We start from the raw sequence: 72,089 nt of genomic DNA on the forward strand, positions 1-72,089 counted from the left end.
CAATGGGACCATCACAACCTGTGATTATTCAGGATCTGATTTTCTAGTTTGGGAGCTATCTGCTCCCATTGCTTCTCTCTTTCCTTTTGCTTCCTGTCTTTTGGCTGCTTCCTTGCTCATTAACATTTATTTAGAGCAAGTGTCTGGAAATGGAATAATAAAGGAAATGAAATTGAAATGAGGATGTTGGCTACCTACTAAACACATCACTAATAGGATGGACTAGGGTAGAGGTGGTTATACCCATCTGCTAAAATGATTTCATTTTTCTATGCTATCATCTATCAATCACTACAGATAATCAAGAACTAGCTGCATGTAACTGAATAGACTGCTGTCTCTGGTTATCAGGCATCCTACAGGACTTATAAACACTGGTTTCAAAGATTGTGTGATGTTGGAGGAAACAAAAATACAAGTTCCTAATTACAAATCTATCAGATATTAAAGATACATATCCTTAAATAGATACAGTTATCATAGTAAATTGGTAGTTTTGTAATCTTTTATTTTGCGTGAATGGTAAATGGTGCTTGTAAATATGTATTTCCAAAATACTTTTGCAAGGGGAAGCACTATTTCTCTATTGGTATGTTATGCAAGACAGTAACACTTGAAAGGTAAGGTTAGGTACTTGTCACTTGACTTCTTAAATATTTAACTTAATAGATTTTCCCACTATTGAGAGGTACTGAGAAGTGAAATTTTAAAGACTAGGAAAATACATCCTAAAAGGAATAGGTTCCACATAATTCAGCAAACACATTCCTTTGTATTTACCCAAAGGAAATAAAAATATATAGCCTCTCAAAAACCTGCGCACAGATGTTTATAGCAGCTTTATCATAATTGCCAAGACTTGGAAGCAACCAAGATGTTCCTTAGTAGGTGAATGGATCAATAAAATGTGTTACATATAGACAAGTGAACATTATTTACCCCTAAAAAGAAGTGAGCCACTGAGCCATGAAAAGACATGGGAAAATCTTAAATGCATATTACTAATGGAGAAAAACAAACAAACAATCTGAGAAAGCTGCATATTGTTATGATTCCAAGCATATGTCATTCTGGAAAAAGGCAAAACTATGGAGACAGTGAAAAGATCAGTGGTTGCCAGGGATGGGAGAAGAAGAGGCAAGAAAAATAGAGCACAGAGGATTTAGAGGGCAGTAGAAATACTCTGTATGATACTATAATGATGGATATATCTCATTACACATTTGTCCAAACCCATAGAATGTCTACCACCAAGAGTGAATTCTAAGGTAACTATGGATATTGGGTGATGATAATGTGTCACTGTAAGTTCATTAGTTGTAACAAATGTCCCATTCTGGTGAGGGATGTTGCTAACGGAAGAGGCTACACATGTACAGAGGCAGGAAATATATTGAGAATATCTGTATATTCTTCTCAAATTTGCTGTGACCCTAATACTGCTTTAAAAAAAATAAAGTCTTTTTATTTTTTAACATCTTATTTAAAAAGAAAGAAAGAAGGGAAGATTGTTATAAAATGATGCAACTTCTTAAGCTTTTATATTTTAAATTTGTTATTGTTTAATATTTTGACTTAAAAAAGATGTATAAAAGAGTAATAGAAATTATAAACACGGTAAAATTTTTTCTTTTTATTATAGTCTCTGTCCTCTCCAACTTTATCTACCTATTTGAAAGATGTCATTCCTCTACCTTTGTCCAAGCCTTCGGCATATGGCTCACCTATTTATCTATTTATATGAAGAAAGGAAATCCCATCTCTTTTCATTCCTCCAATATTTTTCTTCCAGTGACAAAATCATTTTACTAAAGGTAAACACACTCTTTTTGAATTTGACTTGCATAGATTTTGAAATTAATTTACATATAATATCCAAATTGATAATCTTATTTTATTTTTAACTCCTTTGGGAGTTAACTAAATACCTTTTGCTTTCTTTAGCTTCTCTAATCTATTTGAACAATGTAGCTTGTCATTAATGTCATAGACCAGCAGCAAAGGATAACCTGGGAGTTATTTGAAATGAAGATCTTGAGATATTATATGTAATTAATAAGATTCTGCATTTTTACAAGATCCTCAGGGGGATTTATTTTCATTTGGAAGTTTGAGAAGTATTAATTTATGCTATACTTCTACCATGCTTCCAAAACTATACTCCAGTGATAATAAGAACAAGATGTCGATCCAAATCATTAATTCAAATTCTGACTTTACCACATATTTACTCCATGACCCTGGGAAAATATTTTAATACTTTGTGCCTCATTGTATTCATTTGTAAGGCAAATTAATATTTATAGCTAGTGTAAAGACTGAGTGAGATAATGCATATGGTATAATAAACAGTGCTTGGTACATAGTGAATAAATAAGAAAAATATTATAATAATGCTAATATTCTCCTGCTGAATGATTCAATTTTCTCCTTCCCAAAATGCCCATAAGTCTCTTTTATCCAAAACAACTTCCAACAATGGATAGAACATCCAGACAGAAAAGCAATAGGGAAATATTGAACTTAAACTACAGATGGACTTAACAGACATTTATGGAGCATTCCATTCATCAGCAGCAAAATACACATTCTCTTGACATATATATGGAACATTCTTAGGAATAGATGATGTGTGAAGCCACAGAACAAATCTCAATAGATTTGACAAGTTTGAAATCACAACATGTATCTTTTCCAGTCACAATAACATGAAAAAAAATTACAAAAAGAGAACTGGAAAATTCACACATATGTGGGAGATTAGACAGCATGACCCTGAACAATCACTGAGTCAAATAAAAAATAAAAAGGAAATAAAAAATATCTTGAGACAAAGGAAAATAGAAATACAACATGCTAAAACTAATGGGATGCAGCAAAAGCAGTTGTAAGAGGGAAGTTCATAGTGATAAATGCTTACATTCAGAAAAAAAGAATTTCAAATAAGTGATCTAATTTTACACATCAAAGAACTAAAGAAAGAAGAAAAAAATGAATCTCAAATCTACTAGAAGGAAGAGAATAAAGATTTGAGCAAAAATAAATGAAATGGAGACAAAAAAGATAATAGAAAAGATCAATGAAACTTAGAAATGACTTTTTAAAAATATTTTATTTATTTATTCATGAGAGACACAGAGAGAGAAACAGAAACATAGGCAGAGGAAGAAGTAGGCTCCATGTAGGAGGCCAGATATGGGACTCGATCCTGAAACTCCAGGATCACGCCCTGAGCCAAAGGCTGACGCTCAACTACTGAGCCACCCAGGCATCCCAGAACTGACTTTTTGAAAAGATAAGCAAAATTGACAAATTTGTAGCTAGACTTACCAGGAGAAAAAGAGAGAGAACTAAAATAAATGAAATTATAAATGAAAAGGGAGGCATTGTAACTGACATTACAAAAATACAAAGGATCATAAGACTTTACTATGAACGATTACATGCCAACAAATTGTACATTCCTTCTTTGAATGAATGTATTCCAAGAAACATAAAAGCCTGCTCAAATCATGAAAGTACAAGTCTGAACAGACCAATTACCAATAAAAAGATTGAATTTGTAATCAAAACCTTCCAATAAAGAAAAATCTCAGCAACACATGGTTTCACTCGTGAATTCTACCAAACATTTAAAGAAGAATTAATACTAATCTTTGTCAAACTCTTCCAAAAAACAGAAGGAGGATGGATATTTCCAAACTCATTTTATGAGGCCATCACTACTTTGGTCCCAAAACCAGATAAGAACACTACAAGAAAAGGAAATTACAGACCAATGTCCTTGAAGAACATTGATGCAAAAATCATCAAGAAAATATTAGCAAATGCAGTATATGGGGCACCTGGTTGACTCAGCAGTTGAGCACCTGCCTTTGGCTCCGGTGGTGACCCCAAGGTCCTGGGATTGAGTTCCACATCAAGGTCCCTGCAGGAAGCCTGTTTCTCCCTCTGCTTATGTATCTGCCTCTGTGTGTGTGTGTGTGTGTGTGTGTCATGAATAAATAAATAAAATCTTTTAAAAAAGCAAATGGAGTTTAATAATAAATTAAAAGGATCATACACCATGACCAAGTGGGATATATTTGAGGGATGCAAGGATGATTCAACCTCTGCAAGTCAATAAAGGTGATACATGACCTTAACAAAAGGATAAAAGTCATACAATTATTTCAATAAATAAAGAAAAGCATTTGACAAAATTCAACATCCATTCATGATAAAACCTCTCAACAAAGTGGATATAGAGGTAAAGTACCTCAAAAGAATAAAGATCATATATGACAAGCTTACAGCTAACATCATGCTCAATGCAGAAAATCTAAAAGTTTTTCTCATAAGATTAGGAACAAGACAGGGATGCCCAATCTCTCACCGAATCAACATACTGCTGGTAGACCTAGCCAGATCTAGGCATAGAAAAAGAAATAAAGGCATCTAAATCAGAAAGGAAGAAGTAAAATTGCATTTGCCAATGACATGTCTATATAGAAAACTCTAAATAATCTACCAAAACAGAACTAATAAATTAATCCAGTAAAGTTATAAAATACAAAATCAATAGAGAACAATCGATTGTTTTTCCATACGCTAATAACTATCAGTAGAGAAATTAAGAAAACAATCCCATTTACAACTGCATCAAAAAGAACAAAATATCTAGGAATCCATTTAACAAAGGAGGTGAAAGATCTGTACTTTAAAAACTCTAAGATATTGATGGAAGAAATTGACAAAGACACAAATAAATGGAAATATTCTGTGCTCATGCGGAACGGGCATCACAGAAGTGGATATAGCTGGTAAAAATTATTATTTTAAGACAAATTATTGGCTATAGGTAAGAAACTATTGGAGAGAGAGCTTTAAAATATAGGCAAAGAAATAGTAAATGAAGGAAGAACCTAAAGGAAAGAATAAGTTGGGGTCCAGGGCACAATTTTTAGTGAACAAGAAAGGGGTCAGATTTTCTTCTGATATACATCTTTTGTTAAGTGTGAGGCTAGAAATTTGAATAAATCCATACCCGTTACTATTGATTTTCTTGAAGGACTGTGAATCAGTTATTTGTTAAGAAAGAGAGAGATAGGATGGGATAGGAAACTTTAAAAGTGTGTTAAGTTTTTGAAATAGCCATTTTTGAGAATTCAGGAAGAGAAGTAGGCTTGCACTAAAGATAATTCATAGAAGTCATTTTGATTTTGCAAAGGAATGAAATCTGTGATCCATTATTTTATCTACAATGTGGTTATTTTGATTTGGAGGTTTGCTAAATTCCAACAAACCTTTTAATTTCACACGCAACTCATTTGGAACCAGAGATGTTCTAGGAGCCATTCAGTCAACTTACATTCTCATTTGGTGAATAATCTGTTGATTCTTAATTGATTTGATATTAAAGTGAATTGACTGATAGCAAACCAAATTTGATATGTCATTTTTACCATATTCAAACCAAGAGGAACCCCCTGTGACTTGGCTTAGTTTCAGTATATAGGAATGGAAATCAAGACATGCAGAAAAAGTGGACTAAGAAGATATGGGGTGACTAGGAGTTGGAAAATTCCATGAGGTAGAAGTGTGGGTATAGCCAGGACGAAGAAGGGAAACATCCAGGAAAAGAGAAGTTGGTGACCAGAATATGAAATACAGTTTAATATTTTAGAAGTGACACTAATTGACATATACATAGAATTAGGTAGTTAAAATGAAAAGAATATAATAAAGTTACTGGAATTTAGAGGCCAAAAAGCATAGGAACCAGAGCACATTGGATAAGTTCATGATATGGATATTGACTTAGGATGATAGAATTTCCTTTGGCACTTAAATTTTTTTTCACTATAGGCCAAATTTATCTAAAACAAATAAATGAATAGCCAAATTCTGAATTTTTCTTAATTTAATTTCCTCTATTTTCTTTTCAGAACAGGAGGAGAAGGTAGAAAGTGTCGTTTTCCAAATCAAACATAGAAACCCCTTATTCTCAGCTGATGGAAGCGACACAGCACACATCTGGAACTCCTACTCTTTACTCAGTTGTAAGAAGCTACTTTCCATTTACTATATCTTCTCTATATTGTCAGGTGTTCACTGGATGGTACTACACTTTCCAGTACTCCAAATCATTAATGTAAATCTCTAAGGGACATTTTCTAGATCAGTTTATGACTGTATGCCAATATAATCATTATTTGTTCTTTATTAGGTTTTTTACTTTGGGTTAAGGAAAATACCATTTTTATTCATGCAAACTATTGCTCATCGATTCACTTTTCCTCTGACAGTTGCATCCAACTTTGAAAATGTGTTAACATCATATTACTCCTTCATGCCAGGGATCTATTTAGGCATATTTTTTCTCACATTTCCTGTAGAGAGGTTGAGAGCAGGTTTGTCATTGTTATTTTCATTGTGTGTGCTACTCTCTTGCTGCCATTTTAGAGTCATTCATAGTGAACTATAGCACTGAAAGAGATCAGGTCCAATATTCACACATGTTGTGATTGTATTTAATTTTCTTTTTCTTTTTCCTTTTTCTAAGAAAGTGGGGGCAGGAGCAGAGGGAGAGAGATAATCCTAAGCAGGCTCCCTGCCCAGAATGGAGTCTGATTTGGGGCTCCCTCTCATGACACTGATATCATGACCTGAGCTGAAATAAAGAGTTGGGTGCTTAACTGACTGAGCCAAATGCTCTGAGAAGAGCAAGTCTTCTAAAATGCCCATCTGAGAGTTTGTGAAGTGATAGCAGGGCTGCGAGGGAAATCAGACAGAGTGGTGGGTTGTGGAGAAAACAATTACCATGATTCTAGAGCCAGGAGGATCACTCTGTAGGCCAGTAAATCGGGTTCACCTGCTTTTAACTGCTATACTCAGCTGATTTTGCAGCTTTGACTTAAATCTTGAAGCTATAACTGCTTGTATCAGAAGAATCATTTCAGCAAAGTTTCTTGTAGGAAATTAGCAGTCCCAATCGTCACCTGATGACTTTCTTACCCCATTCATCTAAAGGTAATAATTAAAATTTTATATGTTTATTTTAGATTCAGAATATTTGGCAGTCACATGTTTAGGATGACTAAAATAGTTCCAAAGGTGCTATGCTGGAGTAGTTATAGAGAAATACATTTGAGCTCGTGTGCTAGAAAAAAACAATAAAATGGAAATTTCATGTACTTGCAAAATTCTGAGTTTGTAAAGTTACCTTTGTTTCTTTGGCATCAAATGCTTACATTAGTAATAATAAACTGATACTTTTCCATAAAAAAGTCTTGAAACTATAAAGCTCATGATTTAGAACCTGGGATAAAGGGATCCCTGGGTGGCGCAGCAGTTTAGCGCCTGCCTTTGGCCCAGGGCGCGATCCTGGAGACCCGGGATTGAATCCCACACTGGGCTCCCGATGCATGGAGCCTGCTTCTCCCTCTGTGTGTGTGTGTGACTATCATAAATAAGTAAAAATTTAAAAAAGACCTGGGATAAAAATTGAAGTATCAATCTAATATCAACCAACTTAATAACTTTGGGATAGAAGTATCTTTTTTTCTTTTTTAAGAGAAACAGAGTGGGGAAAAGAGCAGAGGGAGAGGGAGAGAGAATCTTCAAGTAGATTCCCCGCTGAGCACAGACCCTAATGCAGGGCTCAATCTCACAACCTGAGATCATGACCTGAGCCGAAATTAAGAGTTGGAGGCTGTAAAAAAAATAAATAAATAAAAAATAAAAAATAAAATAAAATAAAATAAAATAAAAATTATTTAAAAAAAAAGAGTTGGAGGCTGAACCGACTGAGTCACCCAAGTGCCCCTTGAGTACATTTCATTTTCATATGGAACTCTGCCTATCAAAAAAAAAAAAAAAAATCCTTTTTCCAAGAGCTAGATCAAATTCTCCCAACTACTTTAAGCCCTCTTTCTCATTGTTCCACATTTTCTCCCCCTTCTTTGAGCTACTCTGTTTGTGTAGGTCTCTATTAACCATTGGATCATGTATTCACTTGGTAAGTACTAGGGGAATAAAGAGGAAGATAACACATAAGGGAAGGTCAATATGTAAACAAGCACTTGCAGCATATCTTAAGTGCAGTTATTAAATACATAATTATATTATAATTATTTATACAACTATATTATTTCTCCCATGAGGTTATAAGCTCCTGAGGGCAGGGGTTCTGCATATTCAAATGGTATCTGAGAGTGGCTTGTATAGTCTCTGGCCGATGGTAGATATTCAATAGGTGATCAAAATCTAATTCTACCCTTAATTAAACTGAATTCATTGATATTTTGCCACATAAAACATCTTTCCTAACATGTTGAACTACCTAAAAAGCATTTTTTGTATCATTATGATTCTGTGACTATACTCCTTGTCAGGGTAACTAGTGTACAGGGTACGCTGCCCTTATGCCTTCAGCATTCTTGCTCTGTGTCTCTCCACCTTTTGTGCTCTGACCCAGTTTACATGTCCCACTTATGGGCTTCACTTTCATCTGGGTCTTAAAGGGAAGCTCATTCTCAGTTGTAATATCCTAATCTACCAAAATCCTCTACCAAGGGATCACAAGACCTCCAGTTCTCTGACAGCTCCAGTGATGGGAGACACAGTTGTTGGCTCTCTGCTTCCATTCGCTCCCCCACCCCCATAACCTTGTCTATTCAGAGCTGCCAGGGAGCCCTGTATCTCCAATAATGAAAGAGTTCTGGCATATAGCAATTAAATGAAAGAATGAATTATAAGGCAATCTTTTTCAGTTCTAGACCATTCTAATTGCTATTCAAGGTTACAAAATTACAGAGTAAGAATATACTTTAAATAATATTCAACTGGCTTTATTATACAAAGTACCATCTGCACATGGTAAAAAATTAAAATGTTACAGGGACCTATCAAATGACTGTAAGAGGGAGCTTCTCACTCCTGGCCTAAATGAGTTTTCCTCTATGAGCAAATTATTATTCTATTTTCCCCTTTACTCACTGTACTCCTAAAGAAATATAATGCTGGTAAATTTGGTAGTATCAGCAAATTATTACCTTGGTAAATTTGGCAGGAATGAATAGGCATGTTTGGGTTATCTCTACCTTCTTTTCTCCTCTATGGATCTGTCCATCTTTCAGGAATAAGCTGTCCACTGGTTCTCCAAGGTGCATGCTCCCACATGTGGTGAGAGATTTGGGATGGGAAGATATGGGTAATTTGTCTCTTTCTGAGATTCAATTAGCAGATCTATTTGACGTTATTTGTTTCTCAAATTACTAGTGGCTTTGGTGAGGAGGAAGAAATCTATTTATTAGAAATCTCTTTGAAGACTCTCAACATTGATAATAATTTACTCAATCCCAAACATGAGTCCTATTTCTGAGTTTAAGGCTAACATGTACTTGCATTCATTTCCAGAAAGAAATATAAATGAATATACACATATTAATATTTATAACACTTTTTATACACATAGATCAGTAGGGTCACATCCATCCTGTTCATCATTATGATTTTAGACTGAATTTTATATCTTGGAGAGCTTTCCACTATAGTCCACACAAATCTACTTTAATATTTTTTTATAGTCACAGAGTGTCATAGTGTGTCATTACTGTATAATGGGCTCCAGTTGATTGACCCACTGGATAAAACATCCATTCCAATTGGTTTCATTTTGAATGGTCACAATCTACATCATAATCTGATATATTTTACCACAGCAATGCTGGACCTGGTTTTGTAAATTTATACTTTCCAGCAATTACAGGCAGGTCATGCTATAAAAATTTCCTTACACAATTTCTTTGGTCTTACTTTATTACATGCAGCAATTTATCTCCTCCAATTATCTTTTCCAAATACCACCTTTAATCTCTCAAACCTTCTCTGAAGCTGTAAAAATATTATAACTAGAAAGATTCCCTCATCAAACTATTTTAATCCCACCTTTCACAGTATCAAAGTATTATCTATATACATTTGAAACAAATTGTTCATGCATCTGGGAGATGTATACAATCTGCCCATCCCAGGCTTTAAATACACAGTTATTATTTTAGATTGATATTATCCCTGGGAAAGTCCTGCAACTAGAATTGGGACTAAAGGGAGGCCTAGGTGGCTCAGCAGTTGAGCATCTGCCTTTGGCTCAGGTGTGATCCTGGAGTCATGGGATCGAGTCCCACATGGGGCTTCCTGCATGGAGCCTGCTTCTCCCTCTGTCACTCTCTATCTCTCTGTCTCTCTGTCTTTCTGGGTCTCTCATGAACAAATAAATAAAATCTTAAAAAAAAAACTTGGGGACTAAAGATTATAACTTCATTCTTTAGTCCATATAACTTTTCAGTAAGGGATTTCAGTAAGGGGATTTTGAGACTATAAAAAAGAGTATGTATGAATAACAGCAATACTATTAGCAGACATTTTTGAGTGCCATTTTATAATTTTATTTAATCCTCACTATCAACCTAAGTGTTTTATACTAATACTCACTCTATGAGACAGGCTTTACTGTTCTCAGTTCTCTTTTACTGAAGAAGTAAATAAGTCTTAGAGATGTTATTGATGCATTAGCAAGTGGCAAAATCAAGATTTGCACGTAGGTTCATTTGGCTCTTAAAATCTATACTATTTAGATGAGAGAAGAGAAAAATGACCTCCCTGTTGAAAACTGTTTTTAAGCATTTAAAGATATGTTCAAAGAGCTCAAAACAAAAAAACAAAACAAAACAAAACAAAAATGAAGGAGGAAGAAGAACTAGATAAAATTAAAAGTTCCTAGAATTTATGTGAAATTCTATTTGTTTGGATCCTAGCAAAACATGTCATCTAGCTAGGAATTTCAAGAAAGGCTTGGGGCTTTTTTTTATTCATGCCTAAATTATTTTTAACAGCAAAAATTTAAATACCATCAGTGTTTTTCCAAAAGGGGGTTATCAATCAACACATTTTAAAAACATAATGTATAAGGCAATTTAAATAATATTATGCATTTGGGAAGGGTCCCTTTAGTTAAAGAATTTTTAAATTGATTGAAAGGATAAGCTATACTTTTAGAAAGATTTATGTTTTACAACTGAGGTAGGCTAGAAGCTCAGAAGAGGCTGTGGCCATGAGAGACTCTTTCATGGAACAAACGGGCTTTGAATTGCAACTTAGAAGGAGGATGGGCATAAGCAAAGGCATGCAGTAAGAGTAGGAGAAGCAAGACATGTTTGTAGGATGATTTGAATAGGGCAGCAAGGACATTCTTGAGAGCAATAGAAGAAAATATAAAGAGGTCAATGTATGTTTTCATCCCAATTAGGATTATGTCTGCTGCCCAGCAGACATCTTCAGCCTTTTCCTTCTCAACTGTTGTTGGTCTCGGACCAAGAAATTTAAAGTAATTTTTGTATTAGGATAAGCAACATGGCAGAAAGTTAGCTAAACTATAATAGAAAAAAAAAACTATAATAGAATATTACTCAGCCATAAAAAAAGAATGAAATCTTGCCATCTGCAATGACATGGATGGAGCTAGAGAGTATTATGCTAAGTGAGTAAGAGCAAGACAGATACCATATGATTTCACTCACATGTGGAACTTTAGAAACAAAACCAATGAGAAAAGGAGGAAAAAAGAGAGAGAAAGGCAAACCAAGAATCAGACTCTAAACTATAGAGAACTGAGGGTTACCAGAGGGGAGGGGGCTAGAGGATGGAGAGAGGTGTTGGTGATCAAGGAATGCACTTGTGATGAGCACCAGGTGTTGTATGGAAATGTTGAATCACTATATTATTGTCCACTTAAAACTATATCACACTGTATCTAAATTAACTGGAATTTAAACTTTTAAAAAGATTAGAAAAAATAATAACATGGCTAACATAAGCATTTAAAAAATTCTATTCAAGAAGAAAGAGTTACATTCACCCAGGTCACCTAGACAGGCACAGACACTAATCAGAACACTTGGATGATTACTGTAATTTCCATGTCTTTGAATTTAGGTAGTGAAAGTTGTATAATACAAGTGTATTTGGAGAATTAAAAAAAAAATTCCATAACCCTTTCAAACCTAACCACAAGTGACTTTTGGATTTTATACTGTACTGCATTATCCATTCACTTTCTCCTATCTAAAATGTAGATTTTGGAGATGTGCTTGCATATTAAAAATGAAAATATTTCCCAAAAGGAAAAACAAATTGCTCTTTCCTAACAGCATCACTGTGTTTTTTTTATTCACATCAAGCAACTCTTTTCTTTAGCTTATAGTTTTGTGAAACATTTGCTTGCAGAATAGTTTCTTTTTGGCTTCCCATGTGGAAATAATTAGAAACAATGGTCAGTTCAACAGAAGTTGAGGTAATCATGGCTTTTTGGAAGAAAACTCAGAGGTACTATTACACCAAACAGATGTCAAAACATGAGAACCAAACTCAGGAGCCATAGAGGCACCTTGTTTTCTCTGTTAAGGGGGGCTACATGGGTGTACATTGGGTGGTGTGTACCCGAGTGGAAGTAGGTTTCACTTACAAAATCAAAACAACTACAAAACTATTTTTCTTTGTGGAGAGAAAGTTTTACTTCAGATTTCTGCTTATGTTGGCACAGGAAACCAGGCCAGGTTTACCAGGAAATCATTCACAACACTGGCATTATGTCTCACAAAGTGCATTTCAGAAACCCAGATGGGCACTCTTAATCACCGGTGTGTGTAATCAGCAGCATGTTTAGGAGATATATGGCGCCATGCCTCACATTCCTTTCTTCTATTGACGTTTATTGATTTAGGCCTTTGAAATGTCCTCAATCTCCAGCCCAAAAATCAGACTCCTATTTGTGTCAATGTCGAAATACATTTTTGAGTTGGAGAATCATGCACTTCTGCCCTTTCTTGCTTTTTTTCCCCAGCATAAAAAATTTAAAAGTGTCACCCTATGAGGCATTCAACATTGTTGCTGTCAAAATAAATGTTGTATAATTCCTTCTCAGGATTATTTATTGAACTGACATTTCACTCTTTTCCTTCCTCTTTCAGAAATGATAAAAGAGTGTGACATGGAGACTCAGATAATACATGATACCATGAAATATACATTTATTGATCTAACCTATTAAATGCTGACAGAGTGAATACACAATTGGACTATGGCCTGTCTATATGACAACAGAACTCTGACCCACAAGCTGTGCAGCAACCAGTTTAGAACAGTTAGCACGTCGTCAGTAACTGCCAGCTTTCTTCATTTTTGCTCCTACTTCCAACTCAGAACCAACCAGAGAAAGCCAAATATGCTTCCCTAATCAATTACATAGAACAACCTACTTCTAGTTAGTGCACCATCAGTTTCCCCAGGACAACCACCTCCAATTAAGGCATAATTGAAATCTTTGAGTCTAGACCAAATTCAGATGAAGGCTGACTCCCTTGCCATAGCAAATTCTGAGTAAACAGCCTCTGTATTTTCTTATTTGAATTGTTTTTGTTTATGTCTACATTGTTTTCCTCTCAAGGCCCTGATCATCCCAACATATGGTTGAACAACCCTATAGGTACCTTAAAACATACATTAGGTTTTGAAAGTAACTTGGAGACACCAAACATACACCATCCTTGTCACACATCTTAGAAATAATCAGATCAAAGGTAGTGAGAGCCATACTAGCTGAGATGTATCTTTATGACTCGGACTTGTGCTACTGGGTTCTACTTAAATGATAATATCAGATGTTTATTTTGGATTATATATAAAAAAAACAACAATGGCAACAAAAAAAATTTAAAAATCCACCCTTTAGAAATCAAAGTTAACATGTGTGTTCAAGACAGCATATGGCTTCTTGAATACCTCTAATTCTATATTGCAGGAATTTCAATTAGACTACAATAAAGTATGTTTCATTAAAGGTTTGCTAATTCTTTTCTTCACATTATTCCTTGATGTGCCATCTTTTTCCATTGGTCTTGCCCTATTTATAAAATTCTAGTATCCACAATATAACTCTCAAGTTTTTTTAACAGATCATGTTCATTCTCAGCAAGAATTGTACTCAATAAAATTTTGATGTAGTTCAATTCTGTGCTCTGGCACTCATGGTCTCCTCTTGTGTCCTTCAACCTGCCCTGTCTTCAGATTTTCACTACATTCTATTTGAAAACCTGCTTTTAAAAGATCTGATAACTAAGGGACATTGATATATGTATGACTAAAAAGGTTGATTATGATAGACTTTTTTATGTTTTTATATTTGATAGGAAACAAAATAACTTTAGGGTTCCTGTCTCTGTATTTAGTAAGCACTCAATCAATATGTTTTGAGTATGCAAATGAATGAATATAACAACTCATAGAAATATCTAATTATTGGGACTTTCATATTTTCATCAAATAGAAATAGTTTCTAGACCCTATATATAATGTTATGTAATCTTCAACATTGTTCAGGGATAAAATCAGATAAATTCCATTCAGAAGACTCTTCTATGACTCAGGGAATTTTATTTATTTGTGGATTTGTAAATATTAGAAATACTCCCCTCATTTGTTAGGTGATTGTATCTATAGTGCGTCTTGACTAGTTATATTAATGAAAAGAATCAATATTTAAGAATAAATAAAAGGGTAAATAATTTTTTAAGTATTTTTATTAGGGTTTCAGGTGCTTGTTAGTGTATTTTTAAATGGAGTTAAAATTGGGGTGCCTGGGTGGCTTAGTCTGTCTAGCATCCAATTCTTGGTTTCGACTCAGGTCATGATCTCAGGGTCCTGGCATCAAGCCCCACACTGAGAATGGAGTCTACTTTCTCTGCTCCTCCCCACTGTATGGTCTCTGTTTTTTTTTTTTTTTTTTTCTCTCTCTCTCTCTCTCAAACAAATAAATAAATCTTTACATGGAGATAAAATCTATCAGGCATAGAACTCGAAGTCTTTAAAAAATTTTAAACATGCTTTTCAGATTTTACTGTTTAGGTATATCAGCCAGCCTTACCCTGCCTTAGCTGCATCTATTGTCTTCTTCAGAAATGCACTGTATCACCTCTGAGATGAATATAAAGAACCAAAGTATAAAACAAGATCAAGCTCTTTTTCCTTGCCAATTTGAGGAAATGATTATATTAGCTTGAGAGAAACTTATATTTATTGAATTACTAAATGAAACAGGCAAATTGACTAAAATTGAAAAAAAATTCAAGTAATATTATACTCAGAAATTAGATTAGATTAGATAAGATTATCTCCAAAATTATAGAACTCTAGACTTGGAAACTTTTGGAGATAATCTAATAGAGATCCTTCATTTCATGGTAAAGGAACTAAAGGACAATTGAGAATTGATAGGACATTGAAAACTATCTGAAAGATAAAACATGGAAGAAACCAGGGGTGAATATTTCTAATCAACACCAGCTTAACCTATTGGAAAATTTCCCAGTAGCCTGGAGGTTTCAGAAATTCGAACTCTTTCTTTTAGTGCTAAGTGAATATATGACTTAAAATTTTTTTATGATGAGAACTATTAATATCTACTCTGTTAGCAACTTTCAAATATGCAATACAGTATTATTGTAGTCACTATGCTGTATATTACATCCCCAGGACTTATTTATTTTATAACTGAGGTTTGTACCTTTCAACTTCATTTGCCCATTTCCTCTCTCAGCCTCTCTGGCCACCAACAATCTGTTATCAATATCCATGAGCTCAGTTTTTTGTTTTTTTTGCTTTTGGGTTATTTTAGATTTCACATATAAGTGAGATCATACAGTATTTTTCTTGACTAATCTCAGTTGGCATAAGGTCCTCAGGATCCATCCATGTTACAAATGTCAAGATTTCCTTCATTTTTGTGGCTGAATAATATTCCATTTTTTATGTATACCACATCTTCTTTATCTCTTCATCCACAGATGGACACTTAGGTTGTTCCCATATCTTGGCTGTTGTGAACAATACTGCAATGGACATGGGGGTGCTAATATCTTGTCAGGATCCTGTTTCCATTTCCTTTGGATACAAACCCATAAATGGGATAGCTGGAGCATATGGTAGCTCTATTGTAATTTTTCTGAGAAATCTTTATCCTATTTCCCATAGGGGCTTTACAATTTACATCCTCACTGATGCACAGGGGTCCCTTTTCTCTAGATCCTCACCAGCATTTGTTATTTTCTGTCTTTTCGATAAGAGCTGTCTTAACAAGTATGAGGGAACATCTCATTGTGGTTTTGATTTTAATTTCCCAGATGATTAGTGATGTTAGGAACTATCTGCTTTGGAAAAATGTCTATTCAGGTCCTCTGCCCATGTTTTTTTCGTCAGTTTTTTGTGTCTGTGTGTGTGTGTGTGTGTGTGACCTTTTTTATATATTGAGACAAAGTAGTGATCTCTCCTAACCTCCTTTTCAATGTGAAAGAAAGAATGGATTCTATTATTGTCAGAGAGATCATAGGAAGAATTATAGGCCCCGGAGAATAAGAACTAGGTGAATTTAGGCCCATTCCCTAGTTTTTTATAGGCAGGGCATTCAAAACTATTCATTGAATAAAATGGGTGATCAAAAAAATAGCAGTTTCATAATAAAAATATTTTGAGTTCTTTCAAAATTAATGCTATGGACATTTCTAGAGTGATGTTAGCTTTTCCATATGATTGAATTATAACATTTTCTCTCCTTTTGCCATGTCTCCCTAAGAAACCTAAAGTTCTCCTTCAAAATTATATCAAACAACATTGTTAAGGAGATAGTTTAAACAAATAAGGGGGGAAAGGGGGGAAAGAGATCACTTAAAAATAAATTATTTAATCATTAGGACTCCAGAATTAGATATGTTCCTAAAAGGAGGAGGAGAGTTATAGGGTAGGATGCAAGGATTGTATTTTCTCTTGAAAAGACAAGTCAGAGAACATGTTGAAAATATGTTTCCTGAAAATTTATCTTAATGTGCTATATATTCCCATGCCATATTAATGTGCTATATATTGTGGAATTCTCCAAAATATTAAACTCAAATATACTAACTTGATAGGAGGAGAAGATAAGTAAGAACATGGACTCAGGAGTAAAATTCAGAAGAGAATAAAAAGAATTAATGGGAAGTCAATGGCAATCACCAGAATGCTGCTCAAAATTTTCCTCCTTTCAGTCCAGATAAATGGAACACTTTAGTGGCTACCTAAAGGGGGGAAAAATCAACTTCTGTGGTTCCTTTTATACTTTTGTGCACAGAATGAACTTTTAATACATTCTTATTCATCTCTGAGGTAGCTATTTTTCACCTTACTTTTCCCAGTGTAGTCTTAAAGCATCTACCTTGGAGAAAAAAAAATCAGTTTTGTATGCCAGTGTTTCAATGTGCTCAAATACATCTAAGAAATGCAATTTCTTAGGGCTTGCTGCCCAGGACTGAGGGACATGGAGCAAAAGATTGAGATTGTATTGCCCTGATTTTCAGTCCTTTAGGTGTACAGGATGATCTGAATGGATCAAAGGCCCTCATGGGAGCCATGCAGGAGACAGATACATTATGTGAAATCCATCACTCATAAGCCAAGTGTCCATTGTGAGTATGGCTTATTCTAGGTGCCAAATGATCCAACCAACCAGCTTTGGGACAGGTTATCAGTTTTGCTGACAGACTGATTAAATAAATTTAGAAAGTCCTGGTTAGCACACAAGCTTCACATGAATCAGACTTTCACAAAGATTATGTCCTCCTGAGAAAGTTTCTTCACCCTTCTGTAATGAAAGAGTACTACAAAATACTACAAAGGTATTTTGACCTATTGAATTGCAAAATCATTAAGATCTTTAGATCTGAAATTTTTCACCATTGTAAAAAAAAGTTTTTGGAAAGAGAGACTCACACTCAAAAATACTTCAGATAACTTTACAGGTAGGAAAAAAGAAAAAGAATGCTTACCTAGATATATATGATCGTATTATTATCCAAAATAAACGTATGAGTTCATAAGAAGTTCAAGAAGAGATAATAGTAGATTATGGAAATATTTTATTCAAACTTTATAATAGAAATATTAAATACAAGAATATTTAGTTTAAATAATGGGCCAAGGCTACACACAGGTCAAATAAGATAAAGTTGATATTTTCCCATTGGTTTCAAGAGATTGTGGAGGGCTAAAATATGAAGTGAAAAGTAATATCATAAGTACCTAATGAAGAGTATTAAATGCACTGCTTTATATAGAATATTTAAATCCCTGGTATATTGTGACTAGTTGGTGAGCATTAGAGATGTTATTGTTATTGAGTAACTTGGCTGAGAAGTGTGGAGGAGTTTAAGATAAATAGAAGGGAAAAAATAGAACAGAGTGTTTTCACATTTAGTTGTTTCCAGATGTTTGTTTGTTTGTTTGTTTGCTTTGGTGTTGCTGTTACTTAAATCAGGAGAGACTTGATGTAAGAAAAGATATTCAGGCAGGAAGAAGAGGATGGAGGTGGAAAACTGGTATAATTAATGAAGAAATTTAGGTTGGTGGAAGGAGATGGGATCCAGAGCTGAGTTGAAATTATTATCTTGAGAAAAATACAAAGAATATCTTTTCACTGAGATGGGGATGAAGGAAAGATGGATGAACAGAAAGAAATACGTTTGAACATGGGTATTACAGAAAAGTGAAGTTCCTCTCACATGGCAGCCTCCATTGTCTGTATGGAGTCATGAGTAAAACCAAAAAGGTATCACAGGAGCCAGAAGACTTTTAAATTTACTCACAAATGTTAGACATCAAAAGTACCAGAGTATCTTTTGCCAGACAAAAAGAGTGCCTTAGCTAGGAGTCTTGATCTTCTTTCCTCCATCTGAGAGAACCACATACAAGAGAGAATACTCATCTGTATAATCATTAGGGGAACTTCACATATCAAATGCACTGACCCATATACATTTGACAGCTATTTTCCAGTTGATAAAAGCCTTTTGCTAAATGCTTCTCTGCCTTCATTTCAGACATTCTGTATGTGTTCTCTAAGCTTTATTTAATCATCATTATCATATCTCTTCCCAAAACCATTTATTATTTTTCTTTTTGCTCATTATCTATTATAGCAGATATTTTTAAATCTTGTTTTTATTTTCCTAGTAGCTTATGGAATATCTGTCTTTTTGATGGGGAAAGGGTTGCTTCTTTGTTTATAGATATTCTTCTCTAGTCAACCAGTAGATATTTTACAGCTATGTTTGAAGGTGACTGTTTTCCATGTGTTATTCTGTATACTTTGTTCTCTTCGGGACAAGCATAATGTTTTCAGTCTGAGGTTATGTACACCTGGATGTTATTTCTAGCAAAGGAGAAAGTTTGAGGCAGTATAAAAGAGATTCTCATTTTGTCTGACATATTGACAACACACAGTGATTACTCTGGTTAGCTTACCATGTTGTATTACCCATTGGTAATTCAGCAAAGCCTTTGAAATAAAGAACATTCCTTTTTGTCTGCTGATATACCTTGAAAGGTAACTGAGGCAATTACCTTTTGAGGCCAGAAAAGCCCTGTGAAGAGCTATGTCTTTTTAGGCAAGAAACAACTTTTTAACAATATACTTTGATAGTGAGTTCACAGAGACAGCTAAGGAAGATATAAAAGAAATATAAGATTATAACTTTTATTTTCATGTAACAATCTAAAGGGAAAGGAGACTATAAAAATTGCTTATCAAATGAAAGACATTTTAGTTCTTGGAATATCCCCAAAGTAGTAGTTAGAATTATTCCTAAGGACGTGAAATTTGAATAAGGTAGCAGCTGAAGAAGAGAAAAGTATGAACTTACAGAGAGTAAGTGATAAAGAAAGACAAAGAAGCAAGAATAATGAGCAAATGAGAGAGAATAGATTTGCTTTATCTGATGTTATAGCAGGCAATATGATGACTCAAGAAAATAAAGTAAGGGGGTAGTTAAGAAGCCCACGGGTGTGTACCAGGTAAACTGGGCAATGCGAATCCACTGGTATTGTCTAGCATATAGATATGAGTGATCCAAACAGAATTTGAGGAAAATTAGTCTCACTGTAAGAAGAAAATAGATCGAGAAGATAATAAGAAACTAAGAAAGTGAAACACTAGGTGGTGGGTATCAAATGGCTGTCACAAATGTGAGGCAACTATTAGAATGAGCTTAGAATCTGACAGAAAGTGGGCAGCCTGGGTGGCTCAGTGGTTTGGCGCCACCTTTAGCCCAGGGCCTGATCCTGGAGACCTGGGATCAAGTCCCACATCAGGCTCCCAGCATGGAGCCTGCTTCTCCCTCTGCCTGTGTCTCTGCCTCTCTCTCTCTCTCTCTCTGTCTCTTTCATGAGTGAATAAATAAAATCTTAAAAAAAAAAAAAGAATCTGACAGAAAGAGCATGGAGACCTTTGTTATCCAATATTTGTTGAAGAAGGATCCATAGATGGATGATGAATGAAACATGGTGATAAAATTAGAGTTCACTCAAGCATTTCTTCCTTCTTCTATTCAATCAGGTATTTCTAATTATCCAATCCTTGATTAACTAAGAAAGTTTAGATTACTACAAAGAGCAAGGGATTAGAGTAAGATGACAAAGACTGAGTACTGACTCCTGACTTATAAGTCTCTTAAGAATACTTTAATCTAGAGCTTGGTTCCTTCATCTATATTGCATTAAAGGTAAAATTTTTCAACCTGTGAGGATCAAACTGGATATTTGTAATAATTCACATATAGTTGAAATGCACTCATTCAACATATGTAAATTCCAGTTTCCATAGAAATAAAAGATTTGTGAAAATATTTTTGAAGAGCACAGACTCCCAAATTAAATATATGTATATTATTCTTGTTATTTCATTACATATTCTGGGCACAGCATGACAGTAAGTGCTGAAAGGAAAGTAAAGTAAGTAAATTAAGTAAATAAAATGTATTCTCTGTTCTTAAGAGACCCAGGACAGATGTATATAAAATCATTGAGTAAAAGTGCAAATCAGTATCTGATTAGGGGCAGCAAAGAGACATAAAAGCAATATATGCATACAGTTTTCAGGTCTGTCATCCTTGGAAAGGGCATATTTGGAGTTAGGACTTGAGTTAGGGTTTCAAGTACAGAAAGAATTTAATTAGGTAGATCCATTGTAAAGTATGATGATCTCGAAGATCTTCCTTAAATGCCTTCAGGAATGGGACTTGTTTACCTTTTTAAAAATTTTATTTTCAAGACTAACCAAACAAACAGTGCATATTTACACCATCTCGGAAAGTGTAACAAACTATCATTAGGTGGAACTCAGACGGAATACATCTACAGTTTGTCAAAGGACTTAAATCAGAAGAGAAAAGTCTGCTGGTCACCCAAGTTAAAGTCATTAACTGATACCATCTTATTCTTATCCTGATAGAAGCATAAAGAAGAGCCTTTGTTAGAAATAGAATGTTAAATTCCAATAGAAATGTCACAATGAATTTTTCTAGCACGAGGCAAAGTGCACTTTGAATCATAAAACATTAGTAGAGACATGGTGTCATCACAAAAGTTTTACTGTAAGAAAATTAGTGTTCGACTTTTAATTAAGAATGATTTCAAAATGCTTAGTGACTCGGTTACAACAAGTTCGCTACTTACATGAATAGTACATTGTTATCCAATGTACTGTTTTGAAATTATGTAAGAACTTATCATGGGAGCTCGGTCTTACTGTGTTGCTGAGCAACAACTTCTCTTGTCGTTCATCTGACAAGTTGGCAGGAAAACTTTGTTTAAGATTGAACTTCACTGTTTTTCATTTAAAAAGAGATTGGGAGACCAGTAAATTGTTCTCTGTTCTCTACTGAGTTATTATTACAGTATGTAACTAGCTATTTTCTCTCTGTTGATACTGCAAGGAGACCATTTCTTTTTATGAAGTCATAACTAGAATTTAATGTTTTAAAGTAGCAGTATGTTTTGTTTGTTTAAAAATGCAGAATTTTTTTCTTCTAAAATAAGTCTATTGTGCTATAGTTCAAGGGTACAGTGAATAACAAAATTCTTCTTAGCTAATAATAAGCATAAGTATTTATTTGGTACTTATGACAAGCTGTGTACTATATTAGGCACGTTGATTTTTATTAGTTCAAGTTTCTGCCTAAATACCACCATATCAGAGAGCTCTACCTCATTCACCTTAACTCCTCCACTCCTAACTCCAGATCTCCTTTGCTATTTTATTTTATTCATAAGACTTTTTTTTACAACTAATATAGCACATGTAATTTGCTGAATTACATATCTCTCCACTCCCTCAGCTACCATAGAGAGCTACATGAAGCTATTTAATTTTTTCCCCAGATTCTGCATAATAATAAAGCAATTAGGTATATCAAACAGCACAATAATAGCTGAATGCATGCATGGTAAATAAACATTAGTTGCATTATATTATCATGGTTAATTAATCAAGGTTATGGTTTCAGTATCCAGATATGCCAAGTAGTTCTATAATTCATAAGTTATAAAGTATATTATTAAAGTTGTATCATAAAAATTGTACCATTGATACAAAAACACAAGGAACATCAGCCAAACATCACCATTATGAGGCAACACTGATCTTTTTTAATTACATAAAAACTTCCAAAAATTAATGTTTTCCAACATTGTAAGAATAATCTATTAATTATGTTCATAATAATAATAAAATTATGAATTAGGATGGGTGGTTCTATTTTCTGCATACATTCTCCCAGAAGATGTTTTATTTGAGGGGACATTTGACTTTAATGAGAAACAGCTGAAGTAGTAATAACAAACTAGCTCCAAAAATATTCTACAAATATTACCTCATTTGTTTCTAGACAATTAGTAGATATTAATTGTTAATTTATTCTAACTGATCTCAAGATCCACATATTTAATATTTAAGCCATTTCTGCTGCTCTTTTCAAACTCTATTTTCAATTTCATTTACAAATGTTCTCTTGAGAAGAATACAGTATATGCTCCTTATCTACTAATACTTAGACTATGAAAAGATAACAGAGATCATTTAAAACTGGTAAACCCTTCCTGACAGCATATCCTGCTCTTACTGTCTCCTCCTCACACTGTAGACAAGATCTTTAATCAGAACTAGCAGCTAAGGGTTGTGCACAGTGACCATCAAACACTAGATGAGTAAAGGAGAAAGTGTCACCAAAGATCTGGATCCCAGAAAAGAAACTAGCCAACTAAAGAAATACTGCAGAATGAATAGAAAAACAAACCAAAAAGTTAAATTAAGTATAACAGACCTCCTAATGAGATTTTGAGTAGATACTAAATTCATGAAAATGAAATAACTAAAGATAAAGAAATTAAAATATTTTAAAAGTCTTATTAGTTGTCCCTAATCATAAATACTGATATAGGTAAAGAAAGAAGTAGTTAGCTGGAAATGAACATGAAGTTTTTTCCCAGTAAAAGGTGCAAATGTATAGATTGATAATGTGAAACAAAAAGGTACAAACATGAAAGAATCAGAAATTCCAAAACCCATTTAAAAATATATACAAAATTCAAAATAGAGAAGGCAAGGGAGTAAATAATGAAACAGAAATAAAAATTGGCACAGTGGGGATGTAGCTATTTAAATAAATTTAAATTATGTGATCAGGAATTTTTAAAAAAGAGGAAAGAAGAAAGAAAGAAGAAAGAAAGAAAGAAAGAAAGAAAGAAAGAAAGAAAGAAAGAAAGAAAGAAAGAACCTATCTAGAATTTACCTTGCTAGCCTGCACAATTATGTAAACTAATCCCTTTCAATAAATCTCTAAATATGTATCTTCCACTGCTTTTGTTTCCCTGGTTGACTACTGACTGATATAGATTTTGGTACCAAGAGTAGTATAGAGAGGAGACAGTGGTAGGCTGAATTTTGACACCCATTTTTCACCAAGATATCCATGTCTTAATTTCTGTATTGATACATAAAAACTAAAATATATGATGATCAGTATTTTGTGCACCACCAAACAAATAAATTTAAAGCCTAAATGAAACACATAATTTCTGAAGAAAATATAGGCTTTTAATTTGAAAGCTTGAAAAAGACCAACTCCACAGATGAAGTAGACAATTTATCAAGCATCTAATAGGAAAATATAGGCCCAAACAGATTCAAGGTGAATTCTAACCTTGAGGAAAGATATTTCAATTGCTTGATAAATTTTTTGTAGAATGTAGAAAAAAGAGAAAACTTTCCAATCATTTTTATGTAGTAAACATGATGTTAACATCTAAATCTAACAAAGATGGAACAGAATCAAAACAAATTTATAGATAGATCAATATCACTTAAGAATATTGAACCAAAAATCCTAAATAAAATATTAACTATTTGACTTCAACATCACATTAAGCAAACAAGTGGAATTCATACCATGAAACTAAGGATTCATTACTGTATATAATCATATTACTAAGACTAAAGGGAAAAAAAACCCACAATCATTTCTATAGATGATGAAAAACAATTTGACAAACCTGAATTATAAAATCTCCTAGGAAAAATGAATGAACAATTGTTTCCTCATCTTTTGGATATACAAATACTGAAAAATCCAGCATCTTTTCTAAGTGATTTATAGGCAAAGATGCCCGATATATCTACCAGTATTTAACACTCAACTGGAGAAATTAGCCAGTACAATTAGATAAAAGAAAACAAATGAAAGCATAGTAAAACTGTACATATAGTTGTCAGTGACATGACAATATAGCTGGAAACTCCTAGAACATCAATGATAAAACAATAGCACAAATACAAAAATAATAATCAGGCACAAGATATACTGAAGGGGAATACTTCTTTTAGAATAACATGAAAAAGGTAAAAACAAAAAAAAATTAAGCTTATAGAGGAAAGCAAAAATAATAGTTCCCAAAAAGTGCAAAATTTGACTTCAGTAAACAGAAAGACTTTGTATCAATAATTTGTTCTCAGTTAATTTATGAATCTAATGCTTTCCCAATCAAATACTAATTAGTTTTGTCCTGGAAATAGACAAATTGATATTAAACATGACATAGGAAAAATAAAAATGCACAAATGACTAGGAAAATTCTGAAAAAGAAAAGCAATAGGAGAGGAATTATCCCTACCATGTATTAAACATACTACAATGGCTCTATCATTAAAACAGTGTGATCCTGGTGCCAAAAATAGACCAATTAAACAAAATAGAAAGTTGACAAATATACTCAGTATGTGATACAGTGGACTCAGAATGTACATATGGAGTTAAGACAAATCTCATATTCCTGTGGAAAAAAGTGAACTTCCAATAAATGATGTTAGGGCAATTGGATAATCATATAAACAGATCAAATTGATTCATTTTCCAATGCATACATAGAATAAATTTCAAAGAAATAGGTATAAGAAACACTTAAGAATTGAAAGAAACTAATCAAGTATTAAGGGGAAAAGATGGTTGAATTCCTCGATTAGTCAAATATAAGTCAGGTTTTCTAAGTTTCTTTTAACATGTAGTGTGATATATGAAAGAAAAAAAAAGGTATAGTTGAAAATTTGAAAAGAAAACATCAGGGGGCACCTGGGTTGCTCAATTGGTTGAGCATCCAACTGTTGGTTTTTGGCTCAGGTCATGATCTCAGGGTGGTGAGATGGAGCCCGGTGTTGAGCTCTGTGCTCAATGGAGAGTCCCAGATTTCTCCCCCCTTCCTCTGCCTCTCTCCCTACTCACTCTGTCTTGCTCTTTGTCTCAAATAAATAAATAAAGCTTTAAAACATTTTTTAAAAAGAAGAAGAAAACATTAGGACAAAATAGGGACACTTTTATTATCTTGTGTAGAAGAATGTTTTTTTTTTTTTTAGCAAAACTTTATAACTATAAAGGAGAAATGTACAACTTGTATAATAAAAGACATCATAACAAGGTTATGGAAAAGCAATAAATTGAGAATAAAGTTATAACATGTATAACAAAGGGTTAATACACAGAATTTTTATGGGATTCATTTAAGTCAGTGAGAAAATCCAACAGAGAAAAATGGGTGAATGCTATGAATAATCTGTGTACAGAAAAAGGAACAAGAAATATATAAAAACATTCAATTATACTCATAATTATGGAAATGCAAATAAAATAAAATGAAATACTTTTACTTCCAGAAAAGATTAGTGATATTCACATTGATGAAGTATAGAAAAATGTACATACTCATGTTCTGTTGGTGGGAGTATGGAAAATAAAGGCCTTTTATAATAATTTCAACAAATTTAAATTTGCATATGCCTTTCCATCTGAGAGGTTCCATTCCTTGTTATCTAGAAGAAATCTTGTATTTCTGTGCACCAAAATGTCCACTCTAGTATTTTTGCAAATTACAAATACATGAAATAACCCAAAGATTGAATAATAGGAAAGTAATTACATTCTAGACATGCACGCTATAAAATACACAGTAGCTATTTAAAAATTAGGCATTTAATCTATGTCAGTAATATGAAAATATCTCCACATATTGTGAAAGGTGAAAAAAGCAAGTAATAAAACAAGTAATATAGTGTACCACTTACGTAATAAAATGAACAATTGTGTATAGATAAATATCTCCACATATGTAAATGTATGTAAAACAATTTTAAGGATGCACAGCAAAAGACTCACAGCAACTTACTTCAGGTAGGGTAGTAACCTATGGTTTACTGTTAGTGGCTAAATAAGGATGTTCAGGGATCCCCGGGTGGCGCAGCGGTCTAGCGCCTGCCTTTGGCTCAGGGCGCGATCCTGGAGACCCCGGATCGGATCCCACGTCGGGCTCCCGGTGCATGGAGCCTGCTTCTCCCTCTGCCTCTGCCTCTCTCTCTCTCTCTCTCTCTATGTGTGTGTGACTATCATAAATTTAAAAAAAAAATAAGGATGTTCATATTCAACTCTGCTTACATCTTCATTTTTCATGTTCTACGATAACGATATAGCCTAAAGTTTAAAAACCCATGTATTATAATAGTGATTTTTTTTTCAAATCTCCATATAGGGCTCTGATAGTGCTTAAGTTAGCCATTTTATCCTCCTGCTAGGTCAGAATCACATCCAGTGACTTATTTATTACTTATTTATTCAATTTATTTTGAAATGTCACCAGTTGTCACATTGCCCAAGCAGTACTACTGACTTTCTGTGTGACTGATTGGCTCAGGTAGCTGAAGCACAGTGATAAAAGCACTAGATTCAATATTTGAATATACAGTTTTATTTTAGCTCTGTTTCCAGAAAATGGGACGTGCCATTAAGTTCTACATCATCAAGGAAGAGGCCAGCCCAGATCATACTCCCTTCTTGTGCTACTAGTCTCAGGAAAAAGCTACTTGAAAGGCCATGGCTGATTAATAGAAAAGGATTTAACTGATGTTAGAGAATAGGTGTTGGGGTCTGGATATGCAAAGTAGAGCAAAGAGACATGGCTCTTTTCCTCGGAGTTTATAGTTTAAAGAGACAAATAATCAGGTAAGGTATTATACTAAAATGTGACATATGAGGGCATGAAAAATACAGTATAATCTTGGAGTACTAACAGTCAAGGAGGTCAGGTATCCTAGAAGTCATATTTAAGACAGGGCAAGAAAAATTAATGAGATATAGGTGTAGACTTGGGGGATGCTCTATGCATCTGACAGTTACCATTTCCTACCAAAAGTCAATAAAACCTCAAGGACTTAGGTCTTACTTTTTTTCTTTTTAGTTTCAGGTACAGAATTTAGTGATTCAACACTTATATACAACACCCAGTGCTCATCCCAAGTGCCCTCCTTAATTCCCATCACCTATTTAACCCATCCCTCCAGCCAATTCCCCTCTGGTAACCATCAGTTTGTTTTCTATAGTTAAGAGTTTGTTTCTTGGTTTTCCTCTCTTTTTTTTCCTCCTATGTTTGTTTTGTTTCTTTAATTCCATATATGAGTGAAATCATACAGTATTTCTCTTTCTCTGGCTGACTTGTTTTGTTTGGCATAGCTCCATCCACATTGTTTCAAATGGCAAGATTTCATTCTTCTCTATGACTAATATTCCATTATAGATAGATATTAGAGATGATAGATAGATAGAAAATAGATAGATCACATCCTTTTTATTCATTAGTTGATGGACATTTGGGGGTCTTTCCATAATTTGGCTATGGTGTAGGTAATGCTGGTATAAACATTAGGGTGCAGGTATCCCATCAAATTAGTATTTTTGTGTCCTTTGGAGCACTTTAATATTGCCCCCAGATATTGTCTTATTCCATTTGGGCTGCTATAGCAAAATATCATTAACTGGGTGGCTAATAAACAACAGAAATTTATTTGTTACAGTTCTGGAGGCTGAGAAGTTCAAAGACCAAGGTGCTAGCAGATTCCGTTTATGGTGTCATTCCTCCTTCCTTGTTCATAGATCACATCTTTTTACTGTAACCTCACATGGCAGAAAAAGTGTGGGAGCTCTCTGGGAGTCTTTTTTATAATCGGTTCATGAGGGCTCCACACACCTCCCAGAAGCTCCATCTTCAAGTACCAACACAATGAAGATTAGGTTTCAACATATGAATTTGGATGAGCCAGGGGACACAAATATTCAGTGTATGGCACCAATCAAATATTACACTACCAGAAAATTTACTGTAGTTTGTATAATTTATACTGTAAACTTTTTTTTAAAGTTTACAAATAGTAAGGAATACATATTTGTTGAAATATGAGGAACTATCAGGAATCATACTAATATAATAATTGGAGAAAGATTTCCAGAAATAGAAAGAGATCCTTGATTATTGGCTTCTTGCTAAATATCAGTGCTTGCTGGAAGAGTATGTGGACATTGGGAGGGGAGATTGCCAAAGGCAGACTACCAGATGCAGTGTTTTTATTTTTATTTTTGTTTTTGTTTTGTTTTCAGATTTTTTTCATTTGTCTTTCACTTCCTCAGTGCTAAAATGTCTGTCTTCTTACCAACCAAGTACATCGTAACATGCCACTGCGCTTTTGTGCACATCATTTTTATTGTCAGAAACATTGTTTGTCTACTTTTCTAGTTGGAAACTTCTATTGATTCTTTTAAGACTGAGCTCTTGTGTGAAGCTTTTAGTCAAGACAATACGATTCTCTTACGATACTCTGGTGTCTCTACACTTAGGGTATTTAAATATCCCCATTTTCTGCTAAATCATGAGCCCTGTGACATCAGAATCTATGCCGTATTTACATCTCAATCTCTAGTGCCAAATGGCACCTGACAAGTAGTCAATCTATAAAGAAGAAAAGTAATTATATTTCAGAATTATTTTACTTAGGAATTAGCTTAATCATTCATATCTAGAAGCTTGCTGGTATCTCACCACTGCCACTGGGACTTCTGAGGTCATGCGAGGCAGTCTAGCTGAGGTATCTGCCTTTTATTTTCTAAGAAATTAGTCACAATAGGCTTCTAACTTTAAAAATATCAGTGTCTGCTTTGTGAGACTTGGCTTAGCCCAATACTGCAGGCCTTTGCCATGCCTTTGAAACTCTCAAAAATCAAATTCAAAAAGTTACATTAAAGGGACTCCTGGGTGGCTCAGTGGTTGATCATCTGCCTTTGGCTCAGGGCATTATCCCAGGGTCCTGGGATCGGTCTGCATCGGGCTCCCTGCAGGGAGCCTGCTTCTCCTGCCTATGTCTCTGCCCCTCTCTGTGTCTCTTATGAATAAATAAATAGTTTTTAAAAAGCAAAAAAAAAAGTTCCTTAAATACATTCTTTGTATTTCTCTACCTACTTGATTAGCCAGTTCATATCTGAAGACAGGAAATGCCCTTGCAAAGAGTCTGCTATGCTATCTGAAAGGTTGTTAAAACATCCATGTTGTGTGGCCCATTCTTTTAAACTGTAAACTACATGCTCCAACTGTAAACAACTGAACAACTCTCTAGCCCACCAATTTTAAAACACTGAATTTACAATAAATGCTTTTTGAATAATTTATTACTATAGAAATATTCAGAAATAATATAAATGTTCAACTACAGACAATCAATTCAAGTATGCCATGTAAAAGAATATGATCCACTCATTTACAAATAAGGTTATATTGGGACGCCTGGGTGGCTCAGCGGTTTGGCGCCTGCCTTTGGCTCAGGGTGTGATCCTGGAGACCCGGGATCAAGTCCCGCGTCAGGCTCCCTGCATGGAGGGGAACCTCTCTGCCTGTCTCTGCCTCTCTCTCTCTGTGTCTCTGATGAACAAATAAAATCTTTAAAAAAAAAAAATAAGGTTATAGATTTCTAACTTGTGACTGGAAATATGCACCATAAAAATGACATAAATATTAAATAAGGTAAGTAATTCTTTTGAAATTCACATTGCCTTTGCAATATTTTCTAGTACATGTATATTCATACATTATAAGTAGAGTGATGCAACAAATAAAGAAAAAATTTCAGAAGATAGAATTTGAGATAGATATGTATGAATTTTACATACATAGAGGTATAGTACCAAAAAAGATCTAACATTTCTGGTGCTTTATTATGTATCACTAACTTTTCTAAACAATTTGCATGTATGTATTTAGTCCTGACAACAAACCTGAGATAAGTACTATTATGTTTCCTCCTATACAGAAAAGAAAGTTGAGGCATGGAAAGATTAAGAAAATTGCCTAGAGTTGGAATTTGAAACCAGAAAGTCTTGTTCCAGAGCCTGAATTCTTAACCATATGTCTATGCTGTGTCAGTTGTAACTAAAATGATGACAGTTCATGAAATCACTCAACCTCAGACAGTAGACTAAGGACAAAACTTTGGGGAAAACATTACTAAATCAGAGGTACAAAATGTGTAGCCCATGAAATAATCAACAGCAATAAAAAAACTTTTATAGAAAAATTTTAAAAACCTAGATGTATGAAGTCAATGAATCCAAGGCAAAAAGAAATTTTTGTAAGAGAGAAGAATCAACCTGTCCTTGCTTCTGAAAGTTTAAGATAGGGATAAAATTGTCCATGGATTATTTTCAGTTGGTAGGGTTTTTGTTCATGTTTTGTTGCAGGAGTGATGAGAGAAGTCAGACAGCTCTAGTTTGTGGAATAAGTGCGAGAAGAGGAAATGAAAAATAAAATACAATATAATATTTTGCTAATTAAAATGAAAAAAAAAAAGATAACAAGGGACAGATAAAATGATGCCTGAAAAGAATATGCTCAAGGTCAACTTTTTTGTTTTATTTTTGTGTGTTGGTGAAAACACAATGTAAGATCTACCCTCTTAAATTTTTAAGTGCAAAAAAAAATTTTTAAGTGCACAATATAGTATTATTAACAATAGGCGCAATGTTGTACAGAAGATGTCTAGAACTTACTCAACTTGCATAGCTGAAATTTTATATTCTTTGAATAAATAGCAACTCCTATTTCCCCATGCCCCACCCCCCCCACCCCCCGCCCAGCCTCTGGCAACCACCACACTATTCTAAGCTTCCATGGCTTAAAAATATCTCATATAGGTGGAATCATGCAATATTAGTCCTTTTATCACTGGGTTATTTTACTTAGCATAATGTCTTCAAAGTTCGTCCATGTTGTCTTATATTACAGGATTTCTGTCCCTTTTAAAAATGAATGATATTCCCTTGTGTATATATGCCACATTTTCTTTATCTATTTATCCATCAATGGACATTTAAGCTGTTTTCACATCTTGGCTACAGAGAGTAGTGAGTGTTGCAATGAATACAGGAATGCTAATATCACTTCAAGATCTGGGTTTCAATTCTGTTGGATGCATTCCCAGATTGCTGGGTCATATGGTAGTTCTATTTTTAATTTTTTCAGGAACTACCATACTGTTTAACATAGCAGCTGTGCTATTTTACACTCTCACCCATAGTATACAAGAATTCCATGGGACACCTGGGTGGCTTAGCGGTTTGAGGGTCTGCCTTTGGCTCAGGGTATGGTCCCAGAGTCCTGGAATCCAGTCCCACATCAGGCTCCCCGCATGGAGCCTGCTTCTCCCTCTGCCTGTGTCTCTGCCTTTTTCTGTGTGTTTCTCATGAATAAATAAATAAAATATATTTTTTAAAAAATATAGTTTCTCCATATCTTTGCCAAACGTTGTCTTTTGTCTTTTGCTAATAGCCACTCTAACAGATGTGAGAAGATATCCCATGTGATATTGATTTGTATTTCCCTGCTTAGTGACATTGAACAACTTCTCATATACCTATTGGCCATTTTTCTGTCTTTTTTTTGGGGGGGGGGCGGGAAATGTCTATTCCAATCTTCTTGTCCATTTATGAATTGAGCTATTGTTATTGTTGTGTTGTTGATGATGTTGAGTTGTAGGAGTTCTTTATATATTTTGTAAATTAACCCCTTGTCAGAAACGGTTTGCAAATATTTTCTTTCATTCCATAGGTTGTCTTTTCACTCTGTTGATAGATTCCTTTCCTGTGCAGAAGCTTGTTAGTTTGGTGTGATCACGCTTTTCTCTTTTTGCTTTTGTTGGCTGTGCTTTTGGCCTCATATCCAAGAAATCATTACCAAAATCAATGCCATGAAGATTTTTCCTTTGTTTTCTACTAGGAGATTTTAAGTTTTCACATCTCGCATAAAGTCTTTAACGCATTTTCAGTTAGTTTCGTGTTTAGTGTAGGATAAGGGTCCAATTTCATTCTTTTGCATGTGGATAACCAGTTTTCCCAGACTATCCTTTCACCATTTTGTATTTGATACCCTTGTCAAAAATCAGTTAGCCATATATGCATAGATGTGTTTCTGGAGGTCTATACGTCTACCTTTGTGCCAGGACCCTACACTTTTAATTGCAATCGCTTTTAAATATATTTTGAAATCAGGAAGTGTGATACCTTCAGCTTTGTTCTTTCTCAAGATTGTTCTGGCTTTTTGAGGTTTTCTGCAGTTCCGTATGAATTTTAGAATTATTGTTTCTATTTCTGTGAAAAATGCCATTAAAATTTTAATGGGAATTGCACTGAATCTGTACATTGCCTTGGATAGTATGGACATTTAGATAGTATTACTTATTCTAATCTGTGACCATGGGATATCTTGCTATTTGTTAGTGTCTTCTTTAATTTCTTTCATCTAAGATTTGTAGTTTTCAGTATACTAGACTTTTGTCTCCTTAGGCTTAATCCTAAATATTTTATTATTTCTGAAGTTATTATAAATGGGATGTTTTCCTAATTTCTTTTTAACATAGTTCATTGTTACTATTCTTAGTGTTTTTTGTTAGCGATTTTTATTTATGTATCCTACAACTTTACTCAATTCCTTTATAAATTCACTATTTTTTTGTTATATCTAGTACACTATTTTAATAGCATACAAAAACTTTTTTCCAACATAGCTTCATTTTCTCCATCCTCCTTTTTAGGAGGATTATCATACAAATTACATCTTTATACAGTATAAGTCCATGAATATATTTTATAATTATTGCTTTATGCAGTAGTCTTTTAAATCAGATAGGAGATAGATAAGATTTAAAAAAGTATACATTTATAGTGTCTTTACATTTATAATTTCACAGTTTAATTACTGGTGCTTTTTATTTCTTTGTGTGGACTCGAGCTACTATCTAGTGTCCTTTCATTTCAACCTGAGGAATTGCTTTTACTCTTTCTTGTAGGACAGATCTGCTAGTGATAAATTCTCTTAGGTTTTTTTTTTATTTTTTATTTTTTTATTTTTTTTTTATTTTTTTTTGCTTATCTGAGAAGTCTTGATTCAGCTTCCTTTTTGAAGGATGGTTTTGCTGGATAGAGAAATCTTGATTGACTGTCTTTTTCTTTCAGCACTTTGAATACAACATCTCACTGCCTTCTAGTCTCCCTGGTTTCTGATGGAAATTCAACTGTCAATCTTCTTGACAATCCCTTGTACATGATAAACCCTTTTTGTCTTGCTGCTTTAAAGTTCTGTTTTTGTCCTTGGCTTTTGATGATTTGACTATGATGAAGTCTCTGTTGTGCTAGCTTATTGGGCAGCTCATAATTGTTGGGGATTTCCTTAAAATGCTTGAACAAATTAGTTTCTGATCTTTGCTGAAAATCTGTGTGTGGTGTGTGTTGGAGTATACCTTCAACGCTCAGGTCATTTACGTTTGTTTTCATTTCCCACTTCTACGGGAACTCAAGTTTAACCAGAAACAAGAGATAAACACTCTGTTAGATCTTTCCTGGCAAGTGCATAGCCCTACTCATGTGTATGTGCAGTTTTCTAGATCCCTTGGAATATTATATTATTTATATTCAATTTATTTTATATTATAATATATTATAGATTATATGTATATGTATTTATTTATTTATTTTAAATGATCAAAGGAAGCAGCATGGAAAAGGGGATAATTCTAAAATGATGGAAATTACCATGAGAGAAGTCTATCATCAGCCTGTGCCAGACTGAGAAATGTGATCATAATGGTGTTATGAATGTGATTTTAGGTATATTGGCAGTTAATTTTTATTCCTCTGACCTTCCCCAATCTCATCCCTAGAGCCTAAGCCCCCTGAGAAGAAAAGGAACAGAGTACTCAGAATATGTGACAAACTTTATCCCTATTTGCAGGAATTTAGGTTATCTCAAATAATTTAACATTATAGATAATGCTGAAATAAATTTTCTTGTATACAGATAGTGTTCAGTTTTCCTATTATTTTTCAAAAGTGTGTTTTCAGATATAAACTATTCAGTCAAATTATATTCATATGGTTTGAAGCTTTTGATAGAAGAAATCCTAAAGAATAGGAGACCAACTGGAAAGAATACCAATAACAGTGTGTGGAAATTATGTTTTCCAGAAATTAATGCCATATTGGGAATTACTATCATTTGTAACCTTTACAGATATATTAGATGAAATATAGTATCACATTTTAAACTTAATTTCTCTGGTTACTAAATGTGGATACACCTCTTTTCAAATTTATTAGACTATTTGTTTCTTTTTTCCAAATGTCCTAGATTTAAGTGTCCTAGATGTGATGTTCATCCTTTCACTCTATGATTTCTTCATATATAAAAGATGTTATAATATACACAATGCAAAGACATTATTAATTATGTTATATATATATATATTTCATGTGTTTTTTATTTGTAATTTGTCTTTTATTCCATTCTAAGATTATTTTTGTTATCTTTGTTTAAATGCATGGTGCCAGGCTAGATTCTCACATAAACTCCCCACATAGATACTAAAATTATCTTTATGCTAGAACATGAAAAATTTCCCTGCTTATGGGAATAGATAATATGATAATTATTTTTTCTAGGTAATGTTTGCCAAAAAGCATTGTTCCCCATTTTAACTTAGTTGCATGTTTGCATTGAGAATCATGAGCAAAATATGTAAATTGCATGCCTTTGTTTAGATCTGTTTAGAGAGATGATTTGTTTAAGGACAGGATTTGTTTACTTTCTAATAGGATTGCCTAGATGGGAACTTTGCATAATATAATGGGATTAATCCCTGTGAAATCTCTGAGTAGATTTTATTATCAGTCACAACCTCTGCCCTTCCACTGTGTGAAATGTCTAAGAAAGGGATTGAGACAGTTTCTGCAGTTGCATGAGAAGCAACTTAGTTATAGGCTGCTGTCTGAATCCACATATGCCCATATACACTCATAAACATAGACCTATACAGCACACAACACCTTCCTTGAGCTGTCAGTTATTCCAAATTTGAATAAGATATAGGAATTCAGAAAATTAAAATTTTCTGCATTTGAGTAAACAACAAAAGCAAAGTAGGGATATCTAATATTTGAGTTTTAAAATGAATAGAGATTAATGGAATGTGTTAAACACTGGTCAGTTAATGTCTTTTATATTATGCAATGTGTAATTCACTGTAACTAAAATGTGATTTATGGCACATGGGTGGTACAGTCCACCAGTGTCTAATTCTTGGTTTCAGCTCAGGTCATGATCTCAGGGTTGTGAGATCCAGTCCCATGGCAGACTCTGCATTGGGTGTGGAGTCTGTCTCCCTTTGCCCTCCTCTCTCTCTCCAAAATAAATAAGTAAATCTTTAAAAAGAAATGTGATTGAACTCCAAGAATAAGCACATCTTTATGTAGGACAGAGTCAAGCTTCCATACTAATGGTGGAAAAAATATCTACACAGAACAGAGATGTATATGGTATTTTTTTTCAACATTAGTCTTTCACTTTTTATTTGTCAAATACAAAAAGAGAGCTTCATTCTATATAGCACTTATTATGTACCAAGCATTATTCCAAGTGCATTAAACATATTAACTACTTTAATCCTCAAAACACTCTGTGAGTTAGGCAGTATTGTCCTTATCTCAAAGATAGGAAAAGTGAGGCACAGATAAAAGTGCAAGCCCAAGGTCACAATGCAGGTAAGTTTATCAATGTTTTCCATTATGATTTCTTCTTATCTAGTATTTTTAGAAAAGATTCATTCACTGCCAGATTATATACATACTCACCTGTGTTTCCTGTATATCTTTCACGTTTTCATCATTACACTTAACTCTTCATTTCACCTAGAATTTATTCTCAGATGGTGTGAGGAAAATATCATCTGTATTTCATTAATTCTAAGATATACACTTGTCAAATTTTAACATCTCTGAAACCAGATATCTTTTAAACCAATGAGGTCTTACAAGCACTGACAGACCATAGTCTTGCTGGAATCTGTCTGATAATATCAAGACAGTGTCAGCATCATATTTGAGGATGAATGTCAGAGGCTTGGAAGAAATCATGAGAAACAATATTTAGAACATGCTTTTAAGAAATTCCATATCAATAAATATCTAGATTGAACAGAGGAGATACTACTATATGAAAAAAAAAATAACATAGATGAGGCACCTAGTAACTCAGTTGGTCTGACTTTTGATTTTGGCTCAGGTCATGATCTCAGGGTTGTGAGATGGAGCCCTGCTTGGGCTCTACAGTGGGACTGGAATCTGCTTAAGATTCTCTCTTCTCCCTCTGTCTCTACCTCCTTTAAAAATAAATAAATAAAAATTTTAAAAAATAAAAGAGCTGGACTTTGGGAAGAAGTGTATTCATATTTTAACTGATTTATTGCATCTATACTTAATTTTTATATTTATAGACAAAAGTGGCATATGATCAAAAGTCTATATCTAAGTAAGTCTAAAATAACTAAAAAAAATATACAGGAGTCAGTAAACTTTTCTGTAAAGATTTACAGATGGTTAATATTTTAGTCTTTGTGGGCCACACAGTCACTTCTTTTTCTCAATTTTTAAATTTTAATTAGTAAGTTATTAGTATTATGTATTTAATTTACTAAAATTGCAAGATTTTATTTATTTTTAGTGTCCTATATCTCTTCCTGATAGAAGTTATTTTCCACATTATTATAAATTTATTCTCTCTAATGAACTTTTAAACACTTAAGCTGCAATAAAGGTCATTAGAACCATGTTTGATATTATATGAAACCAACCCAATTAGTGAGAAGAGTTAAAATTTTTATTTTTTAAGAGATTTTATTTATTTATTCATGAGAGACACAGAGAAAGAAGCAGAGACATAGGCAGAGAGAAAAGCAGACTCCCCTCAGGGATCCTGATTCAGAACTCCATCCCAGGACCCTGGGATCACAACCTGACCAAAGGCAGATTCTCAACCATTGAGCCATTCAGGTGCTCCAAGAGTTAAAATTTTTAGTAGTCACCCTTTCTATTCAGGAAATCAACTAGTTTTAAGACTCTGGTAAGATTCTATACTTAATTCAAATAAGTCCTACACATTTTCTTGTGTAGCCAATTTCTAGATATTTAACATTTTGGGGGTTATTAAGAATGGAATATTTTGTTTTCCATTATATTTCCTATCTTGCTTCAGTTGGTATATAATACAGCTACTTATTTTTGTAACATTTATTTGTGTCTTCTTTGATTTCTTTCATCAATGTCTTAAAGTTTTCAGTATACAGATCTTTTATTATTTGCTCTTCTCACTGAATAATTTAACATGGCCTGTCATCAAGTTCATTGATTCCTTTTCTATCTAGTCAAGTCTGTTGTTGAGTTATTCTATTCTTTAGCTGTAGGATTTCTGTTGTTCTTTTTTTTTAATGGTTTCTATATCTTTGTTGAATTTCTCATTTCATTCATCATTGTCAGTTCCTAAGTTTGTTTACTTGTGTGTTGTTCTTGTAGTTCACTGACTTTGAAGTGGATTTTTCTGAGTTCTTTGTCAGACGGTACATATATCTCCATTTTTTTAGTTCTGTTATTAGAGGTTTATTAGTGTCATTTGATGGTGTCATGTTCACCTGATTTTTCATGATTATTGGTTCCTTGCAGTGGTCTATACATCTGAGGAGATAGTCTCCTCTTCTAGCCATTAAAGTTTTGCTTTGGCATGAAAAGATCTTCATTGGATGGGTCATTGGAAAGATGGAGCTTGCTGTAGGAGTATCTAGTTGGGTGAGGCTATTGTCCATGCTCTTAAGTCAGGGGGTTGTTGCTGGCTGTCTTGTGTGGTTGGTTGGAACAGCTCGCTGGGTTCTTCATTCATGAAGGACTGCTGGGTGGACTCCCTGACTTGGCATGGCTACTGGCTATGTTCTACAGTCAGGTGGGACTGTTAGCTGGGCTCTGCAAACACCTTTAGTCAGGAAAGTTCGTAGGCTGTGTTCCCTGGAAAGGTGATGACACTGGTTGGACTTCATGATTGAGCAGTTTGGTGGATTGTGGTCTACAATTGTTCCTGTTTGAGAGGGACCTCAGATTATGCTCACTGACTGTATAGTGCCATTGGCTGGAATCTGTTCAAGCAGGACCAGAGACAGTGCTCCATGACTGGTTGAGGCTTAAAGCTGTGCTCTGCAATCAGGCAGTGCTAGAGCTGTGCTCTGCAGTCAAGTAGTGTCACTATCTGTACTCACCACATCTGGTTTGTGTTCAGCAATTGGGCAAGGCCTTAGACTGGGTTCTGCCTCAGGGCAGGGCTATAGGCTTGGCTCTGCAGCCGATAGTACTGTAGGCTGTGCTCCAGGCTTGCCTAAAGTCACTGTTCAGGTTCCCTGTTAATGCCAGACCAGAAGCTATTCTTAACAGTAGGGCAGGGCCGCTGGCTTGGCTCTCTGCCCAAGTAGGCTGTAGAATGGGCTCTGAAGCTGTCCAGGCTTCCTGGTTGTGTGCAACTGAAGCCTATACTCAACAGTTGGGTAGGGCTGCAAATTTTCTTCCTGCTTAGCCAGGGTCATAGGAGAGGTTACATGGGTGTTATGATTTGTTGGTTGAGAATCCAAATTAGGTGGAAGTGCCAACTGTGCTTCCTGGCCAGATAGGGCAATAAACTCAGTGCTGCTGGTGGGAAGATCCAGTGGCCATGATCTTTGCTTGAGCTCCACTGCAAGCATGAATGCCATCCATCAAGATATGAGCACTGGTTGCTGTAAGCCTCATTCCTCTTCTCTGTCTCTATCTGATCCCAAGTAGTCAAACCTCATAGATTCTCCCAATGATCTCCATGAGTAGAGACCTGAGCAGCCATCCTCGGAAGTGTCCTGTAATGTTGAGGGATCTAAATGTCCATCTTGGGCTCTCATTGTCCTACAGGAGGAAAATTAAGCCCAAGAGGGCCCTCTTGGTGCAGTGCTATACTAACCTAGGGAAGGGGCAAGGCAGTCAGAATGTAGCTGCTCTTCTTCCCCTTCTAATGCAGTCCCTCTTGGTCTCCAGGGTCTAGATTCTGGGATTTTCACAATGGTGTCTTAATTATAGATAGTTGGTAGTTGGTTTATAGATAGTTTAATGTTGTCCAATTTTTCTAATTTACTTTTTTTTTGCTTGCATTTATATCATATCTAAGCAATCACTGCCCAATCCAAGATAGATACCTATATATTTCTATAAGAGCCTAGTAGTTTTAGCTCCTACATTTATGCCTTTGATACATTTTGGATTAATTTTGCATGTAATGCAGTGTAGTGTTTCAAGTTCCTTCTTTGACATATTGCTCCCAGTTGTCTCAGCACAGATTTTTTAAAAGACCTTTCTTTTTCCATTGAATTGTCTTGACACCCTCATCAAAATCAATTGACCATAAATGTGAAAGTATATTTCTAAACTTACAATTCTATTTCATTGAGTGGTATATCACTCTTTATGCCAGTACCACACCATCTTGATCACTGTTGCTTGGTAGTGTGTATTGAAATAAAAAGTCAATCCTTCGAAATTTTTTTTTTCTTTTTAAGATTGTTTTGGCCTTTCTAGGCTCCTTTCGTTTTCATATGGGTTTTAGGATCTTGTTGTGAATTCATTCAAATAATTCAGCTAAGGATTTTTATAGGAATTATATTCAGTCATAGTTGTTTTTTTTTTTTAAATCGTGATCCTACATAGCATATTTAAACTTAACATACTTAACATACTTTATTTTAGAATCTAGTTACCTATAGAGTAGTTATATAACTCTAGCTAGTTGTGTTACAAGCATACTAAATTATAACCCCTGTGGCAGCAGAAGCTATCTTTTATTCTTTAATTTCTTGAAATTTCTCAAATATCTTTGCAAAAGCATATATTTTAAAATATTTAACCTGCATAAATATTTAAAAAGTCTACTTAATATGATATTTTTTAGTCTTCTTAAAAGTGGACCTGTATAGATCAATAGCTGAATTGATCAGTTACTGTCAAACAAGAGCATGGCTGTTTTGATTTTGCAACAGGCATGCCTGTAGACTTGGGAAATGTCATTATTTATGATCTATCTCTAGGCTTCTAAATTTCACTTTGAGTACAAGCCTTGTTCAAAACTGCTCTTTTATTTCAGTTATTTCACTGCTTTTTACTTTCTAGCCAAATCGTCTAAAAAAATGGGCAACACACATATCACTTTATTTTAGAAGTCTAGAGATATTTCAGTAAATGAATATAAGAATATTTTTAAATGGTTTTAAAATAGAAAAATGCAGGTGGTTGGGCATTGGTTATGATTCATGAACTATTCATAAACAGCAGGAAAATAATAGTTACTCTATATATGCCATTTCTTTGGCTAAGAAAGAAAATGCAGTCTGTGTAGTAATTCTCCGGCCAAAAATAAATGGGTATCACTTTTAGTTTTTAATTGCCACATCTGTTTTTTTTCCATTTAGTCATGGCATTATACACAATGGGACATGACTTAAGGACCAGCAGATATAATATGAATTATTTTCAGCTCGCAGAAATGTTGCCAAGAGACTCCCATACATGGAGTAAATGTCCATAGAGTTTTTCAGACTGTAACCAGCTCTAGTTCATCCATACCACTGTTAACACTGAATTACTTGACATGTCTCTAATTAAAACTACCGTGGTGGTATTTCTAGTCAAAAGCAACCATACTGTGATCTGTGTGAACACACTTTTGCCAAGTTGCTGATTATCAGATGGCAATGCAGACCCAGCTGGTGTAGAGTCCTTAATATCTGATCCTCTGACACTAAAAATGCCACACATTTCCTTTGGAATCAACATATGCCCGATTAGCTATCTGTCACACTAATTATGCAATTTCAGGATTTTTTTAAACTTTGTATATCTCAAACCACCCATAAAAATCATTTTTTGTTAGACCATTCTTGTTGATGTGCCTAATCTCATAGCTTCCAAAATTCATTTACCCACAAATTTCACTCTGTTCTTTTACACAGATAGGTCTTTAGCTATTTTCAAGTATAGGATTACTTATAAGAAAATAGATAAGACCAAAGGCGTAGCTAAATAAAAAATCTAATTCAAGTTGTAACCAGTATACATTAATTAAGTTAGTTATTGCATTATTTCTTGACTTCTTGATGGAGGATATTATTTTCATTACAGTGTTCACCACTTATTGCTATTCATTAGTATAGTCTAAGCTCACTAATTATGTCAATATCCTCCTCAGTAAGCCCTCGCCTTGTGAATATACTCCAGTTCTTTCCTTTCGTATATTTATTCATTCTCCAGTGAGACAAATTAATCAATTTCATTCACTTTACTTACATGATGCCAATAGTACCCATGTGCAATTAAATCCTGGTGATTCTGTGACCCATTTTGGCTCCTCCCTATTGCTATGTGGCCTTAGGCAGCTAGGAATCTCACTGAGCACCCATTCCCTCTTCATCAAATTGAAGATAACATGAACTTACCTCATAAGGTTTTAAGATTTAAATGAAATTATGTAAATAAAAGCATTTCATATGTACAATTGATATTTTCTTTCCTTTATCAACTGTCTTTACTTCCCAAATTCTACTTGAAAGTAGTCCATTATTCCTCAGGAGCTCACCCTATTTTAAGTTCAAATGCACAGGTGTTGACAGTTTTGACCCACTGACTGTCCTTAAGAAGCATTACACGATTGTATTATATTTGCAAAAACATTCTAGGTCTGGGTTTGATCTTTGTATTTTCAAACTTAAAATTTGGTTTTATCTGCTTAGACTAGATCAAACTTGGGGTTGTTGATTCACTATAACAAAGATTACAGTGGACTAATGGATAATGCTGATTTCATTTACATTGAGAAAAATAATTGTCAAGGGGGAATAGACATTCATTTCTCTGACCATCATATTCTTTCTCTGTAAGAAACTGCATGGGAAGTCAAATTATAATCACAAGACCTCTTAGAGATCCTGGAATCAGAGTCAAGGCTGCTGGTGTTTTGATTGCAGTGCCTAATGGCTCCAGGTTTGACAGGTGGATGTGCTCATTTCCACAAGCACACCTGCCTCCTAAACAGGACCAGTTTGTTCCTGCCCCAAGCAGCGACATGGCTGCCATGTAGCACAATTTTAGCAAGTACCATTTGCATGACAGTTTATATAAATAATGCCCTCTAGATTTGTGTAACAGTGGCCATGAGAGAAACTCTTTTCCCTACATGGGATTTTAATGTGCACTGCATTTTTCCTTGACACTTTTTTTTTTTAAATGCTCCCACTGATGGTTAACTCCCATAAGGATAGATCCTTCCTAGTTCATATTTTTCATTGCATTGCCTTTGTTTATTAACCTTATCATGTTGCTGTCAGAAAAAAAAACCTTTTAAAATGCTTTAAAATTATTTTTATAGCAAACATTTTATTTAAGAGGACATTTAAAATTTTTTGATGAGGTGTGGAATGAGCCTCCAAAAGAAATAGTGCTGAAGCTTATAAAGGTCTTAAAACATTCTTGCACTCAATCTAAACCTCTATTAGCCAAATCCACTTAAGCTGCTCACCAGGAGAAAGAAAAAATGGGGAATGCATTTAAGTCTTAAGGGGAATGGAGGGTTAGTTGCTTGATATTACTCTATTATTTTCCCTTCTTTTACTCCTGATTCTGCAGTCAACTAAAAATGGGAAGCCCTGTATATGCTTCCCTGCCACCTTATAGTCTGGTGATGTATGTGAATGGCTTTGGAAATCTCTGCAGTAAGCAAACCTGTTTACCTTCTTTTTAAATATAGGTTTTCCGGGCAGCCCGTGTGGCTCAGCAGTTTAGTGCCGCCTTCAGCCCAGGGCCTGATCCTAGAGACCCGGGATCGCATGGAGCCTGCTTCTCCCTCTGCCTGTGTCTCTGCCTCTCTCTCTATCTGTGGGTCTCTCATGAATAAACAAATAAAATATTAAAAAAATAAAATATAGGTTTTCCTTTTTATGATTATGATCTTTTAATAAGATTTATTAATATCCTTTAGCATGCACTTGAAAACTGGGACCTATTTTCCATTCATTTCTATAGTGAATATAATTGACATCAAAGTAGAGGGAATAATAATTTTGAGAGACAAATTATTATCTCTTGTTAACATATATTGTATCTTAACTTAAAAAGAGTGGCAGAAGGATGCCTGGATGGCTCAGTGGTTGAGCATCTGCCTTTGGCTCAGGTCCTGATCCTGGAGACCAGGGATCGAGTCCTGCGTTGGTCTCTCTGCATGGAGCCTGCTTCTCTCTCTGCCTGTGTCTCTGCCTCTCTCTCTGTGTGTCTCTCATGAATAAATAAATAAAATCTTAAAAAAAAAAAAAAAAACAGTGGCCGAACCCACTATCCCAGGTTCTGTGCAGCTTCTGCGCCTTGTAGCTCTGCAGGCTCTGCTTGGTCTCAGCTGAGATGATACTCTATGAAGCCTCTGACAAAGCTACAAATGCTGGATGCTAAAAGCTCAAGTTGCATTTCTTATTACTTCACAACAAAAATCAATCCACTGGGAATTAACCACCCTGGTAGTGGGCATCTCCTATTGATTTTCTCTCTACTGTGGAGCCCCTGTGGTTGGCACTCAATAACCAAGAACTGATGAATTTCTTCTTTCCCAGGTTTCTCTCTCTCTCCATAGACGTGCTCATGTGTGCATACACATACACACACACACTCTCTCCCATACACTATAAAAGGATGACAGATTTTTAAATAATTGGATTGGAAGGTATTACGACAAGAAAACCTTAGCAAATTTCTGCTACACACATTCACAGGTTTTTCTGTCATGAGAGTCTTATCTCCTTAGGAATTTTATGTCACTTTAAATAAAAATATCCCCAGAATATTTTATGACAGGGTTTTTCTACATGAATGCATCCACTCAAATGTTTCATTAATTTGTTTACCAAGACATGTTTTATAACTTTTAGGTTTCCAGTTTAACAATCTCAAGAATCTCATGGTATCAATTTGTCTAATTAACCAGCCCAGATATTTATTTGTTCTAAAAACACAACACATCTCCTACATCTTGTAACACAGGCTAGGAAAAATATTTTTTTTTCTTTTCAGTCCCTCCCTTTCCAGAACAAGGAGGATCAAGGAGAAAGCAAAAAGCTATCATATCAGGGATGAACTGCTGCAGAACACACAGATTCAAAAATGGAGGATCTCTTAGAGAAGGAACCACAGCTTAAATGGCTCTCAGAGTTGCACCTCTGTGTAACAATTGCACTCTTAATATCATGTAGAGGTCAAAGCCTTCCAGCATTTATTTCCCTTTAATCAGCATAAGAGCCCCTTGCAGTGTGGTACAGAGGTAATTAAAGCCACTTTCCCCCCTATGTGTAACAGAGCCCTATATCTGTCAAGGTAATTTGTAAAGTGATATTGTAACATGGTCTTTAAGAAGACCTCATAAAAGATGAATATAAAATCTTTGACAATTACAAATGACGAAACTGTCTTAACTCAGGGTTCCAAATACAGACCCAAGCATCAACACATCCCAAGAATTGTCCCAACATCCCAGAAACATCCTTTGCAAATTGAGATGATTGAGGCTAGATTCCTTAATTTTTCAGACCTGAAGCTTGGAAGCCATGTTTCCTGGATGTGCTTGTAATATCCCGTACTGAGCTCTATCACTGACCTCACTAGAGTGCTTTATGTGTACTATATGTTTGTCTCCCTGAAGAGACTGTGAGTTCCTTGAGATCACACACTATGTAATAAGCACATTTCTGCCTTGATGCCAAGCAAAATGTCCAGTATTCAAAAAACATTTTCTCAATTAATCAAATAGAAGTTTTACCACCTTCACCATCACCACCACTACTAAAGCAAAAGAGGTGGTACTGCCTTTCTCTTTTCTTTTACCTTCCAGGACATTTCCTGATTGTTCATTCAAATCAGATTTAAGGTCATGGAGCTTGGGAAGACTTTCATAGAATGAATATTTATTGAGACTCTACCCAGCAGCCGTGCTTTACATGTGTTATCCCACTTAATCCTTCCACATAACCTTATTTAAACAATGCAAGGCTCATTTTATAGGTGATGAAACAGGTTCAGAGAAGCTTAAACAGGTAACACTATAAGAGCTGGGGTTTGAGTCAATCTGTTTAATTCTTAAGTAGGGCTTTCCTTAATACTCAACTGTATCCTTTTGAAATAATTCCTCTCATTTTATAAACAAAAGAATTGAGGATTAGAAATACTTATGGGCTGACTAAAGCCAGATGACTGATTAATGTTGTTCATTACTAGAATTCTGATTTCCAAATTAACAATCCAATGCGATTTCTACTGGAAACAACATAAGAATAATAACTCTACATGCTCTGTCTCACATCCTATCATGGCGCCTTATAGTCATGTCTGAAGATTTGAGTTCTAAGACTGAGATATGGTGTGGGTTTTTTGTTTGTTTGTTTGTTTGTTTGTTTGTGGAAGAAGAGGTGGTAATGGTGGCAGTGATGATGTTATTGGTGTTGGGCAGAGGAGGGGTTGGGAGGTAGTTAATCTTTGCTCCTCTCAACATTGCCCATTCTTTCCCAGGATTTAAGATTTTCTCTGATCTTCACCTTAGTTAAATGAGTTCCACAGGACTTTGATATTGATATTCATTTCTCATATGTACTTTTTGAGATGTTTGTCTGTGAGTATGTACATATCTTTTAATGGTGTACAGATAAGGAAAAGGGAGAAAGACAGTGAGATTATATAAGGAAGAAAAAGATCAGATGCATGGGAACCACTAGTCTTCTACAATGAAAAAGTAAGTCAGGACTTAAATTCAGCTAATGCCAATCATGTACGGTTTCATGCTTTGTAGTGTTTTATTAAACAAAATCACTGGATGAAGAAAAGTTTAGCTAAATCTATTATTTTAAATGCTAATGATTTTGATTTTCAGTGTTCAAAGGGGTCCCTCTAATCAGCCGAGAAAAATTGTTCTGTCCCTGTAAATAGTAGGTAGAATGCTTATTGCAATTCCTCTTATTATATAAAGATATGCTGGAATTATTCTTTTAAAATAGAGAGGTCGATCATTTCTTGCTGGCCCTAGTTTTCTAACTATAGAATGAAGGAACACAGTTAAATGATGTCTGTGGCTCATTTTTGCTTTAAATTTGTATAGCTCTAAATGCAACATTTTTTAAATGTGAAGAATATAGGAACATAGAGGTTAAGATTGTAGCTTTGGAATCAATATAGCTGAGGGAGTTTGAGAAGTTACAGGCATATTTCTTTTTATTGTACTTCCCTTTATTGAGCTTTTCAGATATTGCATTTTTCACAAATTGAAGGTTTGTAGCAACACAGCATCTAACAAGCCTATCGGTGTCATTTTTTCAACAGCATTTGCTCACTTCACGTCTCTGTATCCATTTCAGTAATTCTGGCAATATTTCGAACATTTGCATTATTATTGTTATGTTTGTTATGGTGATCTGTGATCAGTGCTTATGACTCACCGAAAGCTCAGATAATAGCTAGCATTTTTTAGTAGTGCAGTATTTTAAAATTAAGATATGTGCATTTTTTAAGATACAATGCTATGGCACACTCAAGAGACTACAGTATAGTGGAAATACAACTTTTATATGCATTGGAAAGCCAAAAAATTCATTTGACTTGCTTTATTACAGTATTTGCTTTATTGAGGTGCTCTGGAGCCAAACCCACAATGTCTCTGAGGTGTGCCTGTATAGCTCAGTGTAGAGGTGTAATAATCATAACACCATTTAGGCAATTGCTCAAACTGGGAAATTTATCCTAAATATATACCCTAAATGTACCCTCTTCAACATTCAACCCATTTCCTAATCCTAGAAATTCTATATTCAACTTACATCTTGAATTCATTCAGTATTTGTTTACTAGGGCTGCCATAGCAAAGTACCACTGACCAAGTGACTTAAACAAGAGAAGTTAATTTTCTCACAATTCTGGAGGCCAAAAGTCCAAGACCAAGGTGTCAGCACGGTTAGTTTCATTCTGTCTCTCTCTTTGGCTTGCAGATGGCCACCATCTTTCTTTGTCTTCACACTTTGTTTCTTTTGTGCCTCTGAGTCTGAGGCTGCTCTTCCTATAAGGACATCAGTCACATTGGATTAGGGCTCACCCATATCACCTCACCTTAACTCACTTACCTCTTTAAAGGCCCTATCTCCAAAAACAGTCACATCCTGAAATACTGGCAATTAGGATTTCAACATGTGGATTTGGGTGGGACACAGTTTATGCTATATCATTTTCATCCATCCTCATTGATGCCATCTCAGACTAAAGTGCTATCAGTTATACCTGTACTGTTATAATTCATTTCTAGCACATCATCTAATAGCCACACATTTATCCTTCACAAAGTAGCCAGAGGGATATTCTTTAAAAATCTGTATCAGATCATATGAACTCTCATGACTAGGTTTCCATCAGCACAGAAGTTTAAGTCTTTAAAAAGATCTAAATAAAATAGCAATTTCTATGCCAAAAAAGAAACCCTTAAAATGCTTATTAGAAATGCTTCAGTATTTATCTAAAATAATTTAAAAAGCAAAAAGTATGAAGAATCGGGGGTTTAGAGAAATGAAGGCACTCACTCTTAGTGCCAATGAACATTTATAAAAAACACTTCAGTGTGAAAACAGTTCAAAATCTCATTCTGAAAAACTGTAGGACATTATGCACCATAACTTCATTCATCTTGTTTTTTTTTTCTTTGTCTATTCTCCTTCTGCTGTTAATGCTAAGTGAGTGGCGTCCAAATATCCCCGACTGGTCTTCCCATCTTTCCAGAGTCTCGACATGCTTCAATGGAGATGCGCTAGGTCTAACAAGACAAACTTATCATCCTCTTTGCCTCCGAGATTTGCTTCCTCCTACCACTTTCCATTTTTTCAGTGATACTACCTGGAATCAGTTTTTGATTGATTCTTGCCCAGTTGTCCATGACATCTAAGTGCCCAGTACTCTTGCCTTTATATTTACTTATTCCTCCTCTAACAGCACCATCTTTCTGCTCCTTCTGACCCTAGTTATCCCTCCTCAGGTTTAATGCATGGTTAAATCAATCCACATCCATCTCATCTCTCCCTGTCACAGTTTTTCACGTCAAAACCTGTGCAACAACTGTATTTAGCACATTTATCTTAGTCTATACGTTCTCTCATGAAATGAAATAGTAGAATGCATAAATAAATAATGTAGAAAACAAAAGACAGGCTGCTTTAATGGGCAGTATCTCCAGAGTGATTTCCCAGTTGGGATATTCCTTAAGAAAGAGGCCAAGTCTTAAAACTGATTAGTGTCCTTGTCTTTAGTTTGGTGGTTTTGTTTTTATCTCCCACAGTAGCTAGGCAGTGCTTTGGTCATAGTAGCTGTACTGAGGAGAAAGATATTAATCTATTAGTATCCACAACCTCCTGCTGCTCTGCACTCAGTAGGAAGGATCCTGTGTTGGTGGCTACTGGGTTTAAGTTAGGCACATTAAAGTAAATAGTGAAAGAGAATAATGTGAATAATGTGGATGCCAGGCTTCACCTGGCAAGGAGTCCACAACTACTCACTTAGAACAGAGATAAGAATTGATATGGAAAGAGGAAACTAGGAAGAGTTGGGGAAGATAAAGGATATTTTTGGACGGAGGGTGAGATAATTTTTAGAAACGAAGTAGAGAGGAAAGAATCTTAATCTTTTGATAAAATGTCTATGAGATATTGGAGATATGGGGTGAGAGGGAGAAGTCCTAGAAGTTTATTTGTATGCTATGAATGCAACCACTATGATGTTTTTAAGGGAAAGCAACAAAAATATAAAATCACTTTCAATTATTTTTCAGTGTTTCATTGAAATTTCTTTGCCTATGACACCAGGACAGGCTTGGGCATCAGATGTTTCTGGTGTCATTTTGAGTTACAATGATGATAATGTTCTAAACCCATTGTCGTGGCAATTTTTTTTTCAAATATTTTATTTCATTCTTTCATGAGAGAGAGAGAGCCAGAGACACAGGCAGAGGGAGAAGCAGGCTCCATGCAGGGAGCCTGATGTGGAACTCGATCCCAGGACCCTGGGATCATGCCCTGAGCAAAAGGCAGAGATGCTCAACCCCTGAGCCACCCAGGCATCCCATAAATTTTCTAATTTTTTAAGAGATTTATTTATTTACTTTAGAGAGAGAGAGAGAGCACATGCAAATGAGAGGGAGAGGGAGAGAGAAGCAGACTCCCTGCTGAGTGCGATGCCTGATGTGGGGCTCAATCTCAGGGCCTGAGCTGAAATTAGGAGTTGGATGCTTCACCTACTGAACCACCTAGGCACTCCCAAATTTTCTGATTTGATAGAGGACTCAGTGGACAGTGCACTGGATGCACTGTATGGACACATCTTCCAGTTCCTGGTGGACCGCTGAACACCACAGACCTGGCTTCTAATGACAGTGTCAAGAATCTAGTCTGGGTGGACTCAGACCCACTCCTCTATCAGCATTTTTGGTGTTACCCAGTGATCAAAAAGAAGGTGGTTGTGGAACCTGTTGGGCTGACTGGTTTCCAGACAGAGACACTCAGGAAGTTTTTAGATTGTATTTGCACAGTGCTGTGTGAGCCAAGGACCATTCTGAGGTCTGAAGCCCCCTTGCACTCCCCTATTCCCCCACAAAGATCCTGCATCCAGAGCAAGGATTGGCCTAACTGGAGCCTCAGTGCTCTTCTGGCCTGCTAGTCTGGCTGCCAATAAAGAGCCCTTCCAATGGGAAAACAAAAACAAAAACAAAACAACCCAAAAACCAAAACTACTAAGAGACTTAGAAGAGAATCCCTATTGGCTATCTCCTGTTGCTTAGTACTCTTCTGAAAGGAAGCTGCTCCTTTTGCAAATTCTGCTGAGTCCCACCACAGCTTTGCCACTTGCACACTGTGTGGCTGTGGGCAAGTCACCGATAGGGTTGACCTCTGCAGATATTTGTAAAGATATAATGTGATATCACAGGATGTGACAGAAATTTGGAAGCTAGCAAGAGCAATCTTTTCTTTCATTTCTTTTTCTAATCAGTCTACCCGACCTGCCCATTCACCTCAGTCTTTAGAGCAAGCTAAAAGAAATATCAGAAAATATCAGCTTTTCTTTTTCCTTCATGTTCTTCTAGTTAAACCAGTTAAATTTTGGTTCATTTGAGATGGTCCAAATTTCATGCATACAGAAAATGTGTCAAAAATATTAACTCCGTATTATCAAAGACATCAATTCAACACTGTAAGACAAAACAACAGCAGTATAATGTAACTAGCTAACAGTGGTTTCAAATTCCGAGTAACGTTGAATAACGAGGCAGCTTCAGCTTTGGCATTTTAAAGCTACCTTTACTGCAAGTGTTTTTCTATGATTGTGATTTAAAAATTGTATATATCATTGTTTAGTTGTTGTTTCTTTTTTTACAGCATGATGAGTCGTGATAAATTTCTCTTTGGTTTCATTTTCTGGAAGAATGCAGAGTGGAACACCTTTGATAAAAGGCAAATTACCTAGTAAAATTTGATCACTTGATCCAAGATCATCTCATGATTGATAAACATAAATAAGCAGATATTATAAGTTATTGAAGGATGTTAAATTAAAAGCTGAGAGCAACCATTTTTTACATTTCATGATTCCATAAGTTTTAAAGTGTTTAGTGATCAACCATTGTGTGCAAACTCAATGACCAAGTGAATTAAGCGGTGGAAAGAGAAGTGACACAAACCTATTATTTCACTGATGGTTAGAATAAAAAGGGGTAGGATAAGAAGAAAAAAAAAAAGTAAAGATAATGCAAACCATCTGAGGAAGCGTGCAATAATTATTAAAGGACTCTTAAAAGGAGAGATCAGATTCCGAAATTGGGGGTAAGGCAGTGACCAAGAACAGTTGGATGCGGACTGGATGTTTGAATTGGGATGAGAAGAAAGTAGAGTTTCAACAGAGAGGTTGATAAAAACTTTTTCAAGAAGATTAGCATGAGGTCAGAAGGGCAGAAAATCATATTTAGGTTAATAGGAAATCTCCGTTTATTCTGTTTAAGCCAAAGTGGGTGAGAAAATTTTTAGAAATAATGTATGAAGGCCCTGAAAGCCTGTTAGGGATATCCAGACTCTGCTTTTGAGAGACAAATATGCCGAGGGTAATTAAAATGCATTGAAAGGGAAATAGGTGTAGAAAACTAACAATTGTTTAGATGAAGGTAATAAGAATCTGAAATAAAAAGGTGAACACTAGAGGTACCTGGTGGCTCAGCCGGTTCTGCTCAGGTCATGGTCTCAGGGTCCTGGGATACAGCGCCCTGTCAGGCTCTGCTCTCAGTGGGGAGACTGCTTAGGATTCTCCCTCTTCCTCTGCCCCTCCCTCCACTCGGCTCTCTAAAGAACAAAGGTGAGCACTGGATGATAAGGAGGTAACAAAGGAGAGAAATAGCGAAGTGACAAAATTTACAGGACTCTGAAATATAGTATACAAACTAAAAAGCATACGTATCTTATGTTACTCTCAAGTGTATATAAACTATCATAATTTTCACAAACCAGCACCCTTATCAAGGAAGAGAATACCCCCAGAAGATTCCACTGTCTATCTCTACCTCTACCCATCCTACTGCTTCTTATACAGTGTGGATTTTTTTCAATTGCTTTCATATTTTGCATAAGTACAAATTATCCACGATATCCCTTTGTGTCTGGCTTATTTAACTCAACACCATGATTGTGATATTTATCCACGTTTTTGAATATTGGCCCTTCTCGTTGCAGAGTAGTGTTCTATCGCATAGATGTACCATAGTTATTCACCCGTTCAACTGTTGGTGGACATTTGGGTATTTTTCAGTTTGGAATAATAACATATAATTCTGCTATGGACTTTTGTGTATACACCTTTTTGTGAACACACATAAAATTTCCATTGGATATGTATCTGTGAATGGAATTTCTGGGTCATGTGTAATATGTAGCGGTACTAGATAATACCAGTTTTCTGAAGTAGTTGCAGCAATTAATGCTCACTTAGCAGTGTATGAATTCCAGCTGTTCCATACCCTTACCAGTACTTGGCATTTTCTATCTTTATGTTATATTATTCTGATGAGTATACAATAGCTTGTTCTCATGGGTTCTATTTGTATTTTCTTAACATAATTAGTAGAGTTATATGTTTTTCTTTTTTTGCCATTTGGATGTCCTCTTTTGTAAAGTGATGAATTTCTTACACATTCTGGATAGAATTCCTTTGTCAGATATATGTGTGACAAATAAATTCTCCCACTCTCTAGATTGCTTGACTCTGTTAATTTCATCTTTTGATGAAGAAAGTTTATTTTTAATACGGTTTGATATATGTCAACAGTTAGTGGAATATCATGATTAGATGCCACAAAATGCACAGCAATATCTCAACCATAAATGTATTGTATTGGTCACTAAGACCTTCTCATCCTTTTCTGACCTCTCTTTCATACAATACCAATTTAACAAGATTTTGCCAGTAAGGGAGAATACATAAATGATTACTCCAAGTTACCTACGCTGGGTGATCTTGAAGGTACTGTTAACAGAATCAGATAAGTCAATAAGAGATGCCTCTTTGTCATTTTTATTTTTTTAAAGATTTATTTGAGAGAGAGAGAGAGAGAGAGTTTGTGTATGCAAGCAAGTCGGGGGGTTGGGGGGAGGAGTAAAAGAGTCTTTGCAGTGGGATCTCAGGACCCTAAGATAATGACCTGAGCCAAAACCAAGAGTCAGACACTTAACCAATTGTGCTACCCAGGCTCCCCAAGAGATGCCTTTTTAGGGATAAACACAGTTTTGATTTGGGACAAAATGAGTTTGAGGTATTTATAAGACATTGAAGTAGAAATTTCCAGTAGGCCTCAGACTTTAAGAGCATAACAAGTTGAAACTGGAATTGGTTGAAATTACTGAGAGGAGACCATACATACAAGAACACAAATGGGAGCTGAATCTAAATATGCCTCCAGGTAGTGGTTAGAGGGGGATATGTCTTCAGTCACCTGTTAGACATTTTTTTAAGCTGTAAGTCTCATTGTCACCTCACACCCAAAGCAGTTAAAATAGAGCTCATATTCTCCTTCTGGTTCCCAGCACCTTCTTCCCCTTCATTGGAGTTCACATTTCTGAGAAGTTTAGCTCTGGTTCTTCTAGTTACTCAGACACCAAGCTTTCAAGTCAACAGTGACTCCTCATTCTTTTTCACCCCTTTTTTTAGTCTTTAAGGCCTATTAATTCTTTCATTCATTCCTTATTTTTATTTTCATGGACTTTTTCTTAAGCTATATTAATGATCTCTCAAACTCTCAAATGTTGGCCTCTTACCCACTTTTCTTTGTTTGCAAAACATTTTTTTAGTATTTAATCATTAAGCCAAGTACTATGCCAAATGCATTATATAAAAATATTTTTTTTAATTTTCATATACTACTATGAGAAATCTGGGAACGTAAAGTGTTTAAGTACCTTGCTGGTGGCCATACCGAGCCAGGGATCCAACCCAGATACATGGGAACCTGAAGTCATCTGTTAACTTGTATCATTTTCTTCCTCCACACAACTACCACATTAATAGTCTTAAAACCTTTTTCATATTTTATCTCTTCTACATCCTTCTTCACCCATGAGATAAAGCGGTAAAAAGGTAAAGTGGTAAAATTTGGCAATATACAAAGCCCTCTGTAAATATGACTTCCACCCATTTCTCCAAACTTTCATTAATCATCTGTTCTGGTAAAGTTGATGTGATCCCACACCCTGCCCCACTGCTATAATATACTTATCTCAGAATAGTGTTTTATCTCACACTATAGCTCTAAAATGGTTACTCCCCACCCCATCCCTTACAATTTAAAATAATTATATTGCATTTCTCTGATGTAAACTGTAGTTACCTAAACCATTAATGTAGAGGGGTTTTTGTGCCTATCATTCAAATTTTACTTTTTCCCTAAAGAGTAAAATGATTTTAAGATTTTGTTGATCTATTTATTTGAGAAAGACAGAAAGAGAACACACAGGAGGAGGGACAAAGGGAGATGGAGAGAGAGAATCTCAAGCATAGTGTGGAGCCTGATGCAGGGCTCGATCTCAGGACCCTGAGATCATGACCTGAGCTGAAATCAAGAGTCTGACACTCAACCAACTGAGCCCACCCAGGCACCCCAGGGAAAAAAAATAAATCCCTTTATTATTCTTTTCATGCACAAAATTATAAACTCTAAGTCCATTTTATAAATGTTTAGGAAGTAGTGAACTACTGTAAGACATACTAACCACCCAGTGGTATCATATTCACTGTATTATTTTTTTAATCATTAATGAAGACTATAAAGTCTTTATACCAGTCTAATCACCTTTCAAAGTTGGATATATCTATCATTGTTGGATATAAGAATTTTCCAACTGACTTCAAGCCATTTGATGGTAACTATAGTTGCAAGACAAATTCAGTTCTAATTTTCTAAAATAATATTTTTAAATATACTAACGCCCTAAGTCTGATGTCCTTTAGCCATTTACTTTCCAAGTGATTGAATAAATTTGTCAAAACATATTTGGCAGTACTTTCCTTGGTAAAGCCACACTATAGTACATGATTATAACAACGGGAATATCTATAAGCCTGGCATCCTAAGAGTTGTTCCTTGTTTGAATTATGTTGCAAAGTTTGACACATGTTGAACACTACATTTTTACTATCCCACTTTTTTTTTTCATTTAATCTTCAAGCATTCCAGTGACTACTGTGTTTTTCAAAAATCCTAAAAATACATTATTTCTTTAAAATAGATAGGGGTGCCTGGATGGCTTAGTAGCTTAAGCATCTGACTCCAGCTCAGGTCATGGTCTCAAGGTCTTGGAATGGAGCCCCATGTAGGGCTCCATACTCATGGGGAATCTGTCCCTTCTCCTTTGCCCACTCCTGACTCATGCTCTCTCTCACTCTCTCTCGCTCTCTTAAATAAATAAATAAATAAATAAATAAATAAATAAATAAATAAAATCTTTAATAAAATATAATAATTGGTATATATTTTTCTACTGTTTTATAATCTTAGAATAGAAGATCCTTCATGAATCACCTAGTCCAATATTTCAGCTCACAAGTGAGAAAATGAATACCTACAGTGGCGCTATGCTCAAAGTTTATAATTTGTTAGTGCTAGAACTTGAGGTTCTTCAATTTTGACTTAATGCTTTTTCTACTTAACACACTATTTTCTGTTTTGTATTCTTAATATATTTTTAAGAAACATATAGTTTGAAAATTCAAAAGTTCTGGCAAATCTTATTCTTCTTACAGTTGACAGCAGCCTCAGCACTGAACCTTGATACTCAGAAGCAAGTGCTCTTAACCACACAAGCCGCTTCTTCTGTGGTTCATATCTCTTGCTCTGAATTAATATAAATACTTTTCTTTGATTTTTCAACTCAGAGGCATAATCTGTAGAATTTTGCCCCACACTACACACACATTCCTTAAGTCCCTATCCTTTGAATACTTTTATTTCAGAATTTTTGATACTGTCAATATTTCCTGTTTATAAGTAATTGTTTTTCAGGGCTGGAATTTCCTTCTTTTGTTTCTCCAAATCTTTCTGCCTTATTTAGTTTGAGATCTTTGCAGCTTGGTTCATGGATTCTAGCCTTGCCCATTGCACAGTATATACTGATCCAGATGATAAACCAGTGAACTATGTCAAAAGCACTCTCAATATTACATTTGACAAAAAAGTTTTGTACTTTTCACATAGCTTGTTGCCCCATAAAAGGGTTAACAGCACAATTTTTTTAAAATAAATTAAGAAGTATTTATAGGAAAAAAAAGTAATTTTCTTACCAAGAAAAGTACTGCCAAATATGTTTTGACAAATTTATTCAATCACTTGGAAAGTAAATGGCTCCTTTTTAAAACTGGTTAGTTTGGTATATATCTTTCACTAATTCTTGCACTAAATTACTTTTGATAGACACATCAATCACATTCCCATTAATGGCCATATGGGGTTGTTTTGGGTACATATGTCAGAGTTTAGCTAAGCTACCCCATGGCATTGCTGCCTTAGCATCCATTGTATTTGGCCAGGCAGCCTTCAGTGACTTTTAAACTGACACTCGCCCCCTCATGCAACCGTGTGCCCTAATAGCAGCTATTGTGACTTTGTTAAATTAACATTAATTAAAAAAGAACCTCCTGAGTATTACAGTTCAATAACAGGAGGAACTGAAATACAGATTATTACTCCCAGGTCCTGGAGGAAGTACCCAGTACATCTCCAGTGGCCACAGCCTGAGGTCAAAGTGGAGTGTAGACAGAAAGAATCAGGTGCAGGTGCACTGCCTTGAATAGGGTCAGTGCTTTATGAGGGTGGAGTGCTTTGAAATTCCCAGACTAAGTCTAGATTGGTCAATTGAAGCCAAAAAGAACAGGATTTTGGTAAGCTCCAAGGAGGTCTTATTCAAGGCGTGCACAAGGGGAAGGCCTGGGAGGTAAGGGAGAATGTTTCCCATGAAGGTGCAGTGGTTGTTGTCACGCCAGAACTTCACACTTGCGACTCTGTGGGCTGTTATCTAGGCTATGGGCTCAAGGGAGGGGTAATGTCAATTCAAGGTCCTCACAGGTCACTTGACCACAGGAAATGGATGCTAAGACAAAAATATTATGGAGTAATTTAGCTAAACTCCCCATAGCAGTACACAGAGTCATGAGTAAATATAAATATAAAGTTCCCCAACAGAACTTGTGATCAACAGTCTCTCCTGTCTCCCAGTAGCTTCCCCTTTGGTTTACCAAAACTCTACTCTTTTGGTTTGAATGAACCAATCTGGCCTTAGCCTGAGACCCCAAAGCACTCCAACCACAGGCCCTATTAATGGCAGCACCTCAAGTCCTGACTTACTCTACCTTGACCTTCCCATGCAGTCCCTGGAAGGATGCTGTACTTCTTCCAGGCCCTGTGAGTAACGGACTTTTCTATTTCATTTCCTTTTGAGGTCTGTTGCTGAACCATGGCTCACCATCTGGCATCCTGTGCACCACTTAGTAAATGTTAATGTGATAAATTCATAATCATTTAAGTAAATTTTTTATTTTAAAGCAGTTTTAGATTAATAGAAAAATTGTGAAAGTAATATAGAGGTCAAGCAGATTTGCTCCTGTGTGTTTTCTTCCAGGAAATTTAGAGTTTTAAATTTAGGTGTCTGAGCCATTTTGCATTAATTTTTATGAAAGGTGTATGGCCTGTACATAACTGTTGTTCATTAGTTTCAAATGTAGTGTTCAATAATTTATCAGTTGCATATAATACCCAGTGCTCATCTCATCATGTGCTCTCCTTAATGTACATAACTGTTTTTGAAAAGTTTGCTTATGTGGCTGGGTCATGTTGCAGCACTGAGTTCTTCTCAATCTCTTTAGCAGCGAAAAAGTTTGGAGGTTGAGTTTTTCTCTCTGTAATTTAACCAGTAGCATGAAAGCATTTTCTTGGATGTAACACTCTTTGTTGGTACAAATTTCTATGTTAAAATTTAGAGGCACTAGACCCTTAAAATCTTTCTGTATCTTGAATTTTGTAGGAAATTTCTGGCTTTCTGTCACTAAGAAGATGAGTCTTGCAGAAGATGAGAAGGGCCTTTGAAATATCCTACATCTTGTTTAGAAAGATATTTCCTCAAACTAAGTAATATGTAATTATGAACTAATATCTATAATTATTTAACTTGTAATAAAATAATTTATTGATTATAGTTATTGTGTAGTCAGTATTGTTAATGACAAATGAGGTCTTTTTAGATTTACTTAAAAAGCATTCCTCTTGTCAGTTAAGTTACACAAATGTTTAACTAGAAAAAAATGTTTCATTGAATATACATAAGGTAGTTGGTGGTTGGAACAGTAGTTTTCTCCCCATTTTAGGAAAAATCAAACCAAGTATTGGGGATAAATTTATGAGTGATTTAGGAAAAATCTCAGATTTCTAACTTCTACCATAATATTTTCACATAGGATACCCTCCAGAAAATTGCTAGGATATTGGCAACATGGAGTAGGATTATGGGTAAGGGAAGAGAATAGTATGTCTTTGATCAAGCAAGAGGATTCCTCTAAAGGTTCCAAAGTAAGACTTTTCAGCAATTTCCTCTTAGTAGCCATTACATGTGCCTTTTGGTGCTGTAATACCAAAACAGTCTTTTGGTAGCTGTGGAGCCTCTAAATTTTGAGTGGAGAAAGGAATCAGTATAGAATAAGTATCCTTTGAGAATGCACACCTTTGCAAAGGGATGTCATTCCAATTCTGTGCAGTGCTGTTTTGACTTTGGCATGTCTCTGAGTGTTAAGCATGCAAGGACTGAATTCTGAAGACACGGTATCTCAATTTATTCAGACCTCACTGGGTTGGAACTTGACCTGGATATAATTCTTTCCCTTCTACCAGAATTTAATTTAGATATATATGCTTTTCTTTTTTTCCTTTTCCCACCACAGAATAGAAAAACCTGATGTAGTTATTGTCTGGCATCAGCTATGAGTTTAAGAAACATTCTCTTGCCAGATTTTTGACAGAGACTTCATTAGTGTCTGCCCACTGAGAAAGAATATATGTAAGGGAGTACTTGCTTAGAAGATTCCAGCTTGGTAAATCTGATAGGAAACAACTCAAGTATAAATCATTGCCTTGACAAGGAAAACAACTCTAATTGCCATTTCCACTTATGCTTAATTTTCCAGTGTATGAGACAGGAAAAGTAAAGATGAAAGTGTAACTGTTTGCTGGCATAAAAGTTCTCAGGCAGTTTTTGAAAGAATCAACAAGCATAAGAAATTATTAAATCTTGATAGAAGTAGGTTACCTTTAGTGCATAAAAGAGGAAAAAATAAGATAGGTCAGAAAGAAGAAAAAGTTGGAGGAGATCCTGCGAAAACAAGTGAGATTACCATGAGACAATAATGGAAAAGTCTCAGGGTTGGAAGTCAGCACAACTGTGTATTGGTTTCAGCTCTGCTGCTAAATAGCTATTTGATTTTAGGCAAAGAGATCACTTTCTTGGATTCAGTTTCTCCTTTTATTCCATGGAGGTCACAACATCTGAGATTTCCTTCGATTTCAGCTTCTATGAATCCATAAGATGAAAAACCATAGGTGAAAACATTTTTATAAACACAAAACTCTATACAAGGGCCAGGTGTTATTCTGATTGATGAAATTTCTTACCTGAAGAGGAGACCAGGGGCAAATTTCACAGCTGTTCCTGACAAGTGTGGAGAGTCTGTGTGCAGCTGTAGCACATGCACACCCTGCTCCAGGCTGAGCCTTGCAGGCATGAGGAGTTTCGCACTCAAGTGGGGCTAGAGGGATGGTGCCAGTGACGGCTGGATGCCCAGAAGCCTTCTCAGCATTGCACAGGGGGCAAGGACAGGCATGTTACAAACATTGATTCTTGTAACCCTTTCTTGAAAACAGACAATCTCCTTAGTAGAATTTTACTTCCTTTAGCCTCTGAAAAGACTAAAGAGTTTCCAGGCATTCTCACAGATTGGCTTTCTTCAACTGGTTTTTGTAGCCTTTGCATCAGCAGCCCCATAGATTAGGACTACATTCTATAAGGAAAAACAAGGAACATGACCCAATCAGTTGTCATCAGTGCCCACACACATACCCTTCATCATCTGAGAATGCTGAGCCCACGATGTAGTTTAGGAAGTCAGGAAAGTGACAAAATAAACACTTTTGAGGGAATTTCTTGTTTCACTTTGTTTCACTAAGCTCTTCCTTTCTCCCCTGTGGCTTTGTAAAAGATGTTTTTTAAAGACTTCTGGGGGAAGATGGTGGAGTAGGAGGACCCAAATCACCTTGCTGCATGCATACAACTACATAACACTCGCATCAGTGTAAACAACCCAGAAAAGGATGTAAAGTGTGACACTGTATACCTAAAACATGGAGGCAGGGAGTAAATATTTTTTAGAATGAATTCAAATTTATGTTACCATCAATTTAATTTAGACTGCTATATGCACAAGATGTTATATGTAACCTAATTGTAAACACAGATAAAAAACTGGTAATAGATATGCAAAAGATTTTTAAAAGAAGGAATCTAAGTGTATCACTAAAGAAAAGCAGGAAACCATGAAGGAACAGAGCAAGGAAAGAAAGGAACAGAGAAGAACTATAAAAACAACCATGAAACAAGTAACATAATGGCAATAAGTACATACCTATCAATAATTAATTTGAATGTCAATGGACTAAATGCTCTAATCAAAATATGGAGTGTAATGGAATGGATAAACAAAACCTATCTCTATGCTGCTTAGAAGAGATTCATTTCAGCGATGCCTGAGTTCCTCAGTGGTTGAGTGTCTGCCTTCCACTCAGGGCGTGATCCTGGTCCTGGGCTTGGGTCCCACACTGGGCTCCCACAGGGAGTCTGCTTCTCTCTCTGTCTATGTCTCTATCTATGTCTCTGTCTCTCATGAATGAATAAATAAAATCTTTTTTTTTAAAAGAAAAGATTATTTCAGACTTAAAGACTCATGTAGCCTGAAAGTGAAGGGATGGAAAAACGTGTACCACGTTAAATGGAAGTGAAAAGAAAGCTGGCGTAACAATACTTAGACAATAGACTTTAAAATAAAAACTGTAATAGGAGACAAAGAAGGATACTACATACTGATAAAGGGAACAATCCAACAGGAAGATATAACAATTGTAACTATTTATGCACCCAACATAACAGCACCCAAATATGTAAAGCAGCTAATAACAAACATTAAGGAAGAAATTGATGGCAATACAATAAGTAGGAGACTTTAACACTCTACTTCCATTAATAGACAGATCATATAAACAGAAAATCAACAAGGAAACAGTGCCTTTTAAAGACACATTGGACCAGATATATCTAACATATATTCAGAACATTCCATCCTAAAATAGCAAAATACACATTATTTTCAAATGCACATGGAACATTTTCCAGAACAGATCACAGACCAAACCACAAAACAAGTCTCAACAAATTCAAAAAGATTAAAGACTTACAATGAATCTTTTCTGACTATAATGCTATGAAACCAGAAATAATCCAAGAGAAAAAACTCTGGACAGAACAAAAATGCATGGAGGTTAAATAACATGCTACTAAACAATGAGTGGGTAAACCAAGAAATCAAAAGGAAATTAAAAAAAAAAATACATGGAGACAAATGAAAGTGAAAACACAATGGGCCAAAATCTTTGGGATACAGCAAGTGGTTTTAAGAGGGAAGCTGATAGTCATGCCGTCCTACCTCAAGAAGCAAGATAAATCTCAAATAAACAACTAGCATTATACCTACCAAATCAGTAGAAGGAAGGAAATAATAATAAGGGTTAAAGTATAAATAAACAAAATAGAAAATAAGAAGCAATAGAACAGATCAATAAAACCAGGAGTTGATTCTTTGAAAAGATCTACAACACTGATAAACTCATCAGGAAAAAAAAAGAGAGAGAATACTCAAATAAAATCAGAAATGAAAGGAGAGAAATAACAACTGACACCACAAATATACAAAGGATTGTAAGAGAATCTTATGAGAAATTGTAGGCCAACAAACTAGACAACCTAGAAGAAATAGATAAATCCTAGAAACATATAAGCTCCCAAAACTGAGTCAAGAAGAAATAGAAAACTTGAACAGACTGAAAACCAGCAAGGAAATTGAATTAGTAATCAAAAAACTCCTAACAAACACAAGTTCAGGACCAGATGGCTTCACAGGTGAATTCTACCAAACATTTAAAGAATTAATACTTATTCTTCTTAAACCATTTCAAAAAATAAAAGAGGAAGGGAAGGAAGCTTCCAAATTTTTTCTGTGAGGCCAGCATTACCCTGATACCAAAACCAGATAAAGCAGATAAGGACACCACAAAAAAAGAGAACTACAGGCTAATATCTCTGATGAACGTAGATGCAAAAATCCTCAACATCATATTAGAACACTGAATCCAACAATATATTTTTTTAAAAAAATCGGGGATCCCTGGGTAGCTCAGCAGTTTAGTGCCTGCCTTTGGCCCAGGGTGTGATCCTGGAGTCCTGGGATCGAGTCCTGCATCAGGCTCCCTGCATGGAGCTTGCTTCTCCCTCTGCCTGTGTCTCTGCCTCTCTCTCTGCGTGTCTTTCATGAATAAAAAAATAAATAAAAATAAAAATAAATCACTCACAAAGATCAAGTGGGAAAGTGGAATTCATTCCCAGGATGGAAGGATGGTTCGATATTGGCACACCAATCAACATGATATGCCACACTGACAAGAGAAGATAAAAAGCATATGGTTATTTCAACAGATGCAGAAAAAAACATTTGACAAAGTACAACATCCATTAATGATAAAAACTCTCAACAAAGTAGATTTAGAAGGCAAATACCTCAACATAATAAAAGGCCATATAAAAAAACCCACAGCTAATATAATACTTAATGGTGAAAAACAACTTTTGCCTTAAGATCAAGAACAAGACAAGGATGTCCACTTTCACACTTTTATTCAACATAGTAACGGAAGTCCTAGCCACAGCAATCAGACAGGAAAAAGAAATAAAAGGCATCCAAATAGGTAAGGAAGAAGTAAAACTTTCACTATTTGAAGATGACATGATACTATATGCAGAAAACACAGTAATATACCTGGATACTGAAAACTATAAAACATTGATGAAAGAAACTGAAAGATATTCCATGCACAAATTGAAGGAACAGATATTATTAAATGTCAATACTACCCAAAGCAATCTACAGGTTTACTGCAATCCCTATTAAAATACCACCAGCATTTTTCACAGACCTAGAACAAGTAATCCTAACATTTGTATGGAACCATAAAAGACCCTGAATAGCCAAAGCAATCTTGAAAAGAAAAAAAAAATGAAGGTATCATAATCCCAGACTTCACGATACTACAAAGCTGTGTAATGAAAATATTATGGTACTGGCACAAAAAAACAGACGCACAGATCAATAGGACACAACCCAGAACCCAGAAATGAACCCATGACTACTTGGCCAATTAATCTTTGACAAAGGAAGGAAGAATATGTAATGGTAAAAAGGCTCTTCAACAATGGTATTGGGAAAACCAGACAGCTACATGCAAAAGAATGAAACTGGACCACTTTCTTATATCATACACAAAAATAAACTCAAAATGGGTTAAGGACCATAAAAGTCCTAGAAGACAGCACAGGCAGTAATTTCTTTGACATCAGCTGCAGCAACATTTTCCTAGACATAGGGAAAGGAAACAAGGCAGGGGAAACAAGGAAAAAGCAACTATTGGGACTACATAAAAATAAAAAAGCTTCTGCACTGGGAAGGAAACTGTCAGCAAAACAAAAAGATGATACACTGAATGGGAGAAGATATTTGCAAATGATATATCCCAAAAGGGGTTAGAGTTCAAAATATATTAAGAACTTATACAACTCAACACCAAAAACAAATAACCCAATTAAAAATGGGCAGAAGACATAAACAGACATTTCTCCAAAGCAGGCATATAGAAGGACAACAGACACGAGAAAAGATGCTCAACATCACCAATCATCAGAGAAATGTAAATAAATCAAAACCACAATATCACTTCATATTTGTCAGAATGGCTGAAATTAAAAACACAAGAAACAAGTGTTGGCCAGGAAGTGGAGAAAAACTACCCTCATGCACTGTTAGTGGGAACACAGACTGGTGCAACCACTGTGAAAAAAAAAAAATGTGGAGACTCCTCAAAAAAATAAAAATAGAATTACCACACGACGCAGTAATTCCACTATTAGGTATACACCCAAAGAGTAAAAAACACTAATTTGAAAACATATATGCACTCATATTTATTGCAGCATTATTAACAATAGCCAAAATATGGAAGTAGCCCAAGTGTCCATTTATAGGTTAGTGAATAAAGAGATAAAGATGAACGGAATAATAGTCATAAAAAGGATGAAATCTTGCCATTTGCAACAACATGGATGGACTTAAAGGGTAAAATGCTAAGTGAAATAAGTCACTTGGAGAAAGACAAATACTATATGATTTTTATACATATGTGCAATTTAAGAAACAAAACAAAGAAAAAAAGAAACAAAAAAACAGACTCTTTGTTAGTGTATAGAAATGCCACTGATTTTCTGGGCATTGATTTTGTATCCTGCCACGCTACCGAATTGCTGTATGAGTTCTAGCAATCTTGGGGTGGAGACTTTTGGGTTTTCTATGTAGAGTATCATGTCATCGGCGAAGAGGGAGAGTTTGACTTCTTCTTTGCCAATTTGAATGCCTTTAATGTCTTTTTGTTGTCTGATTGCTGAGGCTAGAACTTCCAGTACTATGTTGAACAGCAGTGGTGAGAGTGGACATCCCTGTCTTGTTCCTGATCTTAGGGGAAAGGCTCCCAGTGCTTCCCCATTGAGAATGATATTTGCTGTGGGCTTTTCATAGATGGCTTTTAAGATGTCGAGGAATGTTCCCTCTATCCCTACACTCTGAAGAGTTTTGATCACGAATGGATGCTGTATTTTGTCAAATGCTTTCTCTGCGTCTAATGAGAGGATCATATGGTTCTTGGTTTTTCTCTTGCTGATATGATGAATCACATTGATTGTTTTACGGGTGTTGAACCAGCCTTGTGTCCCAGGGATAAATCCTACTTGGTCATGGTGAATAATTTTCTTAATGTACTGTTGGATCCTATTGGCCAGTATCTTGTTGAGAATTTTTGCATCCATGTTCATCAGGGATATTGGTCTATAATTCTCCTTTTTGGTGGGGTCTTTGTCTGGTTTTGGAATTAAGGTGATGCTGGCCTCATAGAACGAATTTGGAAGTACTCCATCTCTTTCTATCTTTCCAAACAGCTTTAGGAGAATAGGTATGGTTTCTTCTTTAAACGTTTGATAAAATTCCCCTGGGAAGCCATCTGGCCCTGGACTCTTGTGTCTTGGGAGGTTTTTGATGACTGCTTCAATTTCCTCCCTGGTTATTGGCCTGTTCAGGTTTTCTATTTCTTCCTGTTCCAGTTTTGGTAGTTTGTGGCTTCCCAGGAATGCGTCCATTTCTCCTAGATTGCCTAATTTATTGGCGTATAGCTGTTCATAATATGTTTTTAAAATTGTTTGTATTTCCTTGGTGTTGGTAGTGACCTCTCCTTTCTCATTCATGATTTTATTAATTTGAGTCTTCTCTCTCTTCTTTTTAATAAGGCTGGCTAATGGTTTATCTATCTTATTAATTCTTTCAAAGAACCAACTCCTGGTTCTGTTGATCTGTTCCACAGTTCTTCTGGTCTCGATTTCGTTGAGTTCTGCTCGAATCTTTATTAACTCCCTTCTTCTCTTGGGTGTAGGATCTATTTGCTGTTTTTTCTCTAGCTCCTTTATGTGTAAGGTTAGCTTTTGTATTTGAGTTCTTTCCAGTTTTTGAATGGATGCTTGTATTGCGATGTATTTCCCCCTTAGGACTGCTTTTGCTGCATCCCAAAGATTTTGGATGGTTGTATCTTCATTCTCATTAGTTTCCATGAATCTTTTCAATTCTTCCTTAATTTCCTGGTTGACCCTTTCATCTTTTAGCAGGATGGTCCTTAACCTCCACGTGTTTGAGGTCCTTCCAAACTTCTTGTTGTGATTTAGTTCTAATTTCAAGGCATTATGGTCTGAGAATATGCAGGGGACGATCCCAATCTTTTGGTATCGGTTCACTAACAATGAGACTGAAGAAAGAGAAATTAAGGAGTCAATCCCATTTACAATTGCACCCAAAAGCATAAGATACCTAGGAATAAACCTAACCAAAGATGTAAAGGATCTATACCCTCAAAACTATAGAACACTTCTGAAAGAAATTGAGGAAGACACAAAGAGATGGAAAAATATTCCATGCTCATGGATTGGCAGAATTAATATTGTTAAAATGTCAATGTTACCCAGGGCAATATACACCTTTAATGCAATCCCTATCAAAATACCATGGACTTTCTTCAGAGAGTTAGAACAAATTATTTTAAGATTTGTGTGGAATCAGAAAAGACCCTGAATAGCCAGGGGAATTTTAAAAAAGAAAACCATATCTGGGGGCATCACAATGCCAGATTTCAGGTTGTACTACAAAGCTGTGGTCATCCAGACAGTGTGGTACTGGCACAAAAACAGACACATACATCAGTGGAACAGAATAGAGAATCCAGAAGTGGACCCTGAACTTTATGGGCAACTAATATTCGATAAAGGAGGAAAGACTATCCATTGGAAGAAAGACAGTCTCTTCAATAAATGGTGCTGGGAAAATTGGACATCCACATGCAGAAGAATGAAACTAGACCACTCTCTTTCACCATACACAAAGATACACTCAAAATGGATGAAAGATCTAAATGTGAGACAAGATTCCATCAAAATCCTAGAGGAGAACACAGGCAACACCCTTTTTGAACTCGGCCATAGTAACTTCTTGCAAGATACATCCACGAAGGCAAAAGAAACAAAAGCAAAAATGAACTATTGGGACTTCATCAAGATAAGAAGCTTTTGCACAGCAAAGGATACAGTCAACAAAACTCAAAGACAACCTACAGAATGGGAGAAGATATTTGCAAATGACATATCAGATAAAGGGCTAGTTTCCAAGATCTATAAAGAACTTATTAAACTCAACACCAAAGAAACAAACAATCCAATCATGAAATGGGCAAAAGACATGAACAGAAATCTCACAGAGGAAGACATAGACATGGCCAACATGCAAAGAGAAAATGCTCTGCATCACTTGCCATCAGGGAAATACAAATCAAAACCACAATGAGATACCACCTCACACCAGTGAGAATGGGGAAAATTAACAAGGCAGGAAACAACAAATGTTGGAGAGGATGCGGAGAAAGGGGAACCCTCATACACTGTTGGTGGGAATGTGAACTGGTGCAGCCACTCTGGAAAACTGTGTGGAGTTTCCTCAAACAGTTAAAAATATACCTGCCCTACGACCCAGCAATTGCACTGTTGGGGATTTACCCCAAAGATACAGATGCAGTGAAACGCCGGGACACCTGCACCCCGATGTTTATAGCAGCAATGGCCACGATAGCCAAACTGTGGAAGGAGCCTCAGTGTCCAACGAAAGATGAATGGATAAAGAAGATGTGGTTTATGTATACAATGGAATATTACTCAGCTATTAGAAATGACAAATACCCACCATCTGCTTCAATGTGGATGGAACTGGAGGGTATTATGCTGAGTGAAGTAAGTCAGTCGGAGAAGGACAAACATTATATGTTCTCATTCATTTGGGGAATATAAATAATAGTGAAAGGGAATATAAGGGAAGGGAGAAGAAATGTGTGGGAAATATCAGAAAGGGAGACAGAACGTAAAGACTGCTAACTTGGGAAACGAACTAGGGGTGATAGAAGGGGAGGAGGGTGGGGGGTGGGAGTGAATGGGTGACGGCACTGGGGGTTATTCTGTATGTTAGTAAATTGAACACCAATAAAAAATAAATTAAAAAAAAAAAAGCCAGACCCATGAAAAAAAAAAAAAAACAGACTCTTAAATCCAGAGAACAAATTGATGGTTACCAGAGGGGAGGTTGGGGGGGGAGGGGGTAAAATACACCTGAAACTAATACAACACTGTATGTTAATTATACTGGAATTAAAAGATGCTTTTTTATTTACTTACTGAATAGGAAATAATTTTCATGATAAATTATCAAAATAATATTTAAAAATCAATTTAAAAGTTTACTCCTGTCAATCCAGTTTATCTCCTGCCCCCTACAGACAGGGCATTAGTTGCTTCTGTATCTTTTCAGTGTTTCTTTGTATCCAAACGAGTGTGTGTGAGTAGGTGTGTCTTATTTCTCCACTTCCCTACAGAAAATGTTGCAAACTAAATACACTTAGGTGCTCCCTGTTCCCCAAACTTTTCTAACATAGCCTGCTATTTAGGTATTCCTTGATGTTCAGGTTGCATGATCCCATTTACAGTAAACAGAAAAAGCCAATTCTGATTCATTGAAGAGGTTATTCCTCTTCTGAGGAGGAAATTAAATCCTGTGTTGCAATTTTAATTTTAAAGTAAATTTTGGTGCCATGGCATAGCCCTGACCTAAGCAGTAATCTCATCTCACTGTCTTGGAACATTCTGTTGGCATTTGATGTCCTTAGTATCCCAAAGAATTCATCACATAAAAGTACTTCAGGGACGCCTGGGTGACTCAGCAGCTGAGCATCTGCCTTCAGCTCAGGGCGTGATCCTGGAGTCCTGGGATCGAGTCCCGCATCAGACTCCCACAAGGAGCCTGCTTCTCCCTCTGCCTGTGTCTCTGCCTCTCTCTCTGTGTTTCTCATGAACAAATAAATAAAATCTTTAAAGAAAAACAAAAAACAAAACAAAAAAGACACAGGTCAGATCAGGGCATTCATGCTTGAAATTCTAATAGTTTCTCATCCCCTTCAAGTAAAAACTGCAGTTCTTACAATACCACAAGGCCTACACGATCTAGATCCTTTACTTCTTAGTGAAACCACATAATAAGAAGTTAAAATAAAATTTAACGATGGTAAAGACCATTAAGAAAATTAAAGAGTAATATGTGGCAGCATTTCTCATTCCACTGAGCAATATTAAATAATTACTATATACAGGTTACTACTGAACCTTCAGGTATGAGGATAGTTATTATTGAATACTAAGTACAGGCATTGACTTAAATAACCATAGATTGCCTTTCACAAGGGCACCTTTATATTTAAGGGAAACAAATAGAAATACATGCTTTTGCTGTTTTGGCTGAACCATTGTCCTATCTAGTAATTAGCCGATAAGAGAATAAGCCAGAAATCACAGCAGGAAAAGAATTAATTGACAATGGTAGACCTAAACTGGCTGAATTGAAGATATTTGGGTCTCTCCTTTGGCATTTCTCAGAATTCAGAGACAGCATCAGTAACAAAATAATTCAATGCCTTCTAAATTATATATATATCATAACCTTATAAAATGCTCTTTTGTTCTACAAACCCATGAAAAGATCCCAACTATACCTTTTTCATCACACTCATAAGAAGGATATTTATTTCTTCATTTGCTTACAAATACTGAGTCAGATATTAAATGCCGGAGACAAATTCCAGCCAACTGATGAGAAGACTTCAGGATTTCGATGACTTATTTTCTTCCATGTAACTTTTGCAGAACAAATTATACTGCTAAAATTCCCAAACGATATATGAAAAAAAAAAACACACTTTCAAATTCTTGAAGGAAGTACTTCACACTATTCATCACAAGTGTATTCCAAACTCTTTTAACATATGCTGTAGTCAAACTGTAGACACTCAAAAATGTCTATTGAACGCATGAATCAATAAATGGACAAGTGTAAGTCTTCGTTGTATATTTCTTAGTAGAAAGGAAATGAAGAATCAGGAGCACCTCAGATATTCTTAGCCCTATGTTTAGAACAGGAGCCTTTTTTTTTTTTTCCCATTGAAATTCCTTCCTGTTACATATGTTTAGTCTTTGCTTTAGTCCCAGTGAAGCAGTGTGGGTAGCAGAATGAGCAAAACAATCCTGAGCTCCTATCATGGCATCAGGCTTACTGAGTGACATAAGTTACTTCTGTGTTTCTTTGCTATCTGGAAAATTAGGCAAATACTACATCGTTCACAGAAACCTAGTGAGGATTAAAGGAGATGTAATGCATATAAATCTCGGAGCCTTCGCCTTGCGGCTATTGGAACACTCTTCCTTTAGAGCTATTCCCTTCTTCACATTCAGGATGCAACACAAATATTTTCTTCTCCACAATGCCTTTATCGCCTTATCTACTTCAAGTGTCCCCTTCTTTACTCCTCTCTGTCATATCACACTTTAAAAATTTTCTGCATAACACTTACTATTATCTTAAATTATCTTTTTTTTAAAGATTTTATTTATTTATTCATTAGAGACACAGAGAGAGAGGCAGAGAGAAGCAGGCTCCAGGCAGGAAGCCCGATGTGGGACTCGATCCCAGGTCTACAGATCATGCCCCGGGCTGAAGGCAGACGCTCAACAGCTGAGCCACCCAGGGGTCCTTATCTCAAATTATCTTATTCACTGAATATATTCTGCCTTTTTCTTAGAACATAATTTCTTTGATACCAGAGACCTTGTCTCCCTAGTTCACTGCTCAGTTCCCTACTCTGAAAATAAATGTATTGAATGGATGAATGACAACTACTAGCCCAGAGATGTAAATCAAAAAAAAAAATGTTAGGTTTTTTTTTTTTTTTTCCTTCTTCCTAAGGGCAGGGCCAATATATTGGGCATGGTTCAAAGCATATAGTACATGATCAATAAATAGCTTGGGAAAAAATAGGAGAAATTTCTGTACTCTTAGAACCTCTAGACATATGCCTAAAAATATGTCCTTTGGTATCCTATATTAATTTTGATTTGCACAAGTGTGTATACGTAGCTTCTTAAGTTCACAAAAAAAATTGCTCTCTTCTGAAGATAAACCCAACTGGCCTTCCCAACACCATCTCTACATAAAGTTGGATAATAATGTCCTTTGAGGTTATTCAGCCAAATATTCAGCTAAGAATTTGTCTTCAGCCAAATATTCACCGCAGGATGATCAGGGTTTGCTTCTTTATCATTGTTTATGATGTTTTAAGAACAATGACTCGTTTCTTTTTATTTATTTATATATTTATTTTTTTGGATTTTATTTATTTATCCATGGGAGACACAGAGGCAGAGACATAGGCAGAGGGAAAAGCAGGCTCCCTGCAGGGAACCAGTTGTGGGACTCGATCCTGGGACTCCAGGATCATGCCCTGAGTCAAAGCCAGATGCTCAACCCCTGAGCCACATGGTCGTCCCTCAATGACTAGTTTCTAAAGGGATTTTCTTTTTAATTAAGGACAGTGATTAAAAAAAAAAAATGGCATTGCTCCTGGACCTGATGAAACAGCCCAAGAAGTGAGCACGACAGCATTGTTAACCCACACAACTTCTTTCTAGCCTCTTCGCTGATAACAAGAGTTTTTATAATGAAGAGCCTGGGAGGTTCTCTGTGCCTCAAATAAAATAAAGAAGCTACATATCAGCTGACAAAATTTCAAAGGTAAAAAGGAATTGACAGAAAAATAAACTATCTGGTTTGTGGAAATTTGGCTTGCTCCACAATATACTATTTCAAAAGATGCAGAATCCTATTGCTCTATAATTCAAAGAATTTGCCCTGTAATATGGAACTTTAACTTATAAATTACTATAAGTCATTTCACTACTGATGAATGTTTTATTTCTATCCACTAGTACAAAGTACTGTGGTGCT

At 35.4% G+C, this 72,089-nt stretch overlaps 1 long non-coding RNA gene and 1 pseudogene across 2 annotated transcripts; one reads left to right on the forward strand and one right to left on the reverse strand.

The window, feature by feature from the left end:
- The first annotated feature begins 1,125 nt into the window (after positions 1-1,125).
- LOC144297610 (uncharacterized) lies at positions 1,126-43,628 on the forward strand. Of its 2 annotated transcripts, none has more exons than XR_013364572.1 (4): positions 1,126-1,268; positions 1,643-1,814; positions 5,928-6,041; positions 43,435-43,628. It is a non-coding gene; the product is annotated as an uncharacterized LOC144297610 (long non-coding RNA). The 2 variants fall into 2 exon arrangements; XR_013364571.1 differs by having other exon boundaries at positions 5,933-6,041.
- A 9,428-nt stretch (positions 43,629-53,056) lies between these two features.
- LOC144297799 (U6atac minor spliceosomal RNA) lies at positions 53,057-53,168 on the reverse strand (annotated as a pseudogene).
- Between the last annotated feature and the right edge of the window lie 18,921 nt (positions 53,169-72,089).

This window comes from Canis aureus, chromosome 25 (assembly GCF_053574225.1).
Source record: "Canis aureus isolate CA01 chromosome 25, VMU_Caureus_v.1.0, whole genome shotgun sequence".
Classification (NCBI taxonomy): domain Eukaryota; kingdom Metazoa; phylum Chordata; class Mammalia; order Carnivora; family Canidae; genus Canis; species Canis aureus.